The sequence below is a fragment of the Lathyrus oleraceus genome, chromosome 4 (assembly GCF_024323335.1).
Source record: "Lathyrus oleraceus cultivar Zhongwan6 chromosome 4, CAAS_Psat_ZW6_1.0, whole genome shotgun sequence".
In the NCBI taxonomy this organism is placed as follows: Eukaryota; Viridiplantae; Streptophyta; class Magnoliopsida; order Fabales; family Fabaceae; genus Lathyrus; species Lathyrus oleraceus.
In genome coordinates, this window is record NC_066582.1 from 433,401,138 (window position 1) to 433,473,226 (window position 72,089).

Genomic DNA, 72,089 nt, shown 5'->3' on the forward strand with positions numbered 1-72,089 from the left:
AGGTGGATGACATTTCTGATGGCAACTTGGCTCATACATTCACTCTTCTTAGAGCTAAAAAGGAAGAAAAAAGTTAAAGCAACCAAATAGGTATATATCCAGATCAAAGGTTGGCACCTCAACCTATTTGAAATTATTTTCATTTTCTAGAACTCAAGGGGATTGGTTAACTCCCCTACTAGGTTGGTCCTTAGCAGAATAATTACCTCCAACAAGCATGATTTTTTGTTTGTTGTTGAACCTTTTATTTCTATAGACAGATTCCCTCAAAAATGGTTTCTCGAGCTTGGTTAAAAGCTCATCACTGTTAACGATATTATTAATCACATAACAAATCTCTGGTGTTTTTTCAAAATTTCCCTTTTCCCTATCATCATTCATGTTGGTGATCAAGCCATTACCTTCACTCTAATGGTAGACAACAAAGTTTTTAGTCTTGCAGCCATCTATGCTTCAACTAATTATATCTCTAGAAGATCCATGTGGAATAACTTAGCTTATATTCTCAATAACCACAAAGTCCCTTGGTGTCTTATTGGTGATTAAATGTTATTCTCGGGGATCATGATCATAAAGGCTCCTCTCTCCTTCTAAGCTTCCCATGAGGGAGTTTCAAAATTGGAATACCCAAAATAACTTGTTCCACCTGTAGCACCTCAAATTTGCACCTCCCATTTTGTATATACATTTTCATTTTAGGTCATTAACATTGCATTGTTCATTGCATAGTCCATCAAGTCATCAGGCAAGACTGGTCAGGAGATTCAACTGTGCAAGGCAACAAGTGCATTTTCTATGGAATCAAAGCTCTAGGATTGGCACAATAAGTTCATGTGACCTAAGGATCATTTTTAAGTGGTTTGGCCAAGAATTGAAGGCCCAAAATTCATCAGTCCATGTGCAAATCATCTGAAACCCTAAAAAGTCAACAGAAGTCAACTATCAATTCAACTGTGGATTTGGAGGTGGGAGATGGTCAGTGATGCCTCATCCATGTTCAAACAATTCTCATTTGACATTTCAAACATCAACATTGAAGAATTTGAAGTCAGATCAAGACTTTCCAAAAATAGCAGGTGACCTGTAGTTTGAATTTTCCAAAAATGGAAAGGTTTTAGGCCAACTTCAACTCAAGATTACATCATCAATAAATCTTCAAATGAAATTTTCTCCAACATAAAAGTTGAAGATATTTCTCTCCCATTTCCAAAAAGTCCGAGATCATGGATTTCTCATGTGTGGTTAAGGAGATATGGCTCAATCATGGCAAAGTGTGGTTTGATCTTCAAATGAGCATAACTTTCAAACCAAAACTCCAATTTGAGTGGCTCTTTTTGCACATTGATCCTTGTAACATATATTTTTGAAGCATGGCATCATTTGGCATGAAATCTCATTTGCATGGCATTGGTTCAATCATGAAGATTTTTATGGAAAATTGCATAAACTCATTTTTGTGTAACATGAGCATACCAAATCATTTCCAACATGTGCATGGAAGGTTTTTAAGTCATTTTGAACCAAGAACATGCACTGTTCACGTGCATGGGGTGCATGGAGCATGAAATTGGTTTTTTGCATTTACACCACAAACTCACTAATCACACTTGCATTTGCTTAAACCATTGCCTAAACATGATTAGCATGGACTATAAAGCCTTAATCCTAACTGTTTTCATCACAATTACCAATTCTAGATCTAGAATCACAAAAATCTCAAAAATTCTCTCTCACTTTTTTTGCAAAATCCTTCAAACACTTGCACTTTTCCTTGATTCATTCATGATCCTGAGCTATTATTGAGCATTTTTGGACGTGGAAACAGAGGAAAGCTTTGCATTCGAGTTCATGTTCAAGAGGTGAAGCATCCATGGAAGTTGAAGTTTGAGCTGGTTTTGTGTATTCTTGAACCTTGCATTCATCATCATTCATCTCAAGAAGCTTATTGGAAGAGATTTGAGGCGTGGCAAAGCTTGGAAACGCGTGAATTCATTTCTGCTCATCAAGAGGTAGGTTTTTTGACCTCCTTAATTCTCCAAATCATTATGTCTATCTTGTGGATCTTAGAATGGTGATGAATCTGCGTTTTGAATCAAGAAAAATGATGCTATATCCATGAAGATCCGTGCATTTAAAGTTTGGATGATAATTTTTGTTTCCTTCGATCCATGCGCTTGATGTTGTTTTTTTGATGAATGATTCATAGATTCTTGTTATATGATGCATGATAAGTTGAATGATATGTTTGATTTGCATTTCTGGAGCGTTTTGAGAAATTCTGGAAAATAGGATGAAGATCTTCATCGTGTTCTTCATGTTCATGCAATTTTCCAGTTTTGCTGGGGATTCACTTATGGAATTACCTGCGAAATGCATACGGTTACCTGCGGATTTTTTGAATCTTTGTGTGGCGCGCGCTTAGGGTTTGTAGGCCAAAACGCCAGCGTTTTGTGTGGCACGCGCATGTAGGTTTGAATGTGGCTTTGGTTCGATCCTTGGCCAGAACATTTCCATATTGCCTTGTTTTATCATTCCTTCATATGTTCATGCATTGTCCACTTCTTTTTTTTTTTAATTTTTTTCACACTTCCAAAATTCATATATAATTGAAAAATCATCCAAAAATTATGAGATTTTTTGCATTGTGTTGCATTTTCTGTCTATTATTTTTTTTATCATTTTTCCATAAATTGTGCATGGCTGGATAATTTTTTGTGCTAGGAGACTTGAACATGTGTCCGTACTTGACCTTGCCATGCTATATCATTTGTGAAATGCTGGTTTTTGATCCAATGATTATGAAATTTTACATGCTATAACTAGACTCATTGCTTGATATTTTGGTGTTGATTTGGTATTTTTATCAATTACCATTGCTGTTTTATGATCATGTTAAGTTAGGTGTGACAATTTGTGTCACACCTTGTGATGTTCAACTTGATTGATGAGTTTGCCATGCCAAATGATCTCCATTGCCTTGATCTTTTGTATGATGCATGCTATGGATGTTGTTATTGCTCATGATTTTTGTTGGATTTTTTTGAGATCATTTCTGATTTAATTGAGATTTTTCATTCTGGTTGGTCACATTTGAGCTTCCAAATTGCCTTGAACTTCATTTGATTGTGAAATGCTTGTTCCTTATCCAATGCTTGTGAAATTTTGCACACTATTTCTAGACATGTTGAGTGTTGTTTTGGCTTTGGTTTGAGGTCTTTACCATAATCCATCCCTGTTTTATGCCTATGCTAACTTGGTGTGACAATTGGTGTCACACATGTGCTTGTCTTGTGCTTGTCTTGACTTATGCTATGTGATTTCCATGCCTAATGATGTCCAATGCTTCTAATTTTTTGTGTGATGATCATGTTGTATGTCATGTTTACTCATGAATTTTTCCAAGATTATTTGAATCATTTTTGATTTAATGTGCATTTATTGCTTCTGATGTCACAATGTGGTCATAATTTGCATACCTTGCCATGTTTGGTTCATGAAATGCTTTTGGTTAATGATATTGATATGGGACCTTTTGGAATGTGTTCTTGATTGAGTGAATTTGATTCATGTTAAATTTCATGTTCTGTTTTGAATGTTTGACCCTCTTTTGACCCTAGGCTTTGACCTAGTGGTTTGGACTCACTGTTTGGGTTGTGGATTTCAGGTTAAGAAGCACATTGCCATGATTGGAGTTACTCACTCATTTGAGTTGATTAGTTGATTGATGTTGGCTAATATTGAGTTGTTTTGCAGGTTTTGAGAACAAGTTCCATTGAGCTTGTGCCTTGCACATTGATTCCTAATGCCTTATCTGTCTGATTATGTGATTGACTGTTGTCTGTCTGATTGTTTGACTTGTAAACTGATTGGTTTAGATTTTTTTCAGGTACTTAAGTTGCTTTGAGTTCTTTTGAACTTGCTTTTGCTTTGCTTGGTTGCTTAACCACTGAGGTATAACTCTCTGACTTCATGTAGTCTGGAAGACCTGTCCTGTTATGTGGGCAGGCACCTGTCTGAAGCCCTCCTTAAGAGGCAATGCTTGTGTTTGTTTATCTTTGTGCCAAGCAGGAAAAGTCCTCTTATGAGGCAATTGGAAGATAAAAGAGATGTGTAATCCATCTCCTGCTATTCAGTGTGTCATCCACTTTGCTCACACCATGTGTTGATGCATTGTGGATATTAACCCAAGATCTTTGTTGTGTCAGTCATATGTGAAGAAGAGTTCCTACTTTCTGAACTCCCACACCTTCTATTTTGAGTCAAGCTCTCCCAGACCAGGGATAAGAGCTGTGAGGTCTTACCCTCACTTCCCATTTCATCTGTTTCACCCTAACTCTCAATGTTAGGGTTAAGAGCTAACTACACCCGATTCCAGTTGGCTTGTGTTTCACAGCCTAACCTTTTATGAGCCCAATTGATTGCATATAGTGTGTGTGATTGTTTATTGTGCTTGTGTTGTTTGACTGTGCTGTCTAGGATAGCTTGCTTCCTGTGCAAGCTAGGATAGAAACCTCAACCTAGGACCATTGTGGATTACATGATAACTATTAGGCTCGAGTCAGTCTCCCTGCTAGTTTGTCACTTCCCAGTCTCTGGATAGGTTAGAAATTCTTTCCCTGCGTAGGGGAACTACGTCGCCCTGATCCTCATACCAGATGAGGTACGTAGGCAGGAGATGAGTTGATCTCTCCGGGCGCCCTTTGTCTTTTTCAACCCTTTGTGTATGTTTGGAGTCTGACGTAAGTCCAACGATTGGCAATCGGTTTCCTGTGTGTGTTTGTTGGTTTGGAGTCTGATGTAAGTCCAGCGATTGGCTCTCGGTTTCCATGTTTTCCTGTTTGTGTAGAGTCTGACGTAAGTCCAGCGATTGGCAGTCGGTTTCCCGCATGGTTTTGTTTGGCGTGCGTTAGCCGAGCTACGAGTACTCTGATTCTTCTCCGGTCAGAGAAGATACGTATGCATAGGATGCGACATCCTAGCGAGCACGTTTTCCCCTGTCCCGAACTACGTCGACTCTGATGTCTGTGCTTGACAGACTATGTAGGCCCAGGATGCGATATCCTGCCGAGTCCCGTTTCTCTTGTCTTTCTGTGTTCCGTCCAGCCTTGTGTGATGTTTGAGCAGTTTCTAGCAACCTTATCCTTTCTTTTGTGCGTGGATCCCGTCGAGTACGACGGATGCGTAGGGGTGCTAATACCTTCCCTTCGCATAACCGACTCCCGATCCCATCTCTCTCTGGTCGCGAGACCATGTCTTTTCCAGGTTTACTTCGAGCGTTTCCTTTCCCTCTTTTGGGATAAATAACGCACGGTGGCGGCTCTGTTGTTTTCTTTTTCCCGCCGGTTTTTCGCGTAATGCGACAGCTGGCGACTCTGCTGGGGATAAAAAATAAGTTGACCTCTTGCTGGTCCATCTTCCCTAAACGAGTCTCTCCTAGCGCTCTCTAGGATAGGGTTTAGGTTGCTTTTGCTGTTCTATTTATTGCATTTATGATTATTGTACTGTGATTATTTGCATAAATGTTTGCATGCATCATACTATCATTGTGCTGTCTTCTGTACAGGTGGTTTCTCTGATTTGGGGTGGGTGTTCTGAGTGGGGCTAAAACCCAAGCCCGAGTATACACCTAGGATTAGTGTGGTCTCACGTTTCCTCACATGTTGGATCAGCATGTTGTTGCGACGTGACATACCACAAGCCGGACGAGGTTCTTCTGAGTGAGCTCTTCCTTAGTGGGGTATTCCACTTTGGTTGGGTTATCTCTTTAGGGCTGTTGACTTCGGTGACCATGCTTTCCCGGATCTTTGGTTTAGACGATCTTAAGAGAGCTACGACGGCACACCCGAAAGGGCAAACCCGTTGAGTATCTTTGCCCGATTGTCGAGACCATTGTCCGCCTTAGGATGACCTTGTTAGAATTCACCTGTGAGGGGAGGGTTTGATTCTTGCAAGTACAGGTTTCTGCCAGTGATGTTGTGTTGGTGACCTTAAGCCGGATTTATGGATCTTTATTTCTGGACGCCGGAGGTTTGACCCTGGTATTGATCAGAGGGTTCCGTTTATTTCGGATCCCTGGGCTGAATTTGAGGGTACTTGCTCAGATGATTTTGGGTCTCAGATGACTTTGCGGTTCCGAATTCAGGCCGAAGCTTTGATCCCGTGCCGCGTGATACTTAGCCGACCAGTCATGGCTCCATCATTTGCATCATAGCATGTTTATTTTCAAAAAAATAATAATAATGCATAGAAAAAGAAAAGTTAACCTGCATACGCATCACACGCATCATACACATATCATTCTTGCATTACAGGTGTTCTTGATCGAGACTTCTCACTCTGGTTCCTGTGTCAGGCAGGATAGCTGATCAACGACCGCACCGTTACTCAACCAGATTAAATCAACAGAGGAACATGGACCAGGTTCAAGCAGAATTGGCCGAGATGAGGGCTAACATGGCCTAATTCATGACAATGATGCAAGGGGTCGTTCAGGGGCAAGAGGAGCTGCGTGCCTTAGCCCAGAGACAGGAAGCCGTGATTCCGCCGTCCAACCGTGCTTCACCAGTGGGTGTCCCGGTTCATGAGAATGTTGTTGCTGCTGCTCCCGCCAATGACTACGCTGTAGGGGAGGAATTGAGGGGTATCAGAATCAACGAACAGCCTCTTGCTGCAGAGACTGTTAATGCCAGAACTACCCGGGCTCCGATTCGTCATCCTGCTCCGCTTGTTGACAGGCAGGAGGATATGTTCACACTCCTCAGTGAAGACGATGATGTAGTGAGGGTTGAAGAGAGGGATCGGAAAGTTGATGCCCTTGCTGAGAAAATCCGAGCTATGGAATGTCAGAACTCCCTGGGTTTTGATGTTACAAATATGGGTTTGGTGGAAGGTTTGAGGATTCCCTACAAATTCAAAGCGCCCTCATTTGATAAGTACAACGGTACTTCTTGTCCTCGCACCCATGTGCAGGCGTATTACCGGAAAATCTCTGCTTACACAGATGACGAGAAAATGTGGATGTATTTCTTCCAGGATAGCTTGTCTGGGGCTTCCTTGGATTGGTACATGGAGCTTAAGAGAGACTCTATCCGAAATTGGAGAGATTTGGGGGAGGCCTTCTTGAGGCAGTACAAACATAACATGGACATGGCGCCGAGCCGGACTCAGTTGCAGAGTCTTTGTCAAAAATCTGGCGAGAGCTTCAAGGAGTACGCCCAGAGGTGGCGTGAGTTGGCTGCACGAGTATAACCCCCTATGCTGGAGAGGGAGTTGACTGACATGTTTATCGGTACCTTACAGGGAGTATTCATGGACCGGATGGGAAGTTACCCATTCGGTAGTTTCTCGGATGTTGTGATATGTGGGGAGAGGACAGAAAGCATGATCAAAGCTGGAAAGATTCAGGATGTGGGTTCCTCGTCTTCCAAGAAACCATTTGCTGGGGCACCTCGCAGGAGAGAGGGGGAAACCAATGTTGTGCAACATCGAAGGAGCACAAACAGAAATCAGTATCGCCAGGTTGCTGCTGTAACCATTCCGGCACCTCAACCTCGTCAACAGCAACAACAAAGGGTTCAACAACCACCACCACCACAACAACAACAACAGCAACGTCCGTATCAGCCTAGACAAAGGATTCCTGATCGACGTTTTGACCCGTTACCGATGACCTATGCTGAGTTGCTGCCTGAGTTGCTCAGATTAGGATTCGTGGAATTGCGTACCATGGCTCCGCTGACAAAAATACCACCTGGGTATGATGCCAACGTGCGTTGTGATTTCCACTCTGGTGCACCGGGGCACCATATTGAGAACTGCCGGGCTTTTCATCATAAGGTCCAGGACTTAATTGACGCTAAAACTATCAATTTTGCTCCTGTGCCGAATGTTGTGAACAACCCTATGCCTCCGCATGGTGCACACAGAGTGAACAATGTTGAAGGGGGAGAAGCTGAAGACTTGGTGGTCAGTGTGGAGGAGATTCAGACTCCATTGTTTGTTGTGAAAGATCATTTGTTGAATGGGGGAGTATTCCCGGGCTGTTGTGAGGGCTATGCAGAATGTGCTGAATCAGAAAATGGTTGCATACAGTTGAAGGCTGGTATTCAGAATCTGATTGATGAGGGCTGTTTACAGTTCAGTCGGGCTGTTAGAGATCGTGGGGTGGTGTCAACCATCACCATTTACTTCAAACCGTCCAGGGGACGTGGCCAGAGGACTGGTAATGCGCCTACAACTAGTGGTACTCCTGTTACCATTTCTTCTCCTGTAACCGTCAGTACTCCAACTACAATTGTTGCTTCGGGCAGAAGGGTTGTTGAAAATAGTAGGGCTGTGCCATGGAAATATGACAATGCTTATCGCAGCAACCGAAGGGCTGAGAGTCAGGTTAGGCCAGTGAATCAGTCTCCTGTGACTATTGGTGTGCCTAGTAGGACTCTTGTGATTGCAAGTCCAGTTGTGGACAATGTTGGGGGACCCGGAGGTTTCACCAGAAGTGGACGTCTGTTTGCTCCATAACCTTTGAGGGATAACAATGCCGAGGCTCTCGCCAAGGCCAAAGGTAAACAGGCTGTGGTTGATGAAGAACCTGCTCAGAAGGAGGCGCCTGAGGGTTCGTTTGAGAAGGATGTGGAGGAGTTCATGAAAATTATCAAGAAGAGTGACTACAAGATTGTAGATCAGCTGAATCAGACTCCGTCCAAGATTTCTATCCTCTCATTGCTTCTGTGCTCTGAGGCGCACCGTAATGCCTTGTTGAAGATGCTGAATTTGGCTTACGTGCCTCAAGAAATATCTGTCAACCAGTTGGAGGGTGTGATTGCTAATGTGAGTACCATGCATGGTGTGGGATTCACAGATTTGGACTTGACACCTGAAGGACGTAACCATAACAAGGCCCTGCACATCACTATAGAGTGCAAGGGTGCAGTGTTGTCACATGTGTTGGTAGACACTGGCTCGTCGTTGAATGTGTTGCCTAAGAAGATTCTGGGTAAGATTGATGTTGAAGGGGTTGTGCTCACTCCGAGTGATCTGATTGTGCGTGCATTTGATGGATCCAAACGGTCTGTTTTTGGTGAAGTCACGTTGCCGGTAAAGATTGGTCCGGAGGTGTTCGATATTATCTTCTATGTGATGGATATCCAGCCCGCCTATAGTTGTTTGTTGGGGCGTCCTTGGATTCATGCAGCTGGGGCAGTTTCGTCAACTCTCCACTAGAAGTTGAAGTATGTCTGGAACGGTCAGATTGTGACTGTGTGTGGTGAAGAAGACATTCTGATGAGTCACCTATCCTCTTTCAAGTATGTAGAGGTGGATGGTGATATCCATGAAACTTTATGCCAGGCGTTCGAGACTGTTGCTCTTGAGAGGGTGGCTTTTGCTGAGCAGAAGAAGCCAAGTGCCTCAATTGCATCGTACAAGCAGGCAGTGGAAGTTGTCAACTCTGGCAATTCAGAAGGCTGGGGCAAGATGGTGGATTTTCCCGTCAAAGAAGATAAGTTCGGAATTGGTTATCAACCTCTGCAGGCGGAGCAGGGTGTGCAGACAGGTCCGAGTACCTTTACCAGCGCCGGGCTGATGAATCACGGTGATGTATTTGCAATCGGTGGTGAAGACGATGACAGTGATTGTGATCTGGACAACTGGGTTCGCCTGTGTGCACCAGGGGAGTCGATCAACAACTGGACGGCTGAAGATGTGGTCTAAGTTACTCTTCAAACAGAGTAATTTTCTTTTGTTTTTCATTTTGCACAAAACCCTACGTTCTACCCAAGGCGTAGTGGTTCATTGTAGGGCCTCATCATGTTTTTCAGTGATATCATTAATAAAGGACGTTTTGCAAACAATTTTGTGATCCCTGTCTTTCTATTTTTGTTTTTCATTTTTCAAAAATAAAAATGGCAATGTTTTTGTTTTTTGTGACTTTCTTGAACTCTTTTTTCTAAAACAAAGCATTAAACATGCAGAAGTGATCTCACGGAATCCACTATGAACAATTCTGTTATGGCTCAGTATGATTTCAATAATCCCATCTACCAAGATGAAAAGGAGAGTGAGGAAGACTGTGAACTCCCTAAAGAATTGGTCAGATTGTTGAAGCAGGAGGAAAGGGTCATCCAACCTCATCAGGAGGAGTTGGAGATTGTTAATCTTGGTACTGAGGACGCCAGAAAAGATATTAAGATCGGGGCTGCTTTGAAGGAAGACGTCAAGAGCAGGTTGATTGAGAGAATATGTGGAGATATTCGCCTGGTTGTATCAAGATATGCATGGGTTGGATACCGATATTGTGGTGCATAGATTACCTCTCAGAGAAGAGTGTCCTTCAGTCAAGCAGAAGCTTCGCAGAACGAGTCCTGATATGGCTGTTAAAATCAAGGAAGAAGTTCAGAAGCAATTCGACGCGGGTTTCTTGTCAGTGACTACTTATCCCCCGTGGGTGGCCAACATAGTTCCCGTACCGAAGAAGGATGGCAAAGTTAGAATGTGTGTCGATTACCGGGATTTGAACAGAGCGAGTCCGAAAGATGATTTCCCATTACCTCACATTGATGTATTGGTTGATAATACGGCTCAATCCTCGGTTTTCTCTTTCATGGACGGTTTCTCTGGCTATAATCAGATCAAGATGGCGCCAGAAGACATGGAAAAGACGACATTCATTACACCTTGGGGCACGTTTTGCTATAAGGTGATGCCATTTGGGCTGAAGAATGCCGGTGCTACCTATCAGAGGGCTATGACGACTCTCTTTCATGACATGATGCACAAAGAGATTGAAGTGTACGTGGATGATATGATTGCGAAGTCGCAGACAGAAGAGGAGCACCTGTTAAATTTGCAGAAATTGTTTGACCGATTGAGAAAATTCAAACTGAGGCTGAATCCGAACAAGTGTACGTTTGGTGTGAGATCTGGGAAGCTGTTAGGCTTCATTGTCAGTGAAAAAGGGATTGAGGTTGATCCAGCGAAAGTCAAAGCTATTCAAGAGATGCCTGAACCGAAAACTGAAAAGCAGGTTCGTGGGTTTTTAGGGAGATTGAACTACATTGCAAGGTTTGTATCTCACCTAACTGCCACGTGTGAACCAATATTCAAATTGCTAAGAAAGAATCAAGCAATTAGGTGGAACGATGATTGTCAGAAAGCTTTTGACAAGATAAAAGAGTATTTACAGAAACCTCCAATCCTCATACCTCCAGTTCCTGAGAGACCTCTGATAATGTACCTATCAGTGATTGAGAACTCGATGGGGTGTGTATTGGGACAGCATGACGAGTCTGGTCGAAAAGAGCATGCCATATACTACCTTAGCAAAAAGTTTACCGACTGTGAAATCAAATATTCACAGCTTGAGAAAACTTGTTGTGCTTTGGCCTGGGCTGCTCGCCGACTGAGGCAGTATATGTTGAACCATACTACCTTATTGATTTCTAAGATGGATCCAGTAAAATACATCTTTGAGAAGCCGGCTCTCACCGGACGTGTTGCCCGTTGGCAGATGATTCTAACTGAGTACGATATTCAGTACACGTCGCAGAAGGCCATCAAAGGTAGTATTATGTCAGACTACCTTGCCAAGCAACCGATTGATGATTATCAGCCGATGATGTTTGAATTCCCTGATGAAGACATCATGTATCTTAAGATGAAAGATTGTGAAGAGCCTCTTATCGAGGAAGGACCGGATCCTGATGACAAGTGGACATTGATGTTTGATGGGGCTGTGAATGTGAACGGTAATGGTGTTGGGGCAGTGCTTATCAATCCAAAAGGTGCTCATATACCTTTTTCTGCCAGGCTGACTTTTGACGTGACCAACAACGAGGCCGAGTATTAAGCTTGCATAATGGGGATAGAAGAAGCCATCGATCTGAGGATCAAGACTCTTGACATTTATGGAGATTCTGCTCTAGTGATCAATCAGGTCAATGGAGATTGGAATACTAGTCAGCCGCATTTGATTCCTTACAAAGATTACACCAGAAGAATACTGACGTTCTTCAAGAAGGTGAAGCTGTATCATGTCCCCCGGGATGAAAATCAGATGGCTGATGCCTTGGCTACTTTGTCTTCTATGATCAAAGTTCATTGGTGGAATCATGTGCCACATGTTGCGGTGAACCGACTCGAGAGGCCTGCGTATGTGTTTGCAGCCGAGTCTGTTGTTGATGAGAAACCGTGGTACTATGATATCAAGAACTTCCTCAAGAGCCAGGAGTATCCTGAAGGTGCGTCAAAGAATGACAAAAAAACCCTGAGAAGGCTAGCTGGAAGCTTTTATTTGAATCAGGATGATGTGCTGTATAAGAGGAACTTTGATATGGTTCTGCTCAGATGCGTGGATAGACACGAAGCAGACATGTTGATGCAAGAGGTGCATGAAGGATATTTTGGTACCCATGCTGGTGGTCATGCAATGTCCAAGAAATTGTTGAGAGCCGGTTATTACTGGATGACTATGGAATCCGATTGTTTCAAGTACGCTCGGAAGTGCCATAAGTGTCAAATCTATGCTGATAAGGTGCATGTACCACCAAGCCCTCTAAATGTCATGAATTCGTCTTGGCCGTTCGCCATGTGGGGCATTGATATGATTGGGAAGATTGAGCCCACTGCTTCTAATGGACATCGCTTCATCCTGGTTGCGATTGATTACTTCACCAAGTGGGTGGAAGCAGCTTCTTATGCTAATGTCACCAAACAAGTGGTTGCCCGATTCATCAAGAAGGAAATCATCTGTCGCTACGGAGTTCCTGAGAGGATCATTACTGACAATGGTTCGAATCTCAATAACAAGATGATGAAAGAGCTTTGTAGAGATTTCAAGATTGAACATCACAATTCTTCTCCTTACAGACCGAAGATGAATGGTGTTGTAGAGGCGGCAAACAAGAATATTAAGAAGATTGTGCAGAAGATGGTCGTGACGTACAAGGATTGGCATGAGATGCTGCCTTTCGCTTTGCATGGGTACCGTACTTCAGTACGTACGTCGACCGGGGCAACCCCTTACTCCCTTGTGTATGGTATGGAAGCTGTCCTACCTGTCGAAGTGGAGATTCCTTCTCTGAGAGTCTTGTTGGATGTCAAGCTTGACGAAGTCGAGTGGATTCGAACAAGGTTTAATGAGTTGAGCCTTATCGAAGAGAGACAGTTAGCAGCTGTATGTCATGGGCAGTTATATCAGAGAAGGATGAAGAGAGCCTTTGATCAGAAAGTGCATCCTCGAAGCTACCAGACTGGTGATCTAGTTGTGAAGAGGATCCTTCCTCCCGGTACAGATAACAGGGGCAAATGGACTCCTAATTATGAACGTCCATATGTTGTGAAGAAGGTTTTCTCCGGTGGAGCCTTGATGCTTACAACTATGGATGGTGAAGATTTTTCGTCCCCTGTTAACTCAGATGTAGTCAAAAAATACTTCGCGTAAATTGACCCGCTGGACAAAAAGAATAAAAGAGTCCAGGCCAAAAAGGGCATCCCGGCGAACCAAAAAAAAGAAAGAAAAGAAAAGAAAAGGTTCGGGCAAAAGTTAGGGATAAAAAATGAAAAGAATGTGTACACCCGGTAAGTCGAAAACCCGCAAGGGCGGCTTAGGCAAAAATGGGTATCCCGGTGGATCGAAAACCCGAAAGGGCGATCCAGGCAAAAGAGGGATTAAAGCGAAGACTACAGTCTGAGTTATCTGTATTTCATCACGATTCATCATCTGTCATCTTGAAGGATGTGATCGGTCCAATCATTCTTCTCAAAAAGCAAGGAAGTTGGGAGGAAAACTGATGATCTTTGAGTTATAACAGAATTGGGAAATAGTGGATGCCGTGTTCACATTGCCATTAGGATAGATTTTTCCTTTTGTGCGCAATTACCTCTTTCTAGGAATTGCTTCCCGATGTATTCGCCTTTTCAGGCCCATTTTCAATCAATAAAAAGTCGTTATTCGGATAAATTGCTCTCTTGTTTTTATTTTACTGTTTTGTTTGCAAGAAACGTCCGAATTTTTGATAAACATTGCATATAAAAACATGAAGGCTAGACAATAATGTGCAGAGAGAAAAAACATTTGAAAATCATTTTGAATGTTGAGGACACTTGAGCGCATCTTGTCCATGCAATTCCCTGGTGCATGTTTGTCGTGCTGTTTTGCAGGTTGTTACCTTTTGATCCCTGGCTGAAGCAGATAAGCCACGGTTGATTCCTCAGCAGTGTGAGAGAATGGGGATGTTCCCCAGCAGATGAAGCAAGTTTGAGACTTGTCTCTCCAGCATATATTCAAGATCAGGATTTCCCCAGCCGGATTGAGGATGATTCCCCAGCAGGCTTGGAAGTGGCTGTTTCCCCAAGCAAGTCTGAAAGCTATCAGAACTATTCTTATCCCCTGCAGAAACGTCTGTGGATAGTGCCTTCTATCCCCAGCAGAGCTAAGGATTGTTAAGTCCCCAGCTATTCTGAAGTTGGCAGTACCCCACCAAGTTGGAAGGATGTTGTATCCCCAGCAAAGGTGTCAGTGGAGCGGTTTTATCCCCCCAGCAGTCAGGTTTGAAGTACTGCTATTCCCAGCGTGGTCGTGAACGTTTGTCCCTGGCAGGGTTGTGGATGTCTATCCCCAGTGTGGCCTGGTATATTATTTCCTCAGCAGAGTGGTGTAGGCCTTTCCCCAACAGGGTTGTGTATGCTTATCCCCATCAGGGTTGTGAAGGTTTTCCCCTAGCCGATCTCCCTAGTAGAGGGATTGTGTTGATGATTTTCCCCAGCAGGTTCCTCAAGTGGATCAGGTTCGGTGACAATTATCTCTAGCAGAGTTTATCCTACCTGTGAATTGGATGGGTCGTCCCCAGTAAAGTTGCATTGGATGCTTCCCTAGAAGAGTCCCCGAGTGGATTGGGATCCTTTCCCCAGCAGCAGTGTTATTCTCCAGCATGAGTGAGAAGTCAGTGCTACTCCCCGCAGAGCATTCCTCAGACGGAGTATCCCCACAGAGTTGGAGTATCTAATCTGTTTTCTCCCCAGCAGGAGTTCATCATTTTGCATTTTGCATGTAGTGATCATTGCATCATCAAATCGCGTAGCATTTCCATTCAATATGGAGCATTACGCCATAGAAAAATTTAAACATATGCATTCATGTGTTGAAACTTAATCAGACCATATCCCCGGCAGAGGCGGATCATTGTTCAACATCTGTACAACACGTTTGCTACAGTCGCTCCTGACAGCATTCAGGATTGATATTTCCCAGAGAGGTTTATTTCCTCACCCGTCCGTGAAAGGAAAGCTTGACTCTCCCCGTGAGATCCCCAACAAGTGTTTAGCCTTGCCCTGACATGTTGAAGATGTCATTCCTGTGATACCGATAAGTGTCATGTCAGCACTCGTGTGTGTTCTTTCCTTGGTGTCGGTAAACACCATTGTTTCGGTGTCGGTAAAACATCGAGTCCCATTCCAGTCATCGGTAAATGTCTGGTCGTTCCTTTATTGATGTCGGTAAACATCATCTTTCGATGTGCGTAACATACATCCTTTCCCCAGGAGTCACCTCTCCGTTGGTGTCGATAAGCGTTGAGTTTTTCCTATTCTTCCGTTGACGTATAGTTGTATCTTTCCCCACAGGTCATCTGTTGATGTCTGTGTCACCTCTCCGTTGGTGTCGATAAACGTTGAGTTTTTCCCAATCGTCCGTTGACGTTTGGTTGTGATTAGCCTTTTCCCCAGTAAGTTCATCTCTCGTTGGTGTCGATAAACATTGAGTTTTTCCCGTTCGTCCGTTGACGTTTGATTGTGATTAGCTTTTTCCCCAGTCATCAGTAAATGTCTGGTCGTCTTTGTTTGAGGTCGGTAAACATCGAATCTCACCCCAGTCATCGGTAAATGTCTGGTCGTCTTTCGATGTCGGTAAACATCATCTTTCGATGTCGGTAAACATCGAGTCTCACCCCAGTCATCGGTAAATGTCTGGTCGTCTTTGTTTGATGTCGGTAAACATCATCTTTCGATGTCGGTAAACATCGAGTCTCACCCCAGTCATAGGTAAATGTCTGGTCGTCTTTGTTTGATGTCGGTAAACATCATCTTTCGATGTCGGTAAACATCGAGTCTCACCCCAGCCATCGGTAAATATCTGGTCGTCTTTGTTTGATGTCGGTAAACATCATCTTTCGATGTCGGTAAACATCGAGTCTCATCCCAGTCATCAGTAAATGTCTGGTCATTCCCCAGCTAGAGATACCCAGTAGAGTCGTCGGTAAACGTCCTATCTGGTTTCCGGTTGCAAGTTTTGTTTTCCTTCCCCAGTGAAGTGGTCACCTCTCCGTTGGTATCGATAAACGATGAGTTTTTCCCATTCGTCCGTTGACGTTTGGATGTATCTTTCCTTTGATAAAAATAAAAATCCCCAGTAGAGTCGTCGGTAAACGTCTTGTCTGGTTACTGTTGCAAAATCCGGTATCATACCCCGCAGAGTGCAAATTTCTACGGTTCTTTGGTATTCAATCCCTGTTTACCCTGAAGGTCTGACAGTCATTGCTCTCATCCGTTCAGGTTCCCAGTTGATTGAATAGGGGCAGCTGTAGCACCTCAAATTTGCACCTCCCATTTTGTATATACATTTTCATTTTAGGTCATTAACATTGCATTGTTCATTGCATAGTCCATCAAGTCATCAGGCAAGACTGGTCAGGAGATTCAACTGTGCAAGGCAACAAGTGCATTTTCTATGGAATCAAAGCTCTAGGATTGGCACAATAAGTTCATGTGACCTAAGGATTATTTTGAAGTGGTTTGGCCAAGAATTGAAGGCTCAGAATTCATCAGTCCATGTGCAAATCATCTGAAACCCTAAAAAGTCAACAGAAGTCAACTGTCAATTCAACTGTGGATTTGGAGGTGGGAGATGGTCAGTGATGCCTCATTCATGTTCAAACAAGTCTCATTTGACATTTCAAACATCAACATTGAAGAATTTGAAGTCAGATCAAGACTTTCCAAAAATAGCAGGTGACCTGTAGTTTGAATTTTCCAAAAATGGAAAGGTTTTGGTCCAACTTAAACTCAAGATTACATCATCAAGAAAGCTTCAAATGAAATTTTGTCCAACATGAAAGTTGAATATCTTTCTCTCCCATTTCCAAAAAGTCTAAGATCATGGATTTCTCATGTGTGGTTAAGGAGATATGGCTCAATCATGGCAAAGTGTGGTTTGATCTTCAAATGAGCATAACTTTCAAACCAAAACTCCAATTTGAGTGGCTCTTTTTGCACATTGATCCTTGTAACATATATTTTTGAAGCATGGCATCATTTGGCATGAAATCTTATTTGCATGGCATTGGTTCAATCATGAAGATTTTTGTGGAAAATTGCATAAACTCATTTTTGTGTAACATGAGCATACCAAATCATTTCCAACATGTGCATGGAAGGTTTTTAAGTCATTTTGAACCAAGAACATGCACTGTTCACGTGCATGGGGTGCATGGAGCATGAAATTGGTTTTTTGCATTTACACCACAAACTCACTAATCACACTTGCATTTGCTTAAACCATTGCCTAAACATGATTAGCATGGACTATAAAGCCTTAATCCTAACTGTTTTCATCACAATTACCAATTCTAGATCTAGAATCACAAAAATCTCAAAAATTCTCTCTCACTTTTTTTGCAAAATCCTTCAAACACTTGCACTTTTCCTTGATTCATTCATGATCCTGAGCTATTATTGAGCATTTTTGGACGTGGAAACAGAGGAAAGCTTTGCATTCGAGTTCATGTTCAAGAGGTGAAGCATCCATGGAAGTTGAAGCTTGAGCTGGTTTTGTGTATTCTTGAACCTTGCATTCATCATCATTCATCTCAAGAAGCTTATTGGAAGAGATTTGAGGCGTGGCAAAGCTTGGAAACGCGTGAATTCATTTCTGCTCATCAAGAGGTAGGTTTTTTGACCTCCTTAATTCTCCAAATCATTATGTCTATCTTGTGGATCTTAGAATGGTGATGAGTCTGCGTTTTGAATCAAGAAAAATGATGCTATATCCATGAAGATCCGTGCATTTAAAGTTTGGATGATAATTTTTGTTTCCTTCGATCCATGCGCTTGATGTTGTTTTTTTGATGAATGATTCATGGATTCTTGTTATATGATGCATGATAAGTTGAATGATATGTTTGATTTGCATTTCTGGAGCGTTTTGAGAAATTCTGGAAAATAGGATGAAGATCTTCATCGTGTTCTTCATGTTCATGCAATTTTCCAGTTTTGCTGGGGATTCACTTATGGAATTACCTGCGAAATGCATACGGTTACCTGCGGATTTTTTGAATCTTTGTGTGGCGCGCGCTTAGGGTTTGTAGGCCAAAACGCCAGCGTTTTGTGTGGCACGCGCATGTAGGTTTGAATGTGGCTTTGGTTCGATCCTTGGCCAGAACATTTCCATATTGCCTTGTTTTATCATTCCTTCATATGTTCATGCATTGTCCACTTCTTTTTTTTTTAATTTTTTTCACACTTCCAAAATTCATATATAATTGAAAAATCATCCAAAAATTATGAGATTTTTTGCATTGTGTTGCATTTTCTGTCTATTATTTTTTTTATCATTTTTCCATAAATTGTGCATGGCTGGATAATTTTTTGTGCTAGGAGACTTGAACATGTGTCCGTACTTGACCTTGCCATGCTATATCATTTGTGAAATGCTGGTTTTTGATCCAATGATTATGAAATTTTACATGCTATAACTAGACTCATTGCTTGACATTTTGGTGTTGATTTGGTATTTTTATCAATTACCATTGCTGTTTTATGATCATGTTAAGTTAGGTGTGACAATTTGTGTCACACCTTGTGATGTTCAACTTGATTGATGAGTTTTCCATGCCAAATGATCTCCATTGCCTTGATCTTTTGTATGATGCATGCTATGGATGTTGTTATTGCTCATGATTTTTGTTGGATTTTTTTGAGATCATTTCTGATTTAATTGAGATTTTTCATTCTGGTTGGTCACATTTGAGCTTCCAAATTGCCTTGAACTTCATTTGATTGTGAAATGCTTGTTCCTTATCCAATGCTTGTGAAATTTTGCACACTATTTCTAGACATGTTGAGTGTTGTTTTGGCTTTGGTTTGAGGTCTTTACCATAATCCATCCCTGTTTTATGCCTATGCTAACTTGGTGTGACAATTGGTGTCACACATGTGCTTGTCTTGTGCTTGTCTTGACTTATGCTATGTGATTTCCATGCCTAATGATGTCCAATGCTTCTAATTTTTTGTGTGATGATCATGTTGTATGTCATGTTTACTCATGAATTTTTCCAAGATTATTTGAATCATTTTTGATTTAATGTGCATTTATTGCTTCTGATGTCACAATGTGGTCATAATTTGCATACCTTGCCATGTTTGGTTCATGAAATGCTTTTGGTTAATGATATTGATATGGGACCTTTTGGAATGTGTTCTTGATTGAGTGAATTTGATTCATGTTAAATTTCATGTTCTGTTTTGAATGTTTGACCCTCTTTTGACCCTAGGCTTTGACCTAGTGGTTTGGACTCACTGTTTGGGTTGTGGATTTCAGGTTAAGAAGCACATTGCCATGATTGGAGTTACTCACTCATTTGAGTTGATTAGTTGATTGATGTTGGCTAATATTGAGTTGTTTTGCAGGTTTTGAGAACAAGTTCCATTGAGCTTGTGCCTTGCACATTGATGCCTAATGCCTTATCTGTCTGATTATGTGATTGACTGTTGTCTGTCTGATTGTTTGACTTGTAAACTGATTGGTTTAGATTTTTTTCAGGTACTTAAGTTGCTTTGAGTTCTTTTGAACTTGCTTTTGCTTTGCTTGGTTGCTTAACCACTGAGGTATAACTCTCTGACTTCATGTAGTCTGGAAGACCTGTCCTGTTATGTGGGCAGGCACCTTTCTGAAGCCCTCCTTAAGAGGCAATGCTTGTGTTTGTTTATCTTTGTGCCAAGCAGGAAAAGTCCTCTTATGAGGCAATTGGAAGATAAAAGAGATGTGTAATCCATCTTCTGCTATTCAGTGTGTCATCCACTTTGCTCACACCATGTGTTGATGCATTGTGGATATTAACCCAAGATCTTTGTTGTGTCAGTCATATGTGGAGAAGAGTTCCTACTTTCTGAACTTCCACACCTTCTATTTTGAGTCAAGCTCTCCCAGGCCAGGGATAAGAGCTGTGAGGTCTTACCCTCACTTCCCATTTCATCTGCTTCACCCTACCTCTCAATGTTAGGGTTAAGAGCTAACTACACCCGATTCCAGTTGGCTTGTGTTTCACAGCCTAACCTTGTATGAGCCCAATTGATTGCATATAGTGTGTGTGATTGTTTATTGTGCTTGTGTTGTTTGACTGTGCTATATAGGATAGCTTGCTTCCTGTGCAAGTTAGGATAGAAACCTCAACCTAGGACCATTGTGGATTACATGATAACTATTAGGCTCGAGTCAGTCTCCCTGCTAGTTTGTCACTTCCCAGTCTCTGGATAGGTTAGAAATTCTTTCCCTGCGTAGGGGAACTACGTCGCCCTGATCCTCATACCAGATGAGGTACATAGGCAGGAGATGAGTTGATCTCTCCAGGCGCCCTTTGTCTTTTTCAACCCTTTGTGTGTGTTTGGAGTCTGACGTAAGTCCAACGATTGGCAATCGGTTTCCTGTGTGTGTTTGTTGGTTTGGAGTCTGATGTAAGTCCAGCGATTGGCTCTCGGTTTCCATGTTTTCCTGTTTGTGTAGAGTCTGACGTAAGTCCAGCGATTGGCAGTCGGTTTCCCGCGTGGTTTTGTTTGGCGTGCGTTAGCCGAGCTACGAGTGCTCTGATTCTTCTCCGGTCAGAGAAGATACGTATGCATAGGATGCGACATCCTAGCGAGCACGTTTTCCCCTGTCCCGAACTACGTCGACTCTGATGTCTGTGCTTGACAGACTACGTAGGCCCAGGATGCGATATCCTGCCGAGTCCCGTTTCTCTTGTCTTTCTGTGTTCCGTCCAGCCTTGTGTGATATTTGAGCAGTTTCTAGCAACCTTATCCTTTCTTTTGTGCGTGGATCCCGTCGAGTACGACGGATGCGTAGGGGTGCTAATACCTTCCCTTCGCATAACCGACTCCCGATCCCATCTCTCTCTGGTCGCGAGACCATGTCTTTTCCAGGTTTACTTCGAGCGTTTCCTTTCCCTCTTTTGGGATAAATAATGCACGGTGGCGGCTCTGTTGTTTTCTTTTTCCCGCCGGTTTTTCGCGTAATGCGACACCACCTCCCTACAGTGGGTGCCTCTTTCACTTAGTAAAATGAAAGGCTTGGTGAAGCTCATACCTTTAAAATGTTAGATATGGACATTTGTAATATGGATTGGTTGGACCTCTACTTCAAAACATCTTGTGTATTCTTAACCAAAGTTAGATCGGATCACCATGCTCTTCTTCTTGAGTTCAGCTTATCCTCCAACAAGACTGTAATTTCTTCTTTCAAATTCCTTCATATGTAGCTACTTGGAGGTTATCAAAGTCAGTTGGAAAATAAGTTTTTATGGTTGTCATATGTTTGTGCTTACTGAGAAGCTCAAGATCTTGAAGAAAAATCTCAAGATTTGGAATCACAACACTTTGGGCAATGTCCATTCCATAGTAAAGTAGTCTCAAGTGACCATGAATAAAGTTCAGTTGGATCTTCAAAATGATAGTTATTATATGGAACTAAGAAATAGAGAGAGGGGTTGCTTGATTCAGCTTGAAAATACTTTAAATACTGAGAATTTATTTTGGAAAGAGAAAACTCATGTCAAATGGTTGTAAGATGGGGACATAAATACTAAGTTCTTCCACATGATGGCTAACATCAAACATGCAATAAAATTAATTCATGCCCTTAATTGTAATGGTAACCTCATTTTTGACCAGGAAACCCTTGGTGTTAATTTTACTAGTTACTTTAAGAAGCTCTTCTCCTATTCTAACCCCACCAACCTTGACCATGAGCTTATCAACTCCTGCATCCCTAGGTTGATAATTGATGATATCAAGACTATGCTTACCAAGACTCCTTGAAATTTGGAAATCAAGAATGTCGTCTTTAGTCTTAAAAAATATGGAGCTCTTAGGCTTGATGGATTTAGAGCCTCTTTTTTCCATAAGTATTATCTTGATTCCTAAAACTTCCCAGGCTGATGTTATTGATCAATTCAGGCCCAAAGCTCTTGCTAACTTCAAATTAAAAATAATTTCAAAAGTTCTTATTGATATATTGGCTTCAATTATGCCAAGTATTATTTCTAAAGAGAAAAAAGACTTTGTTAAAGGAAAAAGTATAAGAGATTATATTGGTTTAGCCTGTGAACCAATTAACTTTCTCCACAAGAAATCTTCTGGTGGTAATATTGCTTTGAAAGTATACATTACTAAAGCTTTTCATTCTCTTAACTGGTTCTTCTTGTTGCAGGTCCTCAAAGCTTTTTGCTTTAATGAAAAGTTCAATAATTAGATCAAGAATATTCTTGAATCCTCCATGATCTCTACATCGTTCAATGGCAACACTAATGGCTTCTTCAACTGTGAGAGAGGTGTGAGGCAGGGAGACCCCCTATCACCTTTTCTTTTTTATTTATTTATTTATGAGGAAGTTATTAGAAAAAGTATCACCATGCCCATGGAGCAAGGAAAAGTTAAGACTATTTCTGGTCCTAGAGGTTTTGTGGTCCCTTTCCACTGTCTTTATGTAGTTGATGTAATGATTTTATGCAGAGGTAACAAAAGTTCTATTAGTGACCTCATCGATTTGTTCCAGAGATATTTAATGGCTTTTAGTCAGTTTGTAAATCCTTCCAAGTATCAGTTTTTTTTGGCTCTTTAACTGATTCAAGACTACATCATATTTCCATGTTGTTTGGCTTCAAAATTTGTAGTCTGCCTTTCTCTTACCTAGGGGTCCCAATTTTCAAAGGTTCCCCCAAGGCTATATACTTTAGGTCTCTTATGGATGAAATCAAATCTAAGTTGGAAAACTGGAAGTCCTATCTTCTTACTTTTGTTGGTAGAGGCCAATTAGTTAAGGCCATTGTTCATGCTATGTTGATTCATGCTTAACCTGTTTCCCTCATTAAGGAGCTTGAAAAGTGCTACAGGAATTTCATTTGGTCAGGCAACATTTTGATGAGGAAGTTAGTCACATTCTCTTAGGACAAAGTCCGTATTCCTTTTTCCCAGGGAGGCATGGGTATCAAATCCTTGTTGGTTTTCAATGCAGCATCAAACCAGAAGCCCTGTTTGGACATAATCAATACTAAGGAGCCTTGGGCTCAGATCCTTAAAGCTAGAGTTATGAAGAAATACAAATTTATTACTCATCACATATCTATTTAGTGTAGTATCAAAAAATAGTTCCAAGGCATACCTCATGATTCCAAAATCATCATTGGTGATGGGAAATCCACTTATATCTGGATGGACCCTTGGCTTGGAGAGCCCCTCATAAACTTTGTGTAGCAGGGTTTCGTGGTTAGTATTGATTTATTGGTCTCTAATTTCATCGATCATGGGAATTGGTTGGTGCTCCCTAATAACATTTTTGAGCCAGTGCCATTCATTCAAATAAAAGTTTAGTAGATCTCTATCCCTTTGGACCTCAGGGAGGACCACAGAGTTTGTTTTCACTCTATTAATGAAAACCTAACTCTATAGGATGCCTACTCTCATAATTTTCCTAATAGACCTTCCCTTGAGTATCCTAGTAATCTTTGGAATCAAGAAATCCCTCAATCTAAAGCCTTCACCGTTTGGAGAATCCGTCATAACAAGCTTTTTACGGATGATAATCTTACTAAGAGAGGTTGCATCGGTCCCCCTTGCTGCAGTCTTTGCAACCTTCATGCAGAAACTACCCCTCACTTGTTCTTCCATTGCACCTTTGCCCCGCATTGGCATTGGTTCCTTACCATGACCAAAGTCTCTCAACCTTTTGATGTTTTTGAAGCACTGTAAATCTGCAACAAAAACTGGAGCAAGCAGTGTAAGGTCATTATTCAAGTTACTATTATTTATATCTTCAATAATATTTTGTTTTCCAGGCAATTCAAGAATCGCAAAGTTCATTGGAAGCATGCTCTGAACCTGATCCAATATGAGGTTTCTATCATTGGCAACAACACTGAGAAAGTCGCAAATTCCTCAATTCACGATTTCACTATAACTAAGTCATTCAAAGTTAACTTGAATACTCCTAATGTTGCCGAAATTGGGTTGGTGGTTTGGCTCCCTCTGGCTAGGGATTGGCTCAAGTGCAACACTTACGACTCTTTTGCCAATGCTTTGACTTCTAGTGGTGGCCTCTTTCGTAATGACAAAGGTGATTCTTAATTGACTTCTCTAAACTGGTTGAGGGTAGCTTTTTCCTTCATGCGAAGCTTCTCAGTGCAGTGAAAGTGATCGAATTTGCTTATCAATTTGGTTGGTCTAATCTTTGGTTGGAAACAAATTCCAAACTTGTCATCCTTGCGCGAATGGACTCACTTCATACAATTTCACATATCTATAGGGAATGTAATCATTGCGCGAACACTCGCATCTAAGGCCTCTAGGACGTCCCCTAGTCTCATTTGGAATTCTTCTCCAAATTTTCTTACTTCTTCTTTATATCATGACAAGTTAGGTTTAGCCCATTTTGATTTTTATCGTGTTTAAGTGGGTTTTGGTTAGAACCCCACTTTTTACTTCTCTTTATATATATATATATATATATATATATATATATATATATATATATATATATATATATATATATATATATATATATATATATATATATAAAAGTTTTTATCTTTAAAACAAGGAAAGATATTTGGAGGAGAGTGTACTACAAAGTTTAAAGAAGTTTGTTGTTTATATAATTGTATTTACCTATTAAAATATTAAAATATTGTTAGTAAGCACTTTAAATGTGACACTTTAAACTCTGAAGTATTTAAATAAATGTTTTTCGCATATAAATAAATAGACGTTTTTACATAAATAGCTACTTTAAAAAAATTACAAACATTAATATGAAAATTGATAATTAAACACAAAACTAAAAACACACTTATATCATAAATATACACTTTACATTTTTAATAAGTTTTTATCTATCTAACATTTTTTAATAATATTTTGTATATAAATTGCGGCAAATTTACCGAGATAACCCACATTTTCGAAGAAATTCCCAAAAAATAACCCAGTTTTCAAAAAAATTCCCAATATACCCCACTTTTAGAGGGAGACGCCAATTGGATTGGTGCCCCCTCTTAAAAATTGCAAGGAGGCGCCAATTGGATTGGCTAGGGCACCTGCCCTAGCCAATCCAATTGGCGCCTATGTGTAATTTTTAAGAGGGGGCGCCAATCCAATTGGCGCCTCCCTTAAAAAAGCCTCAAATGAAAACACTTCCAACATGAAAGTTGTAGATCTTTTCAAGACAATGAATTTGGATATAAATTTTGCATCATTTGGATTTTTTATGAGAAAGTTATGGGCAGTTGAAGTTGGACTTCTGAGTTTTTCAACTATTATCAGACCGATAATGTTTTGTATTATTGCATGTGTTTCTTTTAGGAATATGAATTTTTGTCCAACATAACATTTGAACTAGACATCTTAAAGTTTCCAATGCACTTGGTCCCACCTCAAAATAATAAAAAATGAGTGAGTTAGGTCCCTGCGAACTTGACCCAAAATTAGGGTTTATGTCAAAACAAGTGTATGTGAATTTTGCCAAAAGGGACCAACTTCAAGCCCTTTAGTTTGAATGATAAAAGCCTCAAATGACAAAACCTTCAACATAAAAGTTGTAGATCTTTTCAAGATAATGAATTTGGACTAAAGTTTTGCATCATTTGCAATTTTTATGAGAAAGGTATGGGCACCTGAAGTTGGACTCTTTGACATTTTATCTGTTATCTGACCTATAATGTTTTGTATTATTGCATGTGTTTGTGTTAGAGTTATGAATTTTTGTCCAACATAACAAGTGAAGTAGACACCTTAAAGTTTCCAATTCACTTGGTCCCACCTCAAAATAATTAAAAATGAGTGAGGTAGGTCCTTGCGAACTTGACCCAAAATTAGGGTTTCTGTCAAAATATGTGTATGTGAATTTTGCCAAAAGGGACCAAATTCAAGCCCTTCAACATAACAATAACAAGTCCTTGAATTAGGGTTTCTGACCTATAAATTTTTGTATTATGATATGTGTTTATTTTAGAATTATGAAAGAAACCTAATGTTTGGAGTTTACACAAAGATAAATTTGACATAATACGAATTGATATTAATAAAATTTGGATTTTACACAAAGAATCCTAATGGTGATGACCGGGATCACCTAACCGACCTCCGGTCCCACATCCCCTAGCTACCCTAACCCTTGGCCCTAACCCACGTTGACGATTCTGCACCGGTGTTTGTTCATCTGATGGTCCAGGAGCGTCATTACCTCCTACAGGAGAAGATCCGTTGAGGTATTCAGCCAACTCAGCATAGTCTTCAGTATTCAATGATGGTGTACCGGCGTAGCTGAGCTCATGATCCATGCCAGAGAAGTTGGGGTGTGGTTGACTCATGGATGGGCGACCGGGACAGTTGAAGGGGGACATGGGTGACAATGATGGGTCTAGGAAAGGTTGGAAAGGTTGTTGGGGTGTTTGGAAGAGATATGGTTGTGGGATGTTTTGGTATTGTGATGTTTGGGGTTCTTGGCTACGGTAGGTGATGGGGCGGTTAGTGTTTTGGGTAAGGCGACTTTGGTAGGGTGATGGTGTGGGTGCGAAGCGATGTTCGGTCGAAGGTTGATGGTCCATTTGTTGGTGGTGGTATGGGGGATGTTCTTGGTTTTGGGGTTGGGTGAATGGCATGTTTTGGTTGTATGTTTGTGTGTTTGTGGAACGGAAAGTTTGTCGGATAGGTGGTTGTGAGTAACCGGGCTGAGAATGTTGTTGGGGGTTAGATGTTGATCCTTCTTGTGTGTAACTTGTCTGGCGTGGGTCGTAGAGGTACATATCATCGGCGATGAATTGAAATCCAACTGATCTATACCAAGCCATATAAGTACGACTTGGTTTTACCTCATTTGGCATGACTGCGTCAGTTAAGACATGGTCATGACGGTGCTTCCACTTGCGACACTCTGATCTTGCGAAGGTTTGCCAAGGGTTGTAGTTCCATTGGTCGTTCACTTTACGCATATGCCATTCTCCTAGGCTAGCTGGGGGATCTGGGATATTCTGGACCATACCAAACTGCAGCTTCACACGGTCGGTGTTGTGCAGCTCCACTGTTGTGAACCGTATTATCGGTGTGCATGTTGTCCATACGGCTGCGTCTTCAGGGTTGATCTGATGCTCATGATCCATATTAAGGTATGGACGCCAAATGAACTGAAATGTTAAAGACGATAGGATTTAAATGAATGTAGAAAAAGTCAACATAATATGAAGAAATAATGAAATTATTTTGCTTACGTCTGCCGGTCGAAGGTGATCCAACAGGTTGCGATATTGAGTAATACAGTGTCTCGGACATCTGCTGTAATTCATACCGCGTGCCGACCATCTACACCAAAAAGTTAAAATAAATTAGTTATGGGTAATAAACTGTAAGGAAGGAAGTAAAGATATAACAATTTAAACAACTTACTTTTTTGCATATGGAAAAGTGAAGGGGTTGCTATTGACCGGTGCTAGAGACGGTAGTCTTGACCATCCCCATGCTTGTAGCAAAACAGCACATCCAGAAAATGTAGAAGTATCTTTGTGGGAGTTTTTGCACAAAGAACTATAGAGATAGGCTAGACATGCGGATCCCCAACTATAACTACCTATTCTATCTATATGTCTAAGTAAAGGTAAGTACATAATATGCATGCTAGAACCACTACCTTCGGGAAATAAAAAGGATCCTAGTAACAACATAATGTAACACCTAGTTTTGATGATTTAAGCATCTTCGGTAGAATGCTCATCTAAATAAAAACTATTATAATATGACTTTAGGCGTGAAAGTAATATACCTTGTCCCCTAGCATTATCATCTAACAAATCAGTGTTTAAAAGCTCCATGCAAATTGAATTTGCATAGTTGGTCTTACCATTAACAGCTTTGCCTTCAATTCGTAGTCCTAAAAGCATGTAGACGTCTTCTAACGTCACGGTACACTCACCGGTTGGAAACCAAAATATGTGTGTCTCTGACCTCCATCTTTTGCATAAGGCTAGAATGAACTTGTTATCTATAGACCAAGACATAATTTTGCTAAGGTGACCAAAACCGGCGAGTTCAACATAAGGTTGAATCATCGGGTCCATTGGGACAAATTCGTGGACTCGAGTTCGAAACCTTGAGACCTCCTATAATAGAAATAATGTAACACTTGACTAAGTCGGTATTTAAAAATAAAATGGGGTTGGTGGAGATGAAACATAAAAAAGAAGTATAAGAAAAAACTTACGTATGTCGCGATGTTTGCAACTGTTCCTCTGTGTGTTTCGCCCATTGTGAGTAAAGACATATTGTTGGGGAGTTGGTGTAGATGAAAATGGAAGATTTTGTTGAAGATGAAATTGTAAAAGAAGTAATGTAGATGAAGTAGTGAGAAATGTAGATGAAGTAGTGAGAATGTTGGTGTGGAAGAATTGTTGAAGGAGTGGATCAATTTATAGGCAAATGGAGGAGTGCATGAAAAATTGTGTTTGCATGGTGTCTCCACCTCATTTGGCGACCATGTGCAATATTAAAGTGGGGGCGCCATTCAAATTGGCGATACCATAGGGTACATGCATGCAAGGCTAGTTCTGAATGCTTGGTTTCAAGGACTGACTCCATGGGGGCGCCATTCAAATTGGCGACCATGTACAAGCCTTAAAGGTAGGCGCCAAACCAATTGGCGCCACCTTCTGCATGTCTGACAAGTGGCATTGTTGTCTCCTGCATGCTAAACAAATCACTTATGGATGGCTTGCATGATTGACACATCATCTCTGACCATCTTAGGTGTCCGACACGTGTCTGTCTTGTCTCCTGCATGCTGATGACTAGCTTCTTGATGGCTTGCATGATTGACACATCATCTCTGACCATCTTAGGTGTCCGACACGTGTCTGTCTTGTCTCCTGCATGCTGATGACTAGCTTCTTGATAGCTTGCCTGGTTGACACATCATCTCTGACCATCTTAGGTGTCCGACACGTGTCTGTCTTGTCTCCTGCATGCTGATGACTAGCTTCTTGATGGCTTGCCTGGTTGACACATCAACTCACACTGTCTTGCAGGATTGACACGTCATCTCAGACACGTGGCTCTCTAGTATCCTGCATGCTGAATACTCACTTCTGTCTTGCATGACAGACACATCAACTCTTGACTAGCTAGCATGCTTGACACATCAACTCACACTGTCTTGCATGACAGACACATCAACTCTTGACTAGCTAGCATGCTTGACACATCAACTCACACTGTATTGCATGACAGACACCTCATCTTAGAAATTACTTGCATGCTTGACACGGTATCTCAGACTAGCTTCAATGTGAGACATTGATACCATCTATTTAAGTGTCTTACTATCACATTCATCTGCACTTGCAAAATACTTTTCATCTCCAAAATACTTTTCATCTTCACTCACATTCATCTTCACTCACATTAATACTTATCATCTGCAAAATACTTTTCATCTTCACTCACATTCATCTGCACTTGCAAAATAGTTTTCATCTCCAAAATGTCATCTTCATCATTATACAGTATCAACGTTCACTGCAACGGTGAAACTTTTGAGTCTGAGCTTCATGGTTTTTGTTTTAGAAACACTGATACCATTAGAGTCACGATGAAGAGAAATGCAACCTTTTTGCATTTCAAAAAAAGAATACAATCCTTTATAGCATCAGGTATTGTGTCAAAGATGACATATCAGAATCCTATATTTTTTGAGAATGGTCAATGCAAGTTTTTCCCCCTAAAGATACGAGACGATGAAGATGTTGAAAGCATGTTTCTTAGTCATGAACATTCAGGCATGGATTGTATCGAGTTGTACATTACTCTACAACCATGTATACCGTCTCAACAGTCTCAACTAACAGATCAGGATCCAGCTGGTGGAGATGCTGCAGATGATGCACAATGGTCAGATGAACTCAACCCAGAAGCAGAAGTAGAGGTCGATGTTGTTGATGAAGAAGAAGAGGAGACTGAGATACAGGTTGATCACATCCTGAATAACGACGATGAAGATGAGGCTCAACCACCAACCATACCTCCTACTCATGCCTATATTCCTCCTCAACATATGACAAATATGGATCTTCACGACGATGAAATGTCCGACAGTGTCTTCTATAATCCGTATCCGAGACCAGTAGGCGAATTAAAGGTTGGAGACATGTTTCGTACCAAAGAGGAATGTGTCTTGGCAATCAAAAAATACCACATGAACAACTTTGCTGACTTTACGGTGAAACGCACTGATTCTAGAAGGTATGTTATCGAATGTCGTAACATGCTTTGTAAGTTTCGTTTGGCTGCATCTTATAAGAAGAAAAATGACTCTTGGGAGATCGCTTCAATAGACCCACCACACAGTTGCGTCGCAACAACCGTTCAACAAGATCACCGTAAACTGAGCACAACTTTGATATGTCGAGACATTCTGCCATTGGTAAATAAAGACCCATCAGTGAAGGTGAGTATAATTATATCCCATATCCGAACAACATATAATTATACTCCATCTTACAAGAAAGCATGGATTGCGAGGACAAAGGCTGTTGAGCAGGTTTTCGGCAACTGGGAGGACTCATTCAAGGAATTACCACGGTTTTTATGGGCACTAAAAACTTATGTCCCAGGAACTGTGGCAATTCTGGAGACAATGCCAGCAATGATGCCAGACGGAACCTGTGCTACAGGTAATAGAATATTTCACCGTCTCTTTTGGGCATTTGACCCGTGCATCAAAGGTTTCGCTTTCTGCAAACCTCTCCTGCAAATTGATGGCACTTGGTTATACGGAAAATACAAGGGTATGTTGCTCATGGCAGTTGCACAAGACGGTAACAACAATGTATTTCCCATTGCCTTTGCTCTTGTTGAAGGTGAAACGGCTGCTGGATGGGGTTTCTTTCTTCGACATCTCAGAACGCATGTCGCTCCACAAGCCAATCTATGTCTGATTTCTGATAGACATGCTGCCATCGAAAGTGCCTACAACAACCATGACAACGGATGGCATGATCCTCCTTCTACACATGTCTACTGTATCAGACACATTGCACAAAACTTCATGCGTGCTATAAAAGATAAGAATCTTCCCAAGAAGGTGGTGAATGCTGGGTATGCTTTAACTCAACCGTCTTTTCAATATTATCGTGATGAGATTCGACTGTCTAATGAAGACGCGGGGAGATGGATAAATAACATCCCAGTAGAGAAGTGGATAAGAGCATTTGACGGTGGTTGTCGATGGGGCCACATGACAACAAACATTGTGGAATGCATGAACGGGGTTTTCAAAGGAATTCGAAACCTGCCCATAACCGCCTTGGTAAGATCAACCTATTATAGGTTGGCTTCTATGTTCGCAAGCAGAGGTGAAAGATGGAGTGCAGTGTTAATGTCCGGACAAGTATTCAGTGAATGTTGCATGAAGGTCATGAAAGAGGAGAGCATCAAAGCTACGACACACGCTGTAACAGTGTTTGACCGTCATAGACAAAATTTCAGCGTCCAGGAAACAATGGGCAACAGCGAGGGGAGACCAAATTTAGCCTACGCGGTTAAACTACACAGAAGTTGGTGCGATTGTGGAAAATTTCAGGCCTTCCGCATACCTTGTGTTGGTGTAAGCCCTAGAGGCCAATACATTTTGGTACTTGTATCGAATAATAAAAGGCATTCTCTTTATTATGGTTGATTAATAAAGTCCCTGGAATAGATAGTCCGTTTAATGTATTAAGTGTGACTTAATCATGAGAACACATTAAACATAAGGACATTATTCCTAAAGTATCCGTAGTCGAGCTTTAGTGTGAAGTGGGATAACATTAAAGCATTAAGACTATTATGTTTGTAGGCTGATGATCACATCTCATGGATCATGGATAAAGAGTTATCAAGTCTTAAACATAGGTATGAATATTAGGAGTAATATTTATACCGGATTGACCCGCTATGAGAATACTATATAGAAAGTTATGCAAGGTGTCATAAGTTATTCTCATGGTGATAATAGTGTATTCCACTCTTCGACCTGAAACCACTATGGATCCTAGATGTAGAGTCGAGTGCTTTATTGCTGATCCAACGTTGTCCGTAACTGGATAACCATAAAGACAGTTGATGGGTACTCCACAAAGCATGCTGAGGGACATGAGTGACCTAGATGGAATTTGCCCATCCTGCATAACAGGATAAATGTCTATGGGCCCAATATTGAACTGGACAAGGATGACACGGTCTATGCCTTGTGTTCAATATAGACATAAGGGCAAAAGGGTAATTATACACATAAGTATTATCACAGAAGGAATTGTCAGATCACATGATATTTTCGTGTCTTGGGTAGCAGTGATGTGTTGCTAGATACCGCTCACTGTTTATTATATTAAATGCGTGATTTAATATAATTGTCAACGTCACGAAAACCTACAGGGTCACACACAAAGGACGGATTGATGAGAGATAGAGTAACTAAGGAATACCGTAAGGTACGGTGCCCTTAAGTAAATTATAGAACATCGTAAGGTATGGTGTACTTGAGTAGAATACGAAATATGGTAAGGTACCACGGGCTTAAGTGATTTTGGGCATATTATAAGATATGGGCCAAAATACACTTAAGTGGGCTTTTAGCTTGAAGCCCACACAAGTGGTTCTATAAATAGAACCCTTGTGCAGAAGCAAAAAAATTTGCGGTTGCATTCTTTTCGTTTTCACTCTCTCTTTCTCTCTCACTCAAAGCCTTCATTCGTACCAGCTAGCACTGAGATTGAAGGAACCCGTTCGTGTGGACTGAGTAGAGACGTTGTCATCGTTCAACGTTCGTGATCGCTTCGTGGATTTGCATCAAAGGTTTTGATCATCACAAGAGATCTGCACCAAAGGTTTCAACCGTCACAAGAGGTAAATACTCTATCACTGATCATGACCATTCGTAAGGATCTCTAAAGGAGAAATTTTTAATTTCCGCTGCGTTTTGGACCGCAATTCTCCTTCAGTGGTATCAGAGCCACTTACGAAACCATGAATCGGATAGCTGTTTAATTTCTGTATTAATATGATTAAAAGACAGAATGAATCGATTAATTAAAAGGGCAATTAAATTTGGCATCATGAGTGTATAAGTTGGATGATTGATGCTGACTATGCTTCGGAATCCGACATTAGTATGGTGAAGCAGCGATACATCGATCGTCCATAGGTTACGCAATTGAGACCGATCAACTTATATATGATATAAGTAATCCTAATGCAAAGTACGGTATATGTGATATACTGTTTCTGTTTCATTCATTCGAACACTAAATGATTGTTTTCCTTTGAGCGATCAATGGTCATTTGCTTCGGAATCCGACATTAGTATGGTGAAGCAATGACCTGTTGATCAATCATACTGAATCAACAATCGAGGTGTGTTTGACGGTCTGAAATTGGCGCATTAGGGTTGGTAACGGCGCAAGGGTTGTGCCGTCAAGGAGTCAAAGAGTTGTGAATTTAGGGCTTTTGGAACACGTCTGTTGACTGTTTCAAAGTTTGTTATTTTGGCTGCGTGAAGCTCGTGTGACGAGCGTGTTGACTGTTTCAAAGTCTGTTATCTTGGCCGCGTGAAGCTCGTATGACGAGCGTAACAAGCGTAACAAGATGGATTCGTGACGAGCGTAACAAGATGCGTAACGGTCGTAACAAGATGCGTGACGGTCGTAACACGCTGCGTGACGCCCGTGACGGTCGTAACAAGGACGTGACGGTCGTAACACGCTGCGTGACGCCCGTGACGGTCGTAACAAGGACGTGACGGTCATCACATGCCTTGTGACGGTCGTCACACACACAGAGTGGGGTTTCTGTTTTGACTACGCAAGGGTTGTGTTGATGCAAAACAATGTCCATTTCAAATGACAATGTGTTTATTATTATTGCCTTGTGGTGATCAGTTATGGCCTTAGTTGTCCTTTATTTTGTTTTGGGTTTTAAATACGACTTGCGTGTCGTGCCTCTCCTTTTGATCTCTTAATGTAACTTCTTTTCTCATCTCAATCCCTCGTATGTAAAACGAGTTTCTTCTGGAATGTAATGTTATGAAGAAAGAGAAGAAGACAATGTTATGAATAAAGAGAAGATTTCAATATCAAAGGAGGACAACCTTGAAGATCAAAGGAGGACAACCTTGAAGATCTTGCTTGGAGAAGCTTAGATCGTTATTAGGTTAGCTTAGGTTCTCTCATTGGCTTGGGAGAACAATTGCGCTAGGGGCCATAACTGTTTCATTGTGTATGTATGTTGATGCATGTGAATGTATGTGAATGTATGTTGATGCATGTGAGAGACGATTTATATGATAAATAAGCCGGTGAGATCATAACAATTGCAATTCCCTCAAAATTAAATATTAAGTTTATGCTTTCCAAGTTTTAACACTCATCAAGACTAGTAATGGATAATGTAGGTTTCGCCTACGCGAGGTGCATGATCTATATATTAGTAAGGTGCGATGGGATAATTGTAATATCCAACTGTTAAAACAATGGGTCAAACTTAACTAAACAAATTATAATGAGATTATATATATGTTTAGAAGCAAGAGTTGGGAATGATCCATATGATGGATTGGAATAAGGAGTTATTCACCCAACTGAAACTTTTTGAGAGTTGTATGAGATACAATTGGAAGGAGTTCCTACCTAAATAACCTAGTTTTGTGTAATCCGCCTACGCGGACTTAGAACGAAGTGAAATATGGATCTCGACCCACTAGAAAATCAACCAACGGGGTTTTCCGAATCAAATGATGAGGGTCATTTGTTTTGAGTAAAATAGTGGGAGCATATTTGATTAAAGGCCTAATTAAATATGTCAATGATACTTATATTTTCTTAATCCTTATGTAGATAACCATGACAGCAAACACCTCTAACAACATCTTGAGATCAATCCTTGATAAGGAAAAATTGTCTGGGACAAATTTTCTGGATTGACACCGAAACCTGAGGATTGTCCTCAAACATAATAGAAAGCTGTATGTCTTGGAGACACCTGTTCCTGAAGAGGAACCTCTTAGTTCTGCACCTAAGGCAGAAAGATATGCTTATAAGAAGCATGTCGATGATGCCAATGAAACTGCTTGTCTCATGCTGGATGTCATGAACTCAGAGTTGCAAAAGCAACATGAGAACATGATAGAGTTCGATATGATCGAACACATGAAGATGCTCTATCAAGAGCAAGCAAGGCATGAGAGGTTTGAAGTTTCAAAAACCCTTTTTTTTTTAAGGCAAGTTAGCTGAGGGAGCCCCTATAAGTCCCCATGTGCTCAAGATGATTGGGTATATGGAAAAGCTTGAAAGGTTGAGTTTTCCCCTCGGAAAGGAACTTGCGACTGATTTGGTCTTGCAATCGTTGCCAGATAGTTTCAGTCAATTTGTCCTAAATTTCAATATGATTGATATGGACAAATCTCTTCCTGAACTGCTCGCCATGTTGAGAACTGCCGAGCAGAATCTGAAGACAAAAGGGAAGTCCATTCTGATGATCGGAAATGGAAAGAGACAGAACAAAAGGCCCACCAGGCAGGGTGATAAAGGGAAGGGCAAGGAAGTTGCCAAACCCAGACCCACTGTTACTGTTTTGAGGCCTAGTGGAGGCATAACAAAGGCAGGCACCTGCTTCCATTGCGGTAAGACCGGACACTGGAAGAGAAACTGCCCAAAGTACTTGGAAGATGACAAAATCTCCATTCACAGGAAAAGGTGAAAGAGCTAATGATCTTTTGGCCCTCATACATACTGATGTATGTGGACCACTGAACATTCCAGCCAGAGGAGGTTTTCAGTACTTCATTTATCGATGATTTCAGTAGATACGGTTGTGTGTATTTAATGAAACACAAATCAAAGTCCTTTGAAAAGTTCAAGGAATTCAAGAATGAAGTACAAAACCAACTAGGTAAGAATATTAAAACTCTTCGATCAGATCGAGGCGGTGAGTATTTAAGCCTAAAGTTTGATGACCATCTGAAAGAGTGTGGGATCCTATCCCAACTTACTCCTCCTGGAACACCCCAATGGAATGGTGTATCTGGGAGAAGAAATCGAACCCTGTTAGACATGGTCTGATCCATGATGAGTCACGCCGATCTTCCAAACTCCTTTTGGGGACATGCGCTATTGACAGCAACTTACACACTTAACCGTGTTCCATCCAAAAAGGTTGAGAAGACACCATATGAGATATGGAGTGGTAAGAAACCACATATGTCTTACATAAAGATTTGGGGTTGCGAGGTTTATGTGAAATGACAAGTTTCAACTAAGCTTGAGCCCAAATTTGACAAATGCTTATTTGTGGGGTATCCTAAAGAAACAAGAGGATATTATTTCTACAATCCTTCTGAGGGCAAAATGTTTGTCGCTCGAACCTGAGTTTTCCTAGAGAGGGATTTTATTTCCAAAGGAATCAGTGGGAGGAAAGTAGAACTTGAAGAAATTCAAGAATCACAAATTATCGATACACCTATGGAGGAATTAGAGCAGGAAACACAAGTGGTTGTGTAAGAGCAACCTGCTCAAGTAGAACAAGACCAACGTAGGTCAGGAAGGATACGTCACCTACCTGAGATATATGGATATCTGATCAAGGTGATGTATTACTCATGGATCAAGATGAGCTTGTGACCTACTCATGGAATCTTCGTTTTGATGAAACAGTAAAACAATATGGATTCATCAAGAACGAAGATGAGCCTTGTGTCTATAAGAAGGTTAGTGGGAGCATGATCGTATTCCTGGTATTATATATAGATGACATATTACTTATTGGAAACGATATCCCTACCCTGCGACAAGCAAAGTCTTGGGTGGGGAAATGCTTATCTATGAAGGACCTAGGTGAAGCAGCCTATATATTAGGAATCAGAATATATAGAGATAGATCATAAAATGCTTGGTCTAAGTCAGAGTACATAGACAAGGTGCTGAGACGCTTTAATATGAATGATTCCAATGGTTATGTGTTTTGCTGAAATGGTGGCACTGTGAGTTTGAAAATTTCAAAGCAAAATACAGTTGCTGATTCTACAACCGAGGCCGAGTATATTGCTGCCTCAAATGCAGAAAAGGGAGTTGTTTGGATCAAAAAGTTCATTAGTGAACTTGGCATAGTCCCTAGCATTGTGGATCCCATTGGTCTCTATTATGATGGTGCTATCGCACAAGCTAAGGAGCCTAGATCTCACCGACGATCCAAACACATACTTAGGCGTTATCATCTCATTCGAGAGATAATAGATAGAGGAGATGTCAAAATATGTAAAGTACCTACACTTGACAATATAGTTGACCCACTGACAAAGCCTCTTGCGCAGCAGAAGCATGATGGCCATACTAGATCAATGGGCATACGGGGTATGCCTGATTGGCTCTAGTGCTAGTGGGAGATTGTTGGTGTAAGCCCTAGAGGCCAATACATTTTGGTACTTGTATCGAATAATAAAAGGCATTCTCTTTATTATGGTTGATTAATAAAGTCCCTGGAATAGATAGTCCGTTTAATGTATTAAGTGTGACTTAATCATGAGAACACATTAAACATAAGGACATTATTCCTAAAGTATCCGTAGTCGAGCTTTAGTGTGAAGTGGGATAACATTAAAGCATTAAGACTATTATGTTTGTAGGCTGATGATCACATCTCATGGATCATGGATAAAGAGTTATCAAGTCTTAAACATAGGTATGAATATTAGGAGTAATATTTATACCGGATTGACCCGCTATGAGAATACTATATAGAAAGTTATGCAAGGTGTCATAAGTTATTCTCATGGTGATAATAGTGTATTCCACTCTTCGACCTGAAACCACTATGGATCCTAGATGTAGAGTCGAGTGCTTTATTGCTGATCCAACGTTGTCCGTAACTGGATAACCATAAAGACAGTTGATGGGTACTCCACAAAGCATGCTGAGGGACATGAGTGACCTAGATGGAATTTGCCCATCCTGCATAACAGGATAAATGTCTATGGGCCCAATATTGAACTGGACAAGGATGACACGGTCTATGCCTTGTGTTCAATATAGACATAAGGGCAAAAGGGTAATTATACACATAAGTATTATCACAGAAGGAATTGTCAGATCACATGACATTTTCGTGTCTTGGGTAGCAGTGATGTGTTGCTAGATACCGCTCACTGTTTATTATATTAAATGCGTGATTTAATATAATTGCCAACGTCACGAAAACCTACAGGGTCACACACAAAGGACGGATTGATGAGAGATAGAGTAACTAAGGAATACCGTAAGGTACGGTGCCCTTAAGTAAATTATAGAACATCGTAAGGTATGGTGTACTTGAGTAGAATACGAAATATGATAAGGTACCATGGGCTTAAGTGATTTTGGGCATATTATAAGATATGGGCCAAAATACACTTAAGTGGGCTTTTAGCTTGAAGCCCACACAAGTGGTTCTATAAATAGAACCCTTGTGCAGAAGCAAAAATTTGCGGTTGCATTCTTTTCATTTTCACTCTCTCTTTCTCTCTCACTCAAAGCCTTCATTCGTACCAGCTAGCACTGAGATTGAAGGAACCCGTTCGTGTGGACTGAGTAGAGACGTTGTCATCGTTCAACGTTCGTGATCGCTTCGTGGATTTGCATCAAAGGTTTTGATCATCACAAGAGATCTGCACCAAAGGTTTCAACCGTCACAAGAGGTAAATACTCTATCACTGATCATGACCATTCGTAAGGATCTCTAAAGGAGAAATTTTTAATTTCCGCTGCGTTTTGGACCGCAATTCTCCTTTACCTTGCTCCCATGTCATTGCAGCATGCGCTTATACTCGTCAAGACGCTTACACCCATTTATCTGATGTGTACAAGGCCAACACCATCATGAATGTATATAGTCAAAGCTTTTCAGTACTACCAATGGAGGATTACTGGCCTCCATATGAAGGAGATATTGTTTGGCACAATGAAGAGATGCGTAGAAAGTAGAAAGAAGAAAGGAAGGCCAAACAGCACACGTATAAGAACAGAGATGGATTCCACAGATAAAATGATAAGATTATGTAGTATCTGTCGTCAACCAGGACACAACAAAAACAACTGTCCCAATCAAGGAGCATCATCTAGATCTTAAGCTTATTGTAACATGATATCTAGATCTTAAGCTATTTGTAACATTGTATCTAGATCTTATGCTTTTTGTAACATTGTATTTCTGTAACAATCAATCATTATATATCATTAAGTTCTTGTTACAACGAGTTTCATAACCAACATCAGTATAAAACATCTGAAAACATAAATAATTCTAACTGATTACAACAATCAAATTAATATCGTCTCGACCGAACATCATTTTCCTAGCATCCTTATCAGTCTTCATTCGCACCCAACCAAAGATACTGTCAAGTCTCTCAATACTTCTGATTTTTTCCCCTTCTGGTATTTTCCCGTCTAACCATCGAACCAGCTCCCTCTTCAGTTGATCTAACGTGGTGATGTTCCAAAACAGCATCAGCAATTGAGGTTTGTCTCTCGCATAAATCACCTTACCGTATCGGCGACGAACACCAAACATGATAGCCAAATGATTATATGAATTGTGGAACAATAGGTCACACTACGCATCTATTTATAAGACAAAAAAGGCATTTTATGAGGGACTCGGCAATTGAGTTGGCGCCTCCTTTTAAAACATACACATAGGCGTCAATTGGATTGGCTAGGGCACCTACCCTAGGCTAGGGCACCTGCCCTAGCCAATCCAATTGGCGCCTCCATTCAAGTTTTAACAACAGTCGCCATATGAACAACTTTCATGTTCATCAAAAATCCATTTGAAACTTGGAAGCTCATCATTAATTTCAAAACATTATAGGTCATTTTGACAGAAACCCTAATTTTGGGTCAAGTTCGCAGGGATCTAACTCACTCATTTTTAATTATTTTGAGGTGGGACCAAGTGAATTGGAAAATTTAAGATGTCTAGTTCAAATGTTATGTTGGACAAAAATTCATATTCCTAAAAGAAACACATGCAATAATACAAAACATTATCGGTCTGATAACAGTTGAAAAACTCAGAAGTCCAACTTCAACTGCCCATAACTTTCTCAAAAAAAATCCAAATGTTGCAAAACTTATATCCAAATTCATTGTCTTGAAAAGATCTACAACTTTCATGTTGGAAGTTTTTTCATTTGAGGCTTTTTTAAGGGAGGCGCCAATTGGATTGGCGCCCCCTCTTAAAAATTACACATAGGCGCCAATTGGATTGGCTAGGGCAGGTGCCCTAGCCAATCCAATTGGCGCCTCCTTGCAATTTTTAAGAGGGGGCGCCAATCCAATTGGCGCCTCCCTCTAAAAGTGGGGTATATTGGGAATTTTTTTGAAAACTGGATTATTTTGGGAATTTCTTCGAAAATGTGGATTAATTAGGTAAAAAATCCATAAATTGCTGCTCCCGTACTTTTTTGAAATTTTATTTATTTATTTATAAATATAAATTTTCAACGACCAGACTTGATAAAAAAAACTTTTTTAATACAACAATATCTTTAAAAAGTTATTTTCTGACAAAAAAAAAATGATAAGATATACTTGAATTGCATAGTACTATAGTATTTTATTCTGGCAATTATTACAGTAACGTCTTTTATTCATTCTATAAACTCCTTTCATCTCTCAAACATTTCAAAAATTTGAATCTTTAGTCAAAAAAATGGAAGCAAGAGACAAACCAAAAACTCTAGAGCTAACAGTTTTATCAGCCCAAGATATCCACGTGAACGGAGAGCCAGTAACAACGAACATCTTCGTCGTAGTTCGCGCCGAATCAACCACCACCCACACAACGCCGTTGAGCACCGGCGAAGGTAACGTCCTTTCATGGAACGAGAAGTTCACGGTGGAACTCTCGACCTACGCAAGGTCCATCTCGTTCGAGGTAAAGTACCAAACGACAACAGGTGTGAGAGACGTCGGTGTCGCAAGAATAGCGGTTTCGGATTTCCTCGGAGGTTCGGTTCCGGAAACCAGTTTGCAGGTTTTGAGTTATACTTTGAGAGATTGGAATGGCCTTTGTAACGGAGTTATTAATTTCTCCGTTAGGGTTGTTTAGGAAGAAGAAACTGAGGAGCACGTTGTTGTTGCACATGGTGTTGTTGTTACTGGTATTCCAAACTACACTGACATTGACAGTGTTTGAATTTGTTTGATGCTTGGTTTGCTGTTTGATGTTACTTGTCTTGTTTTTCTTTTCTGTGTTTGTTATTCTCTGTTCCAGACGGTACCACGTACTAGTACTCTGTTTTTTCTTTTTTTTTTATATGCGAACCTACTTTATTTTAGTCTTTTTATTTACATGTTTTATGAATTACTCCCTTTGTAGTCCTATAATAAATAATTTCAATTGATAATTTTACAGAAATTAAAAGAAAAAAATAAATGAGAGAATGATATTTTTTAAAATATTCTTATTTCGAATAGCTTATTTATTTTGGGAAACTTAAATTCACTATATATTTAATGATTTCTTATGTGCCGAGATCAAGTAGCATATGATTCTTTTCCATTTTGTTTTTCTTTTAAAAAAAGTCTAGGTGACTTGGACACCAAGAGTTTAGTAGGTTTAGGACAAGATTTAAAGATTGCTTATGAGTTATTTACATATCACTTACTAAAGAAATTCGCATGGAAGTTGAACTCACGGCCATAGTTTTAAAAACTGGATTGGATCGGTTGGTCGGACCGATTAAATTGAGAATCGGAGTGGTAATCGATTTGACTTAATTGTTGGATCGGATATGTAATTGAATCAATGAGAACCGGTAAAAATCGGTAAAAACCAGAAACCAATGGTTTAAGTGTTTTTTTTTAAAATTAAAACGACATTGTTTTTCATTATTTAAAAAGAAAGAGAAAGTTGATATTCTTTCCTATTGACGATATTGTTAAATATAGAGGCTATTGTGGTATTATAGTAATGATAGGTTGCCGAATTTGAACATATTTTCTTTTCTTTTCTATGGGATTGATATCATTGATTTTCATTAGATGGGCGGAAAGTGTTGCATAAAGTAAATGATAATGCATATTGATAAACAACAAACATAATTTCATATTTGAGATTGATACTTTGATTAAAATTTTAAATCAATTATTTGACTCAAATTTATAATTGACTCTAATTTGAATTTAAATTATGAACTTGTGAAATTTTGATATTTGTTAAAGTGATAGGTTTATTGAGCTGAATTTTTTGGTTTTATCCGATTTAGTCACACAGTTTGACCAATAATCCAGTGGTTCGACCAATGAACCGGTAATTTAATATCCTCATCGGTTCGATGACTGGTTCGATTTTTAATATATTATTCGCGACCTCTCAATATGTGAGTCATTTCCTTAGCAACTGAGCCAATCTAGGTTATCTATTTTCTAATTATAATTTTTTTATAAACCTCTATTTGCCCTTTATTTTATTACATATATTATATTTGTTGTTAAAAAAATCTTAATTTCAATTATGTTTTAGGGATCAATTTTGTCGGTGTATATGTGGTTAAATAGACAAATTTATTAAATATTTTATGTTTTAAAACAATTTTGTTAACCATCATCCTTAATTTCTCAATCTAACACTTTTACGTTATAAAATTAACTCTAAAACATCAAAATACAGAAAAAATTTGAAACTTAAAAATAATTGATTTTTAAAATGAAAAATATTAAAACTTCATTTTTTTTAAAATACAAATCTAAAATTGTATCTGTACTAGTTAAAAAATGCAGGTGTGCGTATCCCTTCTGCAAGAGCAAGAGAACTCATAAGTCTTAGTATGTATATTACGTTGTATGATTGTTAGAGTTCGTTCACGGTTGCGAGAAGTCCTGTAAAACGGTGTTTTATAATGGTTTTAAGAGTCTTGCTCACGTGAGGCGAGAGATTCTATGGATAGACGATATGCTTAGGTATATGCTGATGTGGGGGTGTGATCAGTGTGTTATAATCAAATGCTATACTTTTTATGAAGGCATGCTTCTCAAGTGTTTTGATGATAACAAGATTCTACAAAGCAAGAATGGATTGACAAAAAGAAATGACTCAAAGACTTCTCAAGCAAAGAAAGTTTCATATTATGTCAAGTCTTGAAGAAATACTTATGGAATGATCATGAATGATAAGGTATATAGCATTCAACCTTTCTAATGAGTATACAAGTGTTCAAGTCCTCATACATTCATATCATATTTGTTTAAAACATTTGGATGTATCTTGCCAAAAAAATTCTCTTTGAAAAATAACTATTTTTGCATTCTGCAGGGTTGTTAATCGGTTAACAACATTGTGCTAATCGATTAACAGGAGAATTTTTTTAAATCTTTTGCACGTTACAAGGGTGTAATCGATTAACCACTTTTGGTTAACCGTTTACCATTGTACTAGTGTCTGAAAAAATTGCATATTTTCATTCCTTTAGTTTTCAAAACTAGTTCTTGAAGCATGACATCCTTTCATGATTTGTACTCATTTGCAGAGGTGCATTAGGGCTATATAAACACCATTTCTTCAGATTTTAATCTCATCTCCTTTTGCAAATTTTCAAACATTCACATATTCTCTTCATCTTTCAAAAATTCTATAAGTGTTTAAAACCAGAATTTTAAGAGTGAAACTTTCTGCACTTAACCTTCATAGAAAAGAATTCTAAGTTTCATTTCATTCATACTGAACACTTGTATATCATTAAGAGATTTGTTTGTTATAAGGAGAAGATCAATCCATAGATTGATACTTATACAATTCCATTTCACATACTTATAAAAAATTCAGATTACTTTGTGTATCCTTATTGTTCAGGATTGTTGGAAACAAGAGGTTCATTAAAGGGATGATTGTTCTCTTTTTGAACTTAGTGAAAAATCCAAGAGGATTGTTCTTGGTGTGATTGTTAGTGTCTGTATAGGAAGAGTAGGAAGAGTCTTGTATAAATCCTAACAATAGTAAAATCTCTTTCATGTTGAAATGGGACTGAAGTACTCTCGGACTGTGAGGGGAACCAGAATATCTCTTAGTATTCTTTATCTTTCCGCATTTACCGTTTTCATCACATAGTAATCATATAGGAAAGATTATTAAAACAAGTCAAAAACCAGAAAAAAAATCATAATACCTAATTTTCATAGTTGGTAACCCTAAATGGTAACAACTACTGCCTTTTAATCAATATCAGGAGAGGAGTGGTTATTAACCACCTAACCTTTTGAAAATAGTGACGACTTCTTCTCTTGACTACGATTTTACACGGCAAGAAAATTAAAATAAATTAGATATAAGAGAACTAAATCATATCAATAAGATATGTTAATAATTACACTCTTTTAGTCTTAATTTTTTTTAATTTAATGGTTCTTTATTTACCACTTAGTAACTCCCATGTTCTCACTAAAACTAGTCTCCTTTCACTTTTGATAATACATAAAAACGTGATTTATTTTAATATTTCTTAAAAAAACATGAAAATTCTTAAATACTTATAATTCTTAAATAGAAAAAATCACACTTATTATTAAAAAAATAACAAAAATCATATTTTTTTGAGAAATAGAAAAAATCACTTTTTTTTTGTGTATAAAAGAGTCTCGTTTTTGTTTATTACCAAAAGTGGGATAGAATATATTTAGTGAGAATAATATGAGTCACTAAGTGGTCATTTAATAACCCTTAAATTAAGATGAAATCAATGATAAAAAGTTAGTGTTACTTTATCATGATTTAATTATATAAAAATAAATTATTGTCCTTTTTTATCATGGTTTAACTATCACATTTTTTGAGACATTTTGAGTCCTATACGATGGTATGTTTTATGCATTCTTAAAAGTTTGAATTCATTCTTCCGTTAATATCTCTTACGCATTCTTAAAAATTTGAATCCAGAGTAATTATGAAAAGATATTTGATTGAGTATGAGTTCGAATTTAAAATATTTCTCTTTTTCATCTATCTTTAAGAAGTAAAATTCTAACCACCAAATTATTAAAAAGAATTAATTCCTCTTAATCATTTAAAAAACTGAAACTTTGAAACAGTTAAAAAGATGGAACCTATATGTGTGATTTACTCAAAGAGTCGAATACTTTGCTATAGACACATGTGATGTGATGTATTTTTGTTCATTGTTAAATGCTTTAAAAGATATTTCAAGTTATTTTTAAAATTTATAAATAAACTTATATAATAGAATTAAATATTACATATATTTTTTTTTATAAATATTATTAATTTATAAGTATAAACTATAAACGGATAATTCACATCAATTTAATCCAATTAATAAATAACTATTGAGCTACCTTACAAACTTTAATAGATAGTATATTTTAATATAAATATAAATATTTTAATATTTATATGTTTACATCATAATTTTATTATTTATTTCCATATAAATATATATTAATATTATCATTATTTAAAGCAATTTATACCCCTACCTTGCGCATCATAATTTTATTATTTATTTCCATGGGCGTGGAACATGCATAGAATGTGAAATGGGAAAAGCGAAAAAGTAATTAATGTTAGACATGTATTTTGTTAAATATAGTTTTTATTTTTAAAATACTATGACACGATAGATTTAAAGATTTTGATTGATTGTATGTTTAACTTTGTTTTATATTGTTTGTGCATTACTTCTAAACTCATAAAAAAAACTTAAAAATTTGTCATAATTCACTTTTTGGTACATCACTGCTGACTTTTAAAATAGGTGAGGGAGTATGTTCTTATTTTTATCAATCTTTTTGAGCACGTTTTATTTTACTGAGTTTTTTTTTTGAGACAAGTAAATATATTCATTTTAAAAATATCTTTATTTATATCATACTAATAGAATATAGTTTCTTGGTAAAAAAAACTCTAACATCATATAAATATTCTTTGACTCTCACATTAACTTTTAAAAACAATTTATTTAACTTTTATATAGTGAAGTTTAATTTATTTTAAGAGCACTGAATGTTGGAAAACATTGCAATGAACAATGTTGAACTTCAAAACATTGTTCATTTCTTAACCTAATATGTCGTTTCGTCATTTTAATGATGAAGGAGTCAATAGTATCATGAAAGTTCTTGGAATTTTCGGGAGAAACTGAAGGCATGAAAAAGAAAGTTCAGGAGGAGAAGAAGGTTATCTCTACCAACCACCAAAATCTTTTGTTGAAGTGGTGAATAATGTTTGTGATATTCCGATTAGTCAGCTACCAAAGTCATGTGTCAAAGGGGATCATTTGTCTCTTGTTATTACCGAGGTGGAATATCTGTTGGGCGTGGAAGCTTGCAAGCATTGTGAAGACATGGCTTCTCGAGTATTTTGATGAAGACAACGATGCACGTACAGGGTCAATCATCAAAGAATGGATCAAGACTTCAATAGAGCAAATTCACACAAAGTTTCAATCATACATAGCTCAAAGTCGCTCGAGAAATTGATCACAAAGGTATTGGATTTTAATCTTAGTTAATGTTTATATATAAAGTGTTCAATTGACTGTTGCATGCATAATATGATATGGACACTTAGAATTTATTTCAAAATAGTTACAACTTTTAAAAGTTCTCAATTTTTCTTTTTTAATAGTGGTAACCGGTTAACACTTTTGAGGTAATCGGTTAACCCGAAACAAAATTCAATTTATGGGCAGATTTTGTTAACATGTAACCGGTTAACACTTTCTTGGTAACCGGTTACACAGTTTAAAATTTGAATTTTTCTTAACGTTACAATTAATGTAACCGGTTAACACAGTTTGGGTAACCGGTTACTACTGGGAATTTTTGTAGAAAAATTGCAACTTTTCATATTTTCAATTCATGCTTCTTCTCTGTGAACCATGGCATCCATTGGTTGTTTGCACTTGTTTAAAGAGGTTCATAGAAGGATATTTAAACTAAAAATTTTCAGATTGCAAATCACCTCCTTAAAAAATTAATTTTCACAATCTTCCTTTGTTTACTATTTTCAAAGATAAGTGTCCAAAATTCATATGCATCATTTGAACACTTCTATAGACATTGTGAGATTGATTATTCCAAAAGGAGAAGATCAATCATTTGATTGATGTGCAGATATTTCCAGATTATTCAAACTTCCATTTAAATTATACCCTTATTGTTCTTCACATCTTAATTTCTCCAGCATTAGTGGAATTAAGATAGTGAGTGTTTTATCCTTACTTGTTTGATAGTAAGAGGTGCATAGGAGAGGATTGTTCTCTTATCACTAAGAAGGCTTCCTTGTTTGTTTAGAAACAAGAGAGTCACTTTGAGAGGTTTGTTCTCATAAGTGGACTTTGTTGAAAATCCAAGAGTTTGTTCTTGGTGGTCTTTGTTGGTCATTGTACAAGTCCAAACAAATAGTGAAAATCTCTTTCTTGTTGAAAGGGGACTGGATGTACCTTCGGATTGTGAAGGGAACCAGGATAAATCTCCGTGTCATTATTTTTCTGCACTTTACTACTTTCCTAAACACCACTATACACCAGAAAAATAATCCTTACAACAAGAAAATTTCAAGGTTTCTAATTCACCCCCCCTCTTAGACTGATTTCAGACTTACAAGCATAACCTTCACGGTAGAGTTATCTGGCCAAAGGGTTCCTCGCCGTTGACGGTTCAAAATCTCAAAACAAAACTCTTGAGTCTATGGAAATCATTGGCAAATGGGGCATCACATCCCTAGGCAAATTGTACTTTGAATTTTTTGTTTTCTACTCTTGAAGATGTTAGGCGTGTTAGGTATATCACCTTATGGAATCTTAGCCCAGGTTTTCTTAAGTTGTTCCCGTGGACTAAGGATTTCAACCCAGCTTTGTTGAAACAATCCTTTGCATAATTGTGGATTCGTGTCCATGGTTTGTTGCAGGAATATTGGCGACCTAAAATAGTCTCTGCGATAGCAAGTAGTGTTGGAATCCCTTTGTGCACTAACTCAACATCTAATAAGTGTAGTTTTGAAAGACCGTTTGGACACTTTGTTAGGGTCTTAGTAGATCTAGATTTGAATTCTGATATTAGATATAAAGTTTTAATGGATAGAACATGATATGCTTTCTTTGTCGATCTTGAGTATGAAAATCTCCCAGAGTTTTGTAACCATTGCAACATTATAGGTCATTCTATGGAAAAATGCAAACGTAGAGGGGATGATAATGAAATTGGGAATCAGAAAAAGAGAGGAGAAGAGGATTTGTTGGAGGGAGATAATGAAAAGCAGAAGAAAGCAAAGAAACAAATTTATGTCCAAGTGACTCAAGGGTCGAAGCCAGCAGATAACATAACCAAAGAAAAGGATCACATAATAGATTTGGAGGCTCATCCTTCGAGTGCACCCACTGCAGTTGTGAATGAAGTTGATAAAGGTAAAAGTGTTTTAATTGGTAATGAGAATCCATTGTATTTTTGTGTCCCTAGTGTTAACATGGATGAAGATAATGAAGTGGATGAAGCAGAAGATGTAAGAGAAGACAATGAAAAACCCCCGACTTTGGCTAGTGAGGCGGAGGACACAATTGAAAATTTTGATTTCATAGATATCACACAAAGGAATTCTGGTGAAGAAGCCATTTTAATAGGATTTGTAGTTCCTTAATTCCTCCTGGGATAATATGGTGCATCGGGAGTTAGAAAAACAAGGCATTTGTGATAGTGTGCAAAGCTATATGGGAGTCGACTCTGATGGCTTCATGAAATTGAAGTCAAAGTCCAAGAAGAAAGCTCATAAAAAAATTGCAGCTAGAGGTCATTATAAGACAAGGTTAAGGCTTGGTAGTGCAAATAATTCCCCAAGAATTGTTTATTTTGGAATGCGATAGGATTAGCCAACTTTCTTACAAAATTGACTCTTAAAAGGTTAGTGATGAGTTCCAAACCTCAATTTGTTTTCATAGCTGAATCATGGATGGGTAAGGATCTTTTCCCTCACTCCTTGCTCAGTAGATTAAATCTTAAAAAATTTGTTGTTAATAGTAAGGAAGGTTTGCTCCCCAATCTCCGGTGTCGTTGTGATATAAACCTCACACCCGAGGTGATACAAATTGATGATCAACAAGTCTCTTTTACTATTTTGGTCAATGGCTATTCTATTGGTATATCGGTTGTTTATGCTTTAACTAGTTACATTACTAGAAGAAATTTGTGGAATTCTCTCCAAAATATCCTTCAAACTTATAAAATTTCATGGTGCTTCATGGTTGATTTCAACATAATTCTTGGTGCGCATGAGTATGATGATCCCTTTGGCCCAGCCAGGGGTCCGATGGATGAGTTTTCTTTCTGGTCAGATCAGAATCATTTAATTCATATGCCTACTGTTGGTGCCAAATTTACATGGTCCAATGGTAGAAATGGGTCTCACCATACTAGGAAAAGGTTGGACAAGGTCATATGCAACCAGGCTTGGATTAATTCCTTTGTCCAACATTCTTGCTCCAGTCTAATAAAGTCTCGTTCAAATCACTTCCCCATTTTGCTGCATTTTATTTTTCATGATTTCAAGTTCAAGTATCAATTCAGGTTTTTGCAAATGTGGACCACTCATCAAGATTGCATTAAGGTGGTGGAATCTTCTTGGAAGACCAATTTTGTTGGATGTCATATGTTTGTTTTGGCCTCTAAGTTGAGAGTTCTGAAGGATAACCTTAGAGTGTGAAATAAGAACTGCTTTGGTAATGTGAATAACAAGGTAAAAATGGCTGAGCAGGAGCTTGCTAACATTCAGGAGAGAAATGATTCAGAAAGTCATCTTGACACTTTGGCTCAGTAGGAGAAAATGGCTCAAACTAGGTTAGAGCAGGCTCTAAATATTTAGGAATTATTTTAGAAGGATAAGTCTAGAGTTATTTGGAACTTGAATGGGGACGAGAATACCAAATATTTCCAGAGGATAACAAAAATAAAAAATGCCTCTAATCACATTCGCACGATGAATGTTGATGGTGTCTTCATCAACAATCATGACAAAATTTCTGATCATGTGGTCTCACACTTTGAGAATTTATTTGACAAATATATTGTTTTGCAGGATAATTCGCTTGTAGAGGAAGTTATTCCTTGTTTGGTGTCTGACCAAATCAACTTGTTGTTAACTTCTCTGCCATCCGATGAATAAATTCGTAGTGATATTTTTAATCTCAAGAGGGATAGTGTTGCTGGCCTAGATGGTTTCGGTCCCATTTTTTATCATACTTATTGGAGCATAATTAAATATGATGTTATTAAGGAAACTCTTCAGTTTTTTAAGGATGGATGGTTAGCTCCTACTTACATATTCAACACCTTGGTGCTGATTCCAAAATTTAAAGAAGCTGGCAGCATAGACTAATACAAGCCAATCACCCTTGCTAATTTCAAATTTAAGATCATCTCTAAGGTTTTAGCTGATGGGTTAGCTAAAGTTATTCCTCAAATAATCTCAAAGGAGAAAAAGCGGTTCCTTAATGGTAGAAGCATCAAGGACTGTATCTGTCTCACTTCAGAGGTGGCCAATGTGATCCATAAAAAGTCTCTTGGTGGTAATGTTATGCTCAAGGTAGACATAGCTAAGGATTTTGATACCCTATAATGGAAATTTATTTTAAAAGTCCTTAAGAAGTTCGGGTTCAACGAGAAGTTTTGTCCTTGGATTAGTTTGGTGTTGGAATCAACTAAGGTTTCTGTTTCAATTAATAGGGATTTTAGGGGATTCTTCAGTTGCAATAGGGGGTCAAACAGGGAGATCCACTGTCTCCACTCCTTTTCTTCTTGGCTGAGGATGTTCTTAGCAGAGGCATCTATCATTTGGTAGCAAATAATAGTTTGAAAAGTATTAAAGCTTGTAGGAATGTGTTATTTCCATCTCATACTTTGTACGTTGATGACATTATGCTTTTTACTAAGGGATGTTCTTCTTTGTTGGAAGCCATTGCTGAGTTATTTGAAAGATACATTGTGTGTTCTGGACAAGTATGAAATCCTACAAAGTCCATTTTGTTTGCAGACTCAATGACTACTGTTAGGCATGGTTTTATGGATAGAAAAATTGGTTTCAAGATGGAGTTTCTACCTTTTATCTATCTTGAGGTCCATATCTTCAAGGGAAGGCCCAATGTTTCTTATTTTCAACTGGTTATAGATAAAATTAGGATTAAGTTGGCTGCTTGGAAGGCAAGTTTGTTTTCAATAGCTGGTAGAGTCCAATTAGTCAATCCAGTTATTCACAGCATGTTGCTCTACTCCTTCATAATTTACTCATTGCATGTGAGTTTAATTACTCATATTGAAATATGGTGTCATAATTTCATCTGGAGTGAGGATATTCAACAGAGGAAGTTGGCCACAGTGGCTTGGAAGTCTTGCTGTCAGGATTTTAAGGATGGGGGGGTTTGACATTAGATCTCTTTAGGCAACAAATGAAGTTAACAATTTGGTGCAATGTTGGAGTATCATGAATGCGATAGATCCTTGGACCACTATTATTAAAGCAAGAATTTTCAGGAAGGGCCAGATCCAAAAGTCTCACGTGTTCTCCTCTATATGGACGAGTTGTAAGGAGACTTATACAAATCTTATGGAACATTCTATGTGGACAACTTCTAATGGGGACCGAATCAACTTGTGGCGAGATAACTGGTGTGGGATGATTATTGTTTCTCTTCTCCATGTTCCATTTGATAGGATGTTTTCGATAAAGGAAGTAATTAGTTCTATATTGCACGGTGTCGCTATGCAAAAAAATGACACAGAGTCGCCACCGAACTTTATTTATTCCAAAGGAAAGTAAAAATATCGATAAAACCCCAAAGGTGAAGAAAATGGTCTAGCAAGAAAACTCGGGTTCGGAAGTCGGTTATGCAATGGGAAGGTATTGACACCCCTCACATCTGTCTTACTCGACGAGAACCATCTAGGTTATATACACTTGAATGGGTTTCGTTATCTAAGGGTTTACTTGCTAAAAGGGAAAAATGGTGTTTTTTTATTAATGTGCTCACCAAGGATTTGGGTCCTCATGCCTACGTATCCTCACACTGAAATGAGGAATCAGAGATCTATAATTTGAAGTAGAAAATGATTGTTTGTTGGTTGATTTTACCTTGAAAAGGGGTATTCGGGAGTGATGCCCTAAGGCGCAAAAAAGAGTTAGATGAGTTGATGTTGTTTTTAGGGTTTTGAAAAGAGATTATTTTTTTATTAAAATTGCACTAAAGACTATGGGTAGAGGTGAATATTTCAAACAACCAAGCCAAACGTCTTTTATCTAAAATATTCAGAATGAGGATAAGAAAGCTTCATTCTCACTCCTTCTCCACCACTTAAGGCTCGTGGAGCGCAATCCTAATCATATTTTATTATGTTTTAAATGTTTATTGAGAAAATTCCGCTTGACGTTGGATCAAGGGTTTGTTTATTTTTTAAGAGAATATGGTGACTATCCTAGCTCCTAAGGTTGGCTAACAAGAAAGAACATACAAATGGAAGCAAGAAACAAAAATATACCAAAATGGAGAGAGGGATACAAGGAAATTACAAGGGAGATAATGCAAGAAATAAAAGGTCTCATTGTAAGGTAATCCAAGAGAAAGCCTTATGTGTGCAAAGTGGCCTAAGCTAAACAAGTGGATAATGGAATCAATACATGTCTCCCTAGGGTAGTGCCATGAATTCCATTCTTACAATAAAAGATTACAATTCCATGATGGAACTCCAAGTCAAGCATGGGTTATCTATCAATGATCATCTATCAACATATTGAATTAGGGAAGATTGAATCAACAAAGGGGCCATCTATCAATGATTTGAAATGTTGAATATCTCATCAACCATGCACTTGCTCAAGCTCACAAAAAAAATGAAGAACAAAATTGAATTAAAATGAATTAGAAGTTAGAAGTTAGATGAAGTTAAACAAGGTATAAGAGAATCAACATCAAATTAAAGTGAACTATACAAGGATTAAATTGCAGTATGGAAAAGAAAAATGGACTTGAATTAAGCAAGGCAAAATGAAAATGAATTAATTTGCAATATTAATATTAACTATTAAATTTCAAATTAAAAATAAAAATCAATATGTAAACTAAAATCACCCTTAATTTGCAAAGTACTATGGCAATTAAATTGCAAAATTAAAGTGTAAAAATGCTAGAATTAAAATATACATTTTAATGAAAATTAATTTGCAAAAATAATTATGGACATTAAATTGCAAATTAAATCAATTAGAATGTAAGTGAAAATCAATTAAAATTGAAAAAATAATATTAATTATTATTTTGCAAAATTAATATGGATGAAGAATAAAATTAAGATTTAAAATCAAGGTAAAAAATATAAAAATAAAAAGGAAGAATAAAATAAAAATTAAAAAAGAAATGAAAACAAAGGAATAAAAATTAAATAATAAAAAAACAATAGAAACATGGGGGTGCAGGATCAAAAAGCAGGTCTAGAAAGTAAAAACACAAGGCTCACTATGCCGAGGCCCACACTTCCAAAGGGAAACTCTGGCTGGTCCACGCATGGTCCATCAACTAATCAGATCCCTTGGATCTAATCTGATGGTCCACATGCATCAAGGCCTTGACTTCTCAAGACCATTGGATATAATTACTTTAATCCAGATGTGAGGTCCAGATCATAGGAGACCACGCGCTGAGTCAACGTGACATACTGAGCCAAGACAGTCAAACAATTTAAGTCATCCAATAAAACGCAACCAAGTGGAAATTGATGATTTGTTCAATTAAAAAAAACAAAAAAATGGAGGGAGATCATCATCTTCAACCTCGTGACCTCCAAACATGGCATCTCCCCTTGCTAAGTTTCATAGTGCAAATGATTGCGCAAAACATTCAGACTGGATCAACAATGCTTCCTCCATGCTCAAAATCTATTGATTCGATCTGAGCATGGAGAATTTTGGCTTACATTGTGAAGAACACTAACCCTAATTTAAAAATTAAATGATGAATAAACAACAATAAATCCTCATATGTTAAAGGAAAGATTCAGTGAAGCATGGCGAATACACTGGTGACAAGTTTCAGTTGAATTGATGGAGGATTCTACCTTACCAGAAAAGCTTCAAATGCAAATTCCGATGTAGTTGCAGAGCTCAGGTGGAGGCAATTCAATGGTGGTTCTTGATCTGTTTAGCTTCAGTAGTGCTCAGGGAACGTGTTTGAATGCTCAAGGTGCTTTGAGGATGACTCAAATGTTCTACATGTATGCTCTAGTTTTGAGTGATTTTTAGAGTGAATTTAGCAAGGTTTTGATGGATGTAAAGCTTGAACAAATGAGGGAGAAGCATTCCCCACTTATAGAGAGGTTGGGAGATCTTAATACGTGCCAAAATGAGTGAGAACTCGTGTGAACTAAAAAGTGAAAAAACCGTGACTTGCTTGCTAAGAACGATTAGGTGTCATACTGAATTGATGTGCCAATCCACCTCTCATTCCGTGCAACACATAAGGAATATTCTTTCCAATCATTTATGGTCCCAATCCTTATAAAATCTCTTGATTTTCGAACTGCTCATGTACCCGAGTTTTGCATTATATGGCTGCATTTGGTTTTTGCATTTTGAACCTCAATTTGGTTGCATTTTTCATTTGAAATATAGCATATTTGGGCCTGTAAATTGATTGCTCTTTACACTCTTTGCACATGACTTAATGTTTGATCCATTTCACTTGAATTGATCGTGTTGCTTGTCACATCATGGCTTCTTGAGTTTGAATTGAAGAGGACATTGATGTTGTTGTTGTTGTAGTACATATGGCAACTGAAATTCCCTTCACATGTGGACTGTATGATAATAGCATTGCTTGGTTAAGATAGTTAATGTCCCTTACACCAATAAGCCCAAGTTTGCACATATCTTGCATTTACACCATGCTTAACTTTATGGATCACCCTTGGCTTGATCTTTGTACTTGAAATTGAATGATGCAATCTTGCCTTGATTTCCCTTTGCTTGATGAATGTAATCATGCTGCCAATTTTCTCATGTTTGGACTAAAATGCTAATGTTATCTTGAATCATAGTATGAGGCTTAACTTGAACTTGTCAAAATGGACTTTAAACCACGCCTTATGTATGCCTTGGAATCAATCTCATGTTGATGATGAAAGATGAATATCCTAACTTGAACTTGCAAAATGACACATTTGAATAAGAATGATGCATGATGCACCCTTGTTCCAAATACATGACTTTCCAATAAATGATCCAACATGACTTTAGGCTTAATTTAAGAATCATTCTTAGAATGGCTTTCTACATCAATCTTGAATTTTCACCAAGATCAAGTTGAAAATGAATGAAGCAAACTTGAAATGAGATATTGACCATGAATAGTTGACTTTGCCAAATTTTTGTCACCTAAGAAATGATGAACATTTTGAAATCTCCTTTGACTTTTCTTTGACCAAAGTGAACCTTTCATGCCATAGTAACAATGTCTTGATCATGGGCCCCAATTAAAACACATAGCCTTTGAATCCTCAACTAAAATTATTGTGAAACCCACCTACATAAGGGAAAGCAAATAGCACACAAGGACATACCCCTAAGTGATCTTGGCAAAAATCCCTTAGGAACACAATCATAGAAATCCTCATTCTCCTCTTCTTATACCTGAATGACTAGAGCCATGCTTAAGGACCAATGTAAATGAGAAATGCACAGTGAATAAATGATATGAATGTTAGGGTAAAAATGAGGGTGTGACAACTTCCCTTATTTAATATTCTTGGACTTGAAAGTATGAATAACAATGGCTTTCAGACATTTGAGGTAGAAGAGGATTAAATACTAGAATACTCGTAATTTTTATCCGTTAAGAATGGAATGATGGACTGTAAGTGTATTATGGGGATTTTGTTTTATTGTGGTTATGTAATGACATATAGGTTTTTGTTTATCGTCATCTATTAGGGATAGGCTGAAGTATCTGTAGGGAATATATGAATGTTACGATGGAGATGTTATGATATGAAATGATAATTCAATGTATGATATGCACCACTTAGTACTGCTTCCCCTGATAGGCTTTTCCTGCATTGGTAATTGAGATATTCCCACAGGATTCCATAGATTTACGCATTTGAAAAAGGCAAACAAAAAAGGGTGTAATTGTAATGTGAATCTTCTTCTCCAAAATGAATAGAGACGTCTTGCAAAAGGCAAGCATGAATTGATTGGGGAATGAGGTTCCTCGAGCAACAGGCACCGAGAACACTGTGGTGGTTGAAAGGATTTTCCGCTATAAAAGGTAGAGGAAGCTTTGCAAAAGGCAAGGAAGGGTATAAATTTTTCTCATGTGAAAGGAAATGAGAACTCAATAACAAAAGGTTAAGGAGGAAAGATGACCAACGACTTCGCTGGGGATATGGTTTTCTCATACAAAAGGTAGCAATGACTCCTTAGCAAGAGAAGATGGGAACTTCTTAACAAAATGTTAAGAAGAATGATGGACAGGTTTCTCACACAAAAGGTGATGAGAAACTCGTTAATAAAAGGTCAAGAATAAAGATGGAATTGAACTTCTCATACAAAAGGTAATGAGAACTCCTTAACAAAAGGTCAAGAAGAAATATGGGAATGAGATTGACTACATTAACACTGATCATAAGTACATGTTGTACTATCTGTCGATTGGTGACAAGATAAATCTTCCCTCAGTCCTTTTCAAATATCTGAGGGAATTAATTAACGAAACAAGGGACGAAGCTGCTAAGATGAGAAATTGGATACCTTTGGGTAGGGTGATTTCTGACATTTTGTTTGAAAGAAAAATGGCGCAGAAGCTTATGGCTGCAGGAATGACCAAGGAAGTTGATTTTATAATTGGGAAGAATTTCAATGGACATACTCTAAAGAACATATTCTTAATTACAAACATTGTTGACCCTTCAGAACTTCTAGACAAGTCTACTGTTGGTTCTAGAAGGATTCTAGTGGATGACTATCCTCTTTTCTCAAAGGAAGAATCTAATGAGGTTCTGGAACATTATAATAAAGACTGTATAGCAAAGGGATGTCCACAAAATGTGTTATCCTATGTTGAACTCCCAAATCACCCTATTGATATGTACCCTCTAATAAGGTAAATGAAGCATATATCTTCTGGTGAAGGACCTGCCATAACTCCCACCAAAGTTGCTAGGACTTCTGGACTCAACATTCTGACATACACAATAAGGCCAGAAGCATAGTTTGTCTGTTCTGAGACTGCTAGGTCTTCTGAAGTGACTCCTTCTGAGAATCATGGTAAGTCGCCTATGACTGAGACTCCCTTCTTTTCTGCTCGTTCTATTATTTCTACTTCATCTATTCCTCCATGACCTTCTCCACCATATATATTCCTTTTAGAACCATAACCGCCCCTTCTTCTAGATCTTTTAGTGTTTCTAAAATAATAATAATCACTATACCATCCATCTCTGTCACAATCCCTATACTCATCCCAACTGTTGCTGAATTAACTACCATCACAACCACCATACCAACCTTAAATGTTGTTACCACTTCTATAACTGTTTCCACTATCAAACCCTCTGATACAGAAAGTAACCCTTCTGACTCTGACTTTTCCACACCTACCTCATTCACCCTAACCATTCCAGAAGCCTATGCCTTTCCAGAAGACACACCATTTACACCAACCCCGCCTCACAAACCCATTGATGAACCTGTCTTTTACACATTCATAGAATGACTCAGAAACAATGAACCCTCTACCCATGATTCTTCTGACCAAACCATTGAAATTTCCACTAACAACAAGACTCAATCTGAACCTAATCCAAACCTTGAGGAATATGATGAGTTATTCAGACAGTCCGAATTAGAAGTTGAAGTCATCGCAATCCCAAACAGAAACTCCTATGTTTATTCTGATCTAACTTCTGTTCAAACCAACATTCGTCCTACACCCTTGGATGAATTGTTTACTTAGTTTTAAGGTAATGTTGCTGGCAGACTCAATGCTCTCACTAAGTCTTACACTTCTAACGCAAACCTCTTTGAAGTTTGTGCTCTGACCAACAACTTCAGAAGTTGGATAGAAGTCAGCTCTAAAGAGTTGGAGATTTTTTCCCTGAAGGAATCCAAAAGGAACTTCCTTGCCAAACTCATTGGTATAATTGAACCTTTAATTTAGAAGGTTCCTCCAACACTTCTACTTACTGCTCCAGTAGTGACTCCACCACCTTCTCCAGACCAAAATACTATGGTTGCTTCTAATATTTCTCTTGCAGTTGGAAGTAACTATGGACTCAAGAAGACTATAGTTACAAAGGAAATTCATTTTGAATACTTTGGAGCATCTAACAGCTGAGACTTCTAAAGTTAAAGAAAGACTCAAGCATCAAGATGAGAAAACTTCAAAGATTTAAGGTCTTCTTGGAGAGATCTTATCAAGACTACCACCCCCTTCTAAACCCTAGTTTTTTTTAAAAACTTTGTGTTATCTTTGTTTTTTGTTTCCTTTCTGTACTGATTTTTCTATTTTAATGAAATGAAATTCTATTCTTGGTTTACTTCGTATTTTATATTATCTTTTTGATTAATGACAAAGGGGGAGTGTAAGAACCCAATTTTGACCCTAAGATCCCTCATGCAATTTCATCATAAGCATTAGCATTAGGATCATACCTTGGCATCCTCATTTCCCCTCTTTCATTGGGTTTATTTGGGAGAGATCACCAAGCACTATGTGATTGTATTATACTTGTATATTATCATTATACTAACCAAAATACCAAAAATATGTCTTTGTATTTGCCTAACTCTTTTGTAGGTAGGACATGATCACCATTGATCTATCAAGTTCATATCTAGGGTTTGAGATCCTCATGACAAAGAGGACAACCATGAATTGACCCAATAATGGTTATGAGCATCATATATGAGTTCCATTGATTCCTACACGTTATATTGATCAAGTTTTCTTCAAGAGTTTGAGGGTGATTTGCCTTGGAAACCCTAGTTTGACTGGGTATCTTGAGTAACTTCTCCAACAAGCTATCTTACCAATTGATCAAATTTCTCAAGGGACACTTCAAAATTCATCATCTTATGAATATATGATCTACCATGAGCCAAGAAAGTCCAAAGAATTGAAGGTTAGCAAGTTGGTTGATGGTGGTTGGCCAGATGAATTCATTAGATCAAAACTGGGTCTCCCTAGACCCTATCTCCTACAATTTTCACCATATGAAAATGATTACAAGAGCAAAGTTACTCTAAATGACATTCCAAACAACTTTCATGGTGAGACCTAGAGCTAGTTTTTCTTGGAAAATCATTTTCTATGTTGAAACATTATAGGTCATTTTGTCTAAACCCTAATTTGAAAGTCAACTTCCCAAGGCCATAACTGGCTCAATTTTCATGAGATGAAAGATTTCCAAGTTTCAAAATTACATTCAATATGTATACTTCAACTTTGATGTTTGGAGTGGGAGCTAATTCAACTTTTATGAGCATGTGATATGAGGTTACATTATAGGTCATTTTTGACCTATACCACTGAACAAGTGATTTTTCCAAACTTCAAAAATGCATAACTCTATCATTCCAAATCCAAATGACATGAAATTTGTGACAATTTTGAAGGTATTTGAAAGATCTACAACTTTTATGGAGACACCTTTCTCATTTGAAGCTCACATAAAAAGTTAAACAAGGTGGAACATTGTGATATATGGCTTGACACTTAGAAAAAATTTCAATATGTTGAAATTTCCAAACTTCCACCTCAAAATTCATCATGATAAAGGCTTCAAATGGAAAAGTGTTGAACATGAAAGTTGTTTCTATTGATCTATCCTTTCCAAAAAGTCCAAGTTCATCCATTTTGGACAAGATTTGAATGGGTTGCGCATGGCTTGAACATTGCATCATCATTTGGCAAAAATCAAACTTCAAGCTTCCATGTACAATTTCCTAGCACTCCAATTTGATTTCATACTTGTTCACACTCAATTATGGATCAAATGGAATGATCTCATAGGCCTGTACACGCCTATGCACACATGCATCACTCATTGCCAATTTTGAAAACTCAATTGTAAGGTGCAAATATCATGTGATTCAGCTATAAATAGAGCTCCCTATGCTCAGAATTGAGGACTCCTTCACGCCAGCTTTGATCCCAAACACCAAACCCTTCCATTCTAGCATGCCTCAGCCTTTCGTTGCTTAGAAGAAGATTGTTGATCAGCTTGTCCTCGAGAAGACTCGGATGAAGGTTTCTTTTGAGACCGAGATTTGACGCATTCGAAGGAAGTACGCGCTTTCAGCCAGATCTTCTGACGTTGTTAGGGATCCTTAGGATGACTAGTCTCCTTTTCTCTTGTATTTTTCATTTGGTTTATGAAATTGTACTCAGTGTAATCCTTCCAATTATATAAATGAAAAGAGATTTTTGGTCATATGAAAATTATTACAATTGTTGATATATATATATATATATATATATATATATATATATATATATATATATATATATATATATATATATATGTTTGCAAATGATATAGTAAATTCCTTGAAAACAAAAATAAATAATCAAGCATTGCATTTTATGCATCATTTGCATAAGCAGGTTTCTCTTTCGCCAGATGTCTCATTGGTGTTTCTTCTATGCTTTAGCCAAGCTGACTCATCGATACAACACCCGCGGCAATCACTTCAAAATTATGGAGCATCTAGAGCAAGAGAACAGAGAGCTGAAGGACGAGATCGCCCGCCTGACTGCCATGATGGAGTCAGTTCTTGCCGCTCAGAGCCAAGCTTCTCCAACACCTGCAACTCCTCCTGCGAGGACAATTATTTCAGAGGTGGCTACCTCTACCATGCTTGCTGCTACCGCTCATTTTGCGCCGACTATGCCTGCCGGATTCCCATGGGGAATGTCGTCCAACTTTATGCTTGAAGGCTTTGCGCATACTTTTGCTTCCATGCCGACATCTAGCCCGATCATGTCCGTGCCACATCCCGTTGTGCACACCTTACCTCGTGTAGAGGACACCATTTATCACTCCGAGCCGTCTGAGGGTCCGGATGTCTACGAGAAAATGGATGAAATGAAGGATCAATTTCTTGAGCTGCACAAGGAATTGAAGACGCTAAGGGGTAAGGACTTGTTTGGAAAGAGTGCTGCTGAGTTGTGTTTAGTGCCCAATGTCAAGATCCCGGTGAAGTTCAAAGTGCATGACTTTGAAAAGTATAAGGGGAATACTTGTCTGCTCAATCATCTAGTGATGTATGCTCACAAGATGTCTACTCAGACCGATAATGATCAACTGTTGATTCATTATTTCCAGGACAGTTTGACCGGTGCTGCGCTCCGTTGGCCCATGGGGTTGGATAATTCCAGCATTTGTACTTTCAACGACCTGGGAGAAGCTTTTTTCAAGCAATATAAGTACAACATGGACATGGCGCCTGATAGAGACCAGCTGAGGTCTATGTCTCAGAAAGATAAGGAGACATTTGAAGAGTATGCACAGAGATGGAGGGAATTGACTGCCCAGATCACTCCTCCTTTGGATGAAAAAGAGATGACAAAGATCTTTCTGAAAACTCTGAGTTCATTTTATTATGAACGAATGATTGCTAGTGCCCCTGGTGACTTCACCAAAATGGTAAACATGGGGATGAGGCTTGAGGAAGGAGTCCGAGAGGGACATTTGTCGAAGGATGAGGAATCGACAAGCAAGAGATATGGCAGCGGTTTCAGCAAGAAAAAGGACAATGAAGCGAATGCAATAAACAGTGAGAGGCAGAGGAGGCCTCAGATCAGAAGGAATCAATCATCCCATCAACATCATCATCAAGTATCTTCTGTTATCCCGGTATTTTCTAATTAACAATCAACACCAGTTCAGCAACAGCCACCATGTCAACAACAACAACAACCGAAACAACGAACAAACACCTACAACAACAGCAACAACACCAAAAATCATCATCAACAAAACTTCGAGAAGAAGAAGGTCTCTTTCGACCTGATTCCTATGTCTTATGTAGAATTGTATCCCTCTTTAGTTCTCAAGAACTTTATCCAACCAAGAAACCCGCCGCAGATTCCAGAACCACTGCCTTGGTGGTACAAGCCTGAGCTCCGTTGTGATTTTCATCAAGGAGCACCCGGACATGATATAGAGAACTGTTATCCGCTCAAGTATGAGGTTCAGAAGCTTGTGAAGAATGGAATGGTGTCCTTCGAGGACCGTGCGCCGAATGTGAAAGCAAATCCTTTGCCCGCTCATGGGAACTCTTTTGCGAATATGGTGGATGGTTATCGTGGAGAGTTTAAAGTTTTTGATGTGCGTTTTATCAGGAGATCTTTGGTGCAGATGTGTCGCAACGCAAAAAACAACCAGCGAGAAATAATACACAGAGCCGCCACCGACGCTATTCATCCTCTGACGGAAAGGAAGCGCTGGACTAACCTAAGAAAGGGAAAGAAACGGTCTTATGACCAGAGATTGCAAGGCACGGGAGTCGGTTACGCAAGGGGAAGGTATTAGCACCCCTCACGTCCTCCGTACTCGACGGGATCCACGCTCAAAAGAATAGAGAAAGGTTGTTGATGAACTGCTCAAAGAAAATGCACCAAACTGGAATAAACAGGTGAAAGAAAACGGAGGAAGCGGACTCGGCAGGATGTCGCATCCTAGGCCTACGTAGTTTGTCAGAAACAAACATCAGAGTCGACGTAGTTCGGGAAATGGGGAACATGCTCGCTAGGACATCGCATCCTATGCCTACGTATCTTTTCTAACCAGAGAAAGAATCAGAGCACTCGTAGCTCGACTAACGCACGCTGAAACAAAACAGAACACAGAGACGCTGAGACGTCCAAAGAAACACACAACAAGGAAACAGAATGCCAATAGCTGGGCTTACATCCGACTCCAAACAAAGCAAACAGGAAATAGAATTCCAATAGATGGTCTTACATCCGACTCCAAACAAAAGCAAACAAGGAAACGGAATGCCAATAGATGGTCTTACATCCGACTCCAAACAAAAGCAAACAAGGAAACAGAATGCCAATAGATAGTCTTACATCCGACTCCAAACAAGCAACAATCGCTAACCAGCGAACACCAAAGAAGAAAGGTTATTGGATTGACAAACTAATAGGGAGTCTGGAACTCGAGCCTAATAGTTGTCACACAAACACCAAGAAGACGCTGAGACATCAAAAGAAACAAAAGGTTGAACACACAAACTAATAGGGAGTCTGGAACTCGGACCTAATAGCTGTCAAGCAAAACACATGCAAAAAAGAAAAAAGGGTGCCCGGAGAGATCTCGCTCGATCTCCTACCTACGTATCTCATCTGGTATGAGAATCAGGGCGACGTAGTTCCCCTTAACAGGGGAAAGGATGAACACACAAACTAATAGGGAGTCTGGAACTCGGACCTAATAGCTATCACACAAGCAAAAAGAGACGCTGAGACGTCAAAAGAAACAAGAAGGTTAAAAAAAGAAAAAGGGTGCCCGGAGAGATCTCGCTCGATCTCCTGCCTACGTATCTCATCTGGTATGAGAATCAGGGCGACGTAGTTCCCCTTAACAGGGGAGAAACTCTCTCCTAACCAGAGACCAAGGAATAACAAACTAAAAGGGAGACTGACTCGAGCCTAATAGTTGTCATGCAATCCACAATAGCCCTAGGTTGAGGTATCTAATCAGAACCTAACTCGCACAGGAAGCAAGTCAATCAAACAGCAAATAAACATACCAAAAGCAAACACACAAGCAATCACCACACTCTATATGCAAACAAGAGACTCAGACAAATGGTTGGGCCTTAGTCAAGGGGTCATATCAACCTCGACAAACAAGCCAAAACTGTAGGGGTGTCTGAAGCTCTTAACCACTGACATTGACCGTCAGGGTGAGCAGATGAAATGTGTAATGAGGGTTAGACCTCATGGCTCTTAACCCTGGCCTGGGTGAGCTCAAATCAAAGAAAGCGTGGGGGTCCAGAAAGAGGGACCCTATTCCACTTGACTGACACTGTACAAGATCTTGGGTTAGGTTCAAGAGCATCAGCACGTAGTGCGAGCATAATGAACGACTCAACGACTAACAGGGGACTGGCTACTAGTCCCTTCTATCTGTCAATTGCCTCTTCACTTAGGAGGACTTAACAAGTAACATGCCTCAACAAGGAGGTCTTTAGCACAAACGTAAACATACACAGTCATTGCCTCTTAAGGAGGACTTCAGCCAAAACACCTGCCAAAAAAGTGGCAGGACTTCCAGACTACATGGAGTTAGAAGGCTAAGCTACCTCAGTGGTGTATCAACCACACTCCAAATCAAAGCTCAAGCAAGAGCTAAAAGCGACTAATGTACCTGTACAAAAAGCCAAACAGTCAGTATTGTATTCAGAGAAACAAACAAACAACAATAGGACTTTCCAATATGTACACAATGCAAGTCATAAATGCAATCACTCAAGTGAGTTCATCAAACCAATGTACCTACAACACAATAAGAGTTAGTAACCAAAGCAACTTGCTTCTCAAATAATGAGCAAACCAACCATTAGTGCTAGATACCTGAAACACAAACACAATTGGTGAGTACAAACCACTAGTACAAAGACTAGGGTCAAAGGCAAGTCAAATGACCAAAACAGAAGTCAATATTTCACATGAAGCACATTCAATCAAGCAAGAAAAAGTCCTCAAAAGGACCAAAGCCAAATCAAAAGGCAAAGCCATCAATTAATCAAGATAAGGCAAAGGCAAACAATGTGATCAAAATTGGACATCAAACATAGACAATCCACATTAAAACAGAAATATATCCAATGATCATGAAATTTTTTATACAAGCTTATCATATTAAGAATGAACATCATACAAAAACTCAACTCCAGAAGAGATCAAATGGCATATGAATGAAAATATACAAATGCAACATCAAATATTGTGACACAAATTGTCACACAACATGTTCATGTGTCCAAAACAGTGGTAGAACATGATAAAAATGCCAAACTAATTCTCAAAAATCCAGTCACATGTTAGGATAAAGCATGTCAAATTTCAAGCCAATTGGACAAATCATGAGCATTCCACAAAACAACTAGCACAACATGTCAATATGGCATCATGTTCAAACAACAATCCCCAATTAAAAATCCACAAATGAAAATCCAGAAAGGCACAAATCATGAAAATCATATGAAAAAATACTAGACATTTAATCAAACATGTGAAAAAAAGTTTGGATCAATTTGGATTAATCTAACATTTTTTATGATTTTTAGAAGTTGCATGAAATAAAATGGATTAAATGGAAATAAAATGGAAAATGAAATTTGAATAAAATTTGGAATGTGCATCTACTGGAATCGAACTCAGGCATGGCAGGTAAAAGGAGCGCTCAAAATAAATTCACAAACATACATCCAACCAGAATCGAACTCAGGAAGCAAGGGTCAATGGAAATCAAAATAAAAAATCACAAAACATCACAAGCGTGGAATCGAACTGGTGCAAGGTATGTTCCAAAAGTGCTCAAAACGCAGCACTTCATTTAATGAAGTGGCAGCCACATGCGCGGTCAACACACACGCTGGCACGGTCAAAGAAATGTAGGCCAACCAAACGGACACTTGAGCGCATACGCAAGCGCTGACTAGGCAAACCCTAGGTCAAATTACCAGACGGCGGAGCAACCGTCTTCTCCGACGAGACAGGCGGAGCTCCGCCACGAAAATTACCAGAACTCAACAAATTTTATATCACTGGAAAGGTCTTTCCACGCACATCTCAAATATCACCTTAGCTAAGCCTAATTCTCCATACATTTTCTGGATTGAAGCAAAGAAGTTCCTAGATCTAAACTTATAATCATCATATCTTCCTCATTTCCTCACCATTCTCAATTCTAATTACATCAGCATCATCACCACAACAAGATCTACCTAATCATATACATGAATTGGCAAAAAGAGAGAGTCGAAAATCCACCTACTTGGAATGGTAGAGATGGAAACCGTGTGTGCAAGCCTCCAAATGATCCAGATCTACTCCCTTGCACCTCTAATGAAGCTTTGAATAAGAAGCAACACTTGAATCCTCCTAGATCTTGCTCAATTTGAAGCTTCCATTGACATGTTCATGTGCTTGAATGGCTTGATTCTTGATCAAATTCTTCAATCCAATGGTTGATTCCTGCTCAGAACTCTTCCATGATCATGAATCTATGAAGAAAATGTGTGTTTGTGTGAAGAATTTTGAAATTCAAGGAGAGAGAATTTTGGAGGGAAAAATGAATTTGAGATCTAGAATTGTTGTTATCGCAAATTCTGTTATGATTTAGCTTTTATATCATGTGTTAATCACCATGCTAATCACAATTAGGCTTGGTTAATTAAAAATAATGAAATAAGAGGTGTTTTGCAAAAATGACAAGTGTGAGGTAGCATGCACAATCCATACGTGAACAGTGCCATGTTGAGGTGCAAATCCACTTAAAATCATCTAATAAACACAATGGAAGTGGTATTTTGTTGGTAGCATCAACCAAATTTGAATTCTTGAATTTCCCTCCAAAATATACATGAATGAACAAGTTATCACATGAGCTTTTTCCATGCAAGGCAATGGTTGATTTGGAAAATATTGGTCAAGACAAGCATTTTGCAAAAAGAATGGACCAATTTGGAGTTTTGAATCAAAAGTTATGCCCTGTTGAACTTCCATGTACTCTTTGTGATCATTTGGCCATAACTTCTCAACCAATCATCAGATGAACATGATACAGGACTTTTTGAAAAGAGGAGAGAGAGATCTTCAACTTTCATGTTCATAAAAAATCCATTTGAAGCTTCTTTGATGTTGGATTATCAAGTTGAATGTGGATCAAAAACTTGCCATTTTTTGAAACTTGAAATTATAGGTCGCTTTCCATTTTTGGAAACTTTTGCCCTAACTTCAAAATCTTCAAGATAGATGATTGAAATGACAAATGGACCTCTTTTGAACATGATTGAAGATGTTGAAACTCATTTCCCTACCTCATAACCCTCAGCTCTTGCACAGTTGACTTTTTGTGGTCCTCAGATGACCTTGCAATGCCCTGATCAGCTTGAGCCTCTACCACTTGAGGAATTGGCTCAGAAATGAAACCCTAGCTCATATAAGCTCTTCAACATAAACATGTGATCTTCATATCAATAAAATACCTCATCTCCTTGAGAAACCCTGGCTGGAAGAAAGCAATTGATTAGGGTTGACCAGAGGTCAAAACCCTAATCCAAAGGAACCTAAGCATGAACAATGAAACCCTTGATGATGATAGAACCGTGAAGATGGTGATATACCCTTGCAAACAAGATAATGTTCAAGCTCTTTGAGGAATCAAGAAGCCCTGACTGAAGCACAAACCCTCAGGTGGTTGATCACCAATTCAATAAGACCCTCAGGCTTGAATCATGTAACTTCTCCATCTTCTGAAAAAGACTTTAGAGGATGACTTCCCTATTTTTATTTTCAGATGATATGCAAAATGCAATGCCTAATGTCCTAAAAATGAAATGCAATATGTCAAACTAGTCCCAAGAAGAGGAGGGCAAATTTTGAGGTGTTACAAGATGCATAAGGATGTTTGTTTGGTAAGTGATTGTGAAGGTTGTTTGCAGTGTTAACCCGAGGGGTTGTGAAGTTGTGAAAAGGGACATCCAGTGATTGATGGATGAAGGCATGATTCAGATTGTTCAATCCTGTCATGTAGATGACGATTTGAATGTCATAGTTCCCATTTTCAAACAGCCAGAGAGATTGGTAATCCAGTATGACAGCAGCAACAGTAACAATGTCAGCAATAGATCAGTATCATCGTTGGTAATACGGTTAGCGGGTCCAGTCTCGTATTCATTTGATAAATCTGTACCATATCAGTATAATGCTACAATGATAGAAGGTGGTCAAGAGGTCCCGTTGTCTACGACTAGCTCTGTGGTGAGCATTGATGATGTTACCAAGGTGACCCGCAGTGGTCGTGTGTTTGGGCCGGTGTTTCCAAGAGATAAGGAGGAATTAATTGTTGGAAAGAAGGTAGAAGTGCCTGTTGTAGATCCAATTGGTTCTTCAAAGGGAAAGTCTGGTGAATCCAGCGACGTGAAGGCCAACGATGATGATGGGGTACTTCGGTTAATTAAAAGAAGTGAGTTCAATATGGTAGAGCAGCTGCTCCAAACCCCCTCAAAGATATTAATGTTGTCTCTTCTCATGAATTCTGAAGCGCACAGAGAAGCACTACAGAGAGTTCTGGAACAAGCTTTTGTAGAACATGATGTTATAGAGGATCAATTCGATCATATCATGCCTAACATCACTTCTTGCAATAATCTTAGCTTCTGTGATGAAGAACTCCCTGAGGAGGGTAGAAATCATAATCTGGCCTTGCACATTTCTATGAATTGCAAAGAGGATGCTTTGTCAAATGTGCTTGTTGACAACGGGTCGTCACTGAATATGCTTCCGAAGTCAACTCTGTCAAAGTTATCATACCAAGGAGCGCCTATGAGGTATAGTGGTGTAATCGTCAAGGCCTTTGACGGTTCGCGTAAGACGGTTATTGGTGAAGTGGACCTTCCAGTTAAGATAGGTCCGAGTGATTTTCAAATTACTTTTCAAGTAATGAATATCCACCCGGCCTATAGTTTCTTGTTGGGAAGGCCATGGATCAATGAGGCAGGAGTTGTTACTTCAACTTTGCATCAGAAGTTTAAATTTGTGAAGAATGGCAAGCTTGTGATTGTCGGTGGAGAGAAGGCGTTGTTGGTTAGCCACATGTCATATTTCTCTTACATAGAAGTTGAGGATGAGGTTGGAACTCTGTTCCAAGCCTTATCTATTATTGTTGAAAAGAGAGCTGGGGCACCTATGTCCTCGTTGAAAGATGCTAAGAAGATTGTGGAAGAAGGCGATGTTGATTAGTGGGGCGCATGGTAGAGGTCTCCGAAAACAAAGGCAGAACCGATTTGGGGTTCCAAAAAGGTTCATCAACCGCAAGGCCTGAAGATATGCAACTTAGCTTCCGTAGCGGAGGGTTCATTCATGGCAATGAACAACACTTAGTTGCTATTCTAGAAGACGGCGAAGGGGAAGACTGCACCAATTTTGTGACGCATGGAAAGGCTTGCGACAATTGGACTGCTGTTGATATTCCTGTTATTTTGCATCGATCTAAGTAATTGCTTTTATATGTTTTTAAAATCCTTCTCCTATGCCTAAGGGAGAAGTGAACATTGTTTGGGCATTTCCAAATTGATCATTAATAAAATTAATTCTATTCATCCATATCTATGATGTTTGGTTTTTACTTTTTGCTTTATTCTGAAAATGGTAATCACAAAAAACATAAGTAAAAAATAAAATTGTCCATCTGCATAATATTTGGTCATTATGCAGGTTGGTTCCTAACCCCATTAAATACAATGATCCTTCTCCTTCTCCTTCTCCAAATTTTGAATTCCCTGTGTTTGAGGCCGAGGAGGAAAGTGATGTAGAAGTGAGTGATGAATTATCTCGTCTTCTTGAGCAAGATGAGAAGACCATTCAGCGGTTCAAAGAGCAGGTTGAGTTAGTCAACTTGGGTTCTGAGGATGATATGAAGGAAGTCAAGATTGGGTCTCGAATGTGTCCAGATGTCAAGAACGGGTTGATTGATCTTCTTCGAGAGTATTCAAATGTGTTTGCTTGGTCCTATCAAGACATGCTTGGTTTGGATTCCGAGATTGTGGAGCATAGATTGCCGTTGAAGCCAGAATGCCCGCCAGTCAAGCAGAAGTTGAGAAGAACGCATCCTGATATGGCTGTGAAGATCAAAGAACAAGTGTAGAAACAGATTGACGCCAGTTTCCTTGTGACCGCTGAGTATCCGTAATGGGTGACCAATATTGTGCATGTGCCGAAGAAAGATGGAAAAGTCCGCATGTGTGTTGATTATAGAGATTTGAATAAAGCCAGTCCGAAAGATGATTTCCCTCTGCCACACATTGATATGTTGGTAGACAATACTTCTAAATTCAAAGTCTTTTCGTTTATGGACGGATTTTCCGGATATAATCATATCAAGATGGCACCCGAATATATGGAGAAGACCACATTCATTACACCCTGGGGAACATTCTGTTATAAAGTGATGCCTTTCGGTCTAAAGAATGCTGGTGCAACTTACCAAAGAGAAATGACCACTCTTTTTCATGATATGATGCATAAAGAGATTGAAGTATATGTCGATGATATGATTGCTAAATCGATTGATGAAGAGGAACATGTTGAGCATTTGTTGAAGTTATTCCAGCGTTTGAGGAAGTATAAACTCCGCTTGAATCCTAATAAGTGTACTTTTGGTGTTCGTTCTGGTAAGTTGTTAGGCTTTATTGTCAGCGAGAAAGGTATTGAGGTTGATCCTGCCAAGGTCAAAGAAATACAAGAGATGCCTGTGCCCAAAACTGAGAAGCAAGTCAGAGGTTTTCTCGCCCTCTTAAATTATATCTCCAGATTCATTTCCCACATGACTTCCACATGTGCGCCTATATTCAAGCTCCTTCGGAAAGATCAGTCTTGTGATTGGACCGAAGATTGCCAAAAAGCTTTTGACAGTATCAAAGAATATTTTCCTGAACCTCCGATTTTGTCTCCACCTGTTGAAGGAAGACCGTTGATCATGTATTTGACTGTGCTTGAAGATAGTATGGGTTGTGTTCTTGGTCAGCAAAACGAGACTGGAAAGAAAGAATTTGCAATTTACTACCTCAGTAAGAAGTTCACCGACTATGAGACCCGGTATTCTATGCTTGAGAAAACTTGTTGCGCATTGGCTTAGGCTGCTAAGCGTTTGCGCCAGTATATGTTGAATCATACCACTTGGTTGATATCCAAAATGGATCCAATCAAGTATATATTTGAGAAGCCTGCTTTAACTGGGAGGATTTTCCGTTGGCAGATGTTGTTATCAGAGTATGATATCGAATAGCAATCTCAGAAAGCGATCAAAGGTAGTATGTTGGCTGACCATTTGGCTCACCAACCGATTGAAGATTATCAGTCAGTGCAGTATGATTTTCCTGATGAAGATATTTTGTACTTGAAAATGAAAGATTGTGATGAACCATTGCTTGAAGAAGGGCCAAAACCTGGTTCCAGTTGGGGCATGGTATTTGATTGAGCTGTTAATCAATATGGAAATGGCATTGGGGCAGTGATCATTACTCCTCAAGGCACGCATCTACCATTTACAGCTAGATTGACTTTCAAGTGTACAAACAACATGGCGGAATATGAAGCTTGCATTATGGGGCTTGAAGAAGCCATGAATCTCAGAATCAAGCATTTAGATGTCTTTGGAGATTCCGCTTTGGTTGTGAATCAAATCAAAGGTGATTGGGAGACGAATCAACCCAGTTTAATACCGTATAGAGATTATGCGAGGAGGATTTCAACTTTCTTTACAAAGGATGAGTTCCATCATATCCCTCGAGATGAGAACCAGATGGCAGATGCTCTTGCAACGTTGGCATCAATGATTGTAGTGAAGTATTGGAATGAAGTTCCCAATTTGTCTATGATGCGTCTTGATAGGCCAACTCATGTGTTTGCTATTGAAGAAGTCAAAGACGAGAAGCCGTGGTATTACGACATCAAATGTTTCCTCCAAAGTCAGATTTACCCACCCGGGGCATCTTTGAAA

At 38.9% G+C, this 72,089-nt stretch overlaps 2 protein-coding genes across 2 annotated transcripts; both read left to right on the forward strand.

Moving 5' to 3' along the window:
• The first annotated feature begins 22,096 nt into the window (after positions 1-22,096).
• On the forward strand, positions 22,097-22,513 carry LOC127137838 (uncharacterized). Its single transcript, XM_051064259.1, has one exon. The coding sequence runs from the start codon at positions 22,097-22,099 to the stop codon at positions 22,511-22,513; it is 417 nt and encodes a 138-aa protein (XP_050920216.1).
• An 18,503-nt stretch (positions 22,514-41,016) lies between these two features.
• On the forward strand, positions 41,017-41,502 carry LOC127137839 (BON1-associated protein 2). The gene is made up of 2 exons (XM_051064261.1): positions 41,017-41,340; positions 41,416-41,502. The coding sequence occupies exons 1-2, from the start codon at positions 41,017-41,019 to the stop codon at positions 41,500-41,502; spliced, it is 411 nt and encodes a 136-aa protein (XP_050920218.1).
• The last annotated feature ends 30,587 nt before the right edge of the window (positions 41,503-72,089 follow it).

What these genes read in the sequence shown, in the direction of transcription:
- LOC127137838 (XM_051064259.1), top strand. Translation starts at nt 22,097, where the DNA reads ATGTCGTCTTTAGTCTTAAAAAATATGGAGCTCTTAGGCTTGATGGAT.
- LOC127137839 (XM_051064261.1), top strand. Translation starts at nt 41,017, where the DNA reads ATGGAAGCAAGAGACAAACCAAAAACTCTAGAGCTAACAGTTTTATCA. An exon ending in TTCCGGAAACCAGTTTGCAG is followed by an intron (nt 41,341 to 41,415) that starts GTTTTGAGTTAT and finishes AGGGTTGTTTAG; the next exon opens with GAAGAAGAAACTGAGGAGCA.